This window comes from Patella vulgata, chromosome 7 (genome assembly GCF_932274485.2).
Source record: "Patella vulgata chromosome 7, xgPatVulg1.2, whole genome shotgun sequence".
NCBI lineage: Eukaryota > Metazoa > Mollusca > Gastropoda > Patellidae > Patella > Patella vulgata.
The window spans coordinates 3365553-3428319 of record NC_065885.2 but is presented as its reverse complement, the minus strand read 5'-3'; the positions used below and the strand labels follow the sequence as shown (position 1 = coordinate 3428319).

Below are 62767 nucleotides of genomic sequence, written 5' to 3'. Positions count from 1 at the left end.
CTATATTGAATTCCATTAACTGCCATGATCTATCTAGGGTTCTTTTATTTTACATGCAGGTCGTCGGGGATCACGTGGCTAAGGGGGTAAGACGCTGGCTCGCTAGTCTGCGATGTCGCGTGGTCGGTCCCTGCAGTTCATCCAGATTTTCCCGCGTGCTTCCCCCTTGTCAATGATGTTCTGATGGCACGATAAACCAAAGTCTTGTGTACACATTGGCGTGCACGTAAAATATCCCTTGACAGTTGGAATTCGATATAAGAGTAGGCCGTAGTGCTGCTGTCCGGGCAAAATTTCCCTCATAGAACACTGTATGGCGTATGACCGTCTTCATTAGTCGAGTTCGGAGCAGAACGTAGTAGGACGTTAAACCCCATTTCATTTCATTTCTACATGCAGGCAAACATGTAGCCTACACAGGACCTCAATTTTTCATATGATATGAAGAACAATTGCCTCTAAATTCATATACATGTAATTGAAAACACATTTTTCCATTTCACTTGTATAATAACAAAACTAATCAATATTTAGGCCTAGTATAAAAAAATCAATTTATTCAAACAATTCATAAAAATAGAAACTCAACAATTTGATAATATCTGTTTCAAACAACCCTGTGGTTTCCAGCGGGCTTTATCAAGTTAGGTCATGAACTCCTGATTTCATACACAAAAACAAACTGTCCACAAGACAGCATATCCATAAATACATTTATACAAAAAATTATATTTAAAGCAAATTCTTAAAGATGCATTACATAAGATTAGATAAAGAGCTGACAGTTCTCGCTATAATAATTAACAATTAGATAATGAAAAGGGAATATGTTGAAAATTTCATTCAAATTACTTCATTCTGAGCAGAGTTATTGCCATTTGAAAAACAGAGTAGTCTTGATTGTCATTGAAAATAAACAAAGTCTCAATTATCCATTTTTTAATTAAATTATTAACATGCAATCATGTGTAAATCTGTTGAATATCACAACCATCCGACGATCTAGAGAGTTGATTATGGGCTTGGTATGTGAATAAATGTGGAAAAAATGTCTAATTAATGATTACATAACATTTAAGGCTAAAAGAAACATCAGCTATAGGCAGATTTAGCTCTTACATAATGTATCTTTAACATCTACGCTGTAAATTATCATAGCCATAAATTCTACTTATCACATTACCATCAAAAATACACTCTTATAATCATTGACAAGTTAAAGAAATTCAGTAGTGCCGCTGCCCGGGCAAAATTTCCCTCATAGCACACTGTAAGGCGTATCTCTGTCTTCATTAGCCCAGTTCGGAGCAGAACAGTAGGACGTTAAACCCCATTTCATTTCAATATTATCTAGTGATGGAATTTCGCCTGTATATACCCGACATGTCCGGTGCTATTTTCCAAACGTCCTAAATTGTTTGACCAGGAATATGCCCAATCGGACATCAAGACTTGGTGAATAATATTCAAAATTCCATATTTAATATAGTGTACTGGGTGTATATCTACCTCTCATACTATGGTCCATGATATTCAAAATTAAAACACGAATCAGAATTCAATATTGACATTTCAATTTATATTGATGTTGTCATCATGCCGTGAAAATAGGGGATCCTATTATCCAATATTTAAGACACAATGAACATTTTAAAGTCAGTATATGATGTCATATATTCTATGGAAATACCCAAGCTTCATTAGCCAAGTCTGAACAAAGAGTGGGATGTTAAGCTCCATTTCTATGGGCATACTGGTTTCTAGCACCATTTGTAATGAACAAAGAAAAACATACCCCACAAGACAATAAGAAAGAAATAAAAAATATCTACTTAATTATCTCATGTTATTTTTGTATCTTAAATTTAGGGATATTTTTTTATTATCTCTCATTAAATAATATTTTGATAATTTTAGTTTTATTATTAAATATGAAAATTGGTGAGAAAAGAATACAAATAAATAATAAAACTTGCACAGCATATATTTACCCTGACAAATACACTTGCTAAACTATAAATATTACCTGTGACAGCAAAACGAGCCAGAGGTCATTATTAACGATATATGAGGTAGGCCAACAATATAAACAAGTTTTAGTTAGCTTTATTTGTCAAATCTAAACTTTTATCTTTCGTATTATAGCATTAAAAAGATATTTTAGCCTATTTTAATATTATTGTTCATATCATAAAAGACTTCTGACTCAGTTTGTTATAAGGGACGTTGGGTGGCTGAATGGTTAGCACATGCGCGCTGTATCATAAGGCCTGTCATTGAGACAGCTGGCGTGGTTTCGAATCCCCGGTTGTACGTGACAAGGAGTAGGGTTGCATGTCCAACCTCGTGGTTTTTCTCTGGGTCCTCCGGTTTCCTCCCACTGCTAAAGACCCCTACACGCAAAAAAAATTATTGAAATATAATTAATCCATGTTAGTCCCGAAATTACCTAGTTTGTGTCGAGTGGACGTTAAATCCCATTTCTCTCTCTCTCACATGTGGTAAGATATGAAATACAGGAATCAAATACTGGTCATTGAGTAAAGTGGTGTGGTTGTGGGTCGCCTGTCTAACCTTGTGAATTTTCTCAGGGTCCTTCAGTTTCCTTTCACTGCTAAAGACCCCTACCTTTCGTGTTTATTTTTAGTCTATGCTAACATTTTTGTTCGTATCATACAAGATTTGCCACTTCCGACTCAGTTTGATTTATTTGTCAGTCTAAACTTTTACCTTTCATGTTATATCATTATTAAAAAGATATTTTTAGTCTATTTTAACATTATTGTTCATATCGTAAAAGACTTGAGACATCTGACTTATTTTGCTATCACAGGTCACATATATTAAACCTGAATGTATAAAATTATAAGAACTGGATTGTATTATTATTACTCATGTATATATTTAATTTGAATATAAATAATAAATATAACAGATAATACCATAGATACGTACAATTTAAATATAAATAATATATATATATATAGATTACAATATTAAAACTTCATACACGGCTAAACAAGATATTTATTGATTGCAAGTGGAAATACTTGAGTTATTACATTATTAAAACTTCATACACGGCTAAACAAGACATTTATAGATTAAATGTGGAATACTTGAGTTATTTAGAGACTAGCATCTAGTTGTGTTTATTTCATTGATTAAGTGTGAAGTTGAGGAGAATTTAGCCTGAATGAGTGGGCTTTAACATCCACTTGACATAAACTAGGTCATTTCAGGTCTAACATAAGGTTCAATTTTATTTCAATAAATCGCTTGCGCATAGGGATGTTTTTATTTCCACCATATTAATTATCTGGTAACAATTTATAAGGATTTAATATTCCGTTAGGATCCATCAATAATTTCATCCTCTTCATCAAGTCCACGGCACTTTTAGATTTACTGTGGTATATGAAGTTACGTTTTTTAAAACCCAGTCCATGTTCCGCGCTAATGCTGCCTTTATACTTGGATACCCAGTCATAGATAAAGGGTTCTATTAGATTCATTAACTTCTCATCATATTGTGGTGATGTTACATTCAAATGTAGATTTCCTGAAATTAGAGAGAGAAACGTGGTTTAATGTCCACGCAACATATGCCAGGTTATTTCGTCCAGATTTATTTCAAGAGTTTGATTACGCGTAGAAGTGGGAAGAAACAAGAAGACTCGGAGATAACCCACAACGTTAGGCAGGAAACCCTACTTCTTGTCATGAGCAAGCACGAGATTGAAAGCACTCCAATTAAAGCAATGACAGCCCGTATGATCTAAAGCACATGTTAGATCAATTACTCCTCCCAACCCCCACCTCCCACCATTCGGCAAGTGACCCTACTTGTCACGTGCAAGCTTGAGATTGAACCCACTCCGATTAAATCAATGACAGACCTTATGATCTAAAGCACATGTTAGACCAATTGCACCTCTCCACCCGCCACCGACACTGTAAACAAAATTTAAAATTTTTATTGGCTAATGGTTTGTCAGGTCTAATAGGTGTCCAGTTTAAGATAAGCATGCATCATTATATCAATATGTATCAGGTATATAAATATGTTGTACAGCTGAGTAAAGACTGTTAAAAATCAATATCTGTAATATTCAGTCTTGTATCACATTTATTCAATATTTCTATGTTGATAGGCTTGTTTATTCTATGACTTATAGTTATGGTAGTGTTGACATATTTACTACAAGTACAAAAACCAGAGCTGTGATCACGTACAAGAACGAGCTGTGATCAAGTACATTAACCAGAGCTGTCTATGATCAAGTACACTAACCAGAGCTATCTATGATCAAGAACCAGAACCAGAACTGTTAATCAAGTACAAGAACCAGAGCTGTGATCAAGTACACGAACCAGAGCTGTGATCAAGTACACGAACCAGAGCAGTGATCAAGTGATAATTGTGAACCGTGATAGCAAAATGAGTCGGAAGTCACAGGTCACAATTAGAAATACCCAATATTTTGTGATTAGAAGAGAAATTTCTAATTAACAAAAGGCATAATACTGATATTTTGGTGTGTGTACAAAGTTTCAAAAAGATATCCTGATTTAAACTCCGGAAAAAAAAATTCAACAGAACAATGAACAGACAGACTTAGACCTCTTCAATATACCTCCCTGAACTCTTTTGGCAGGGGATAATAAAAATGAGAAAAGGGTCACTGTAAATTTGAGATGTGTTTTCAGATTTGAGAAAATTTTATCCTAACTATCTCCCACATGACCGTAACCAACGACTCGAGTTGCTAGACTACCAACTCTCATATCGCTGACAAGTTTACAAAACTTTTATACTAACCATCGCCTACATGACCATAACCAACGACTCTAATTGCTAGATCACCAACACGAACTGTCATATCGTCTACAAGTTGATAAAACTTTTATACTAACCATCGCCTACATGACCGTAACCAACGACTCTAGTTGCTAGATCACCAACACGAACTCTCATATCGTCTACAAGTTGATAAAACTTTTATACTAACCATCGCCTACATGACCGTAACCAACGACTCTAGTTGCTAGATCACCAACACGAACTCTCATATCGTCGACAAGTTGATAAAACTTTTATACTAACCATCGCCTACATGACCGTAACCAACGACTCTAGTTGCTAGATCACCAACACGAACTCTCATATCGTCTACAAGTTGATAAAACTTAGATAAAGGTAATGATACATCATACTTGTAATTATATCCATCCACCATTAATCCTTCCGCCATTCTTTCTCTTAATCCCCAAATATTCTGAAATAAAATATATTAAACATACATTATACAAGAGCTAAATCTGCCTATTGCAGGTCTTTCTTTAGGCCTGAAATGTTATCTAAATTATTAATTAGACATTAATTCACTTATCCAGACCATAATCAACTCTCGGCGTCATCACTAGCCTGTGATATTTACTTGACTTGAATCCGATCGGTTGCTTAACGATCATTGATGATCAAATCCAAAAATGGATAATCAAGACTATGTTTTTTTATCCTATTGACTTTAGTAATGATGATCGAGGCTAGGCCTAAAATTCAAAAGCTAATATCTCGGTTCAGAGTGGATCAATTTGACTGAACATTTCAGCAAAGTCCCTTAACATTATCTTGTTTTTAACTATTATAGTGAGAACTGCCAGCTCTGTATCTAATCTTGTATATTTAACAATCAACAAAATATCATTTCAGCCTAACACAAGGCTGAATTTATTATTACTGCACAATGTTTCGACGAGGATAATCTTTTCTTTATCAAGCAAATGAGTGAAGTCCATATCCCTACAGGCCGGGACTGAAGAGTAAAGTGGACGCTTACATCTAGTCCCCTGATTCTATTTATTTGATTAGATATATACTTTTGTTGTTTATTGCATGGAATGTCCTTGTTTTGTTTGTCTTGTCTGCAGGTTGTCTTGTTGGAGAGAGAGAAATGGGGTTTAACTCCACTCGACACAAACTAGGTCATTTCGGGACTAACACATGGTTTAATTTTATTTCAATAATTTGCTTGCGTGTAGGGGTCTTTAGCAGTGGGAGGAAACCGGAGGACCCGGGGAGGACCCGGAGAAAACCCACGAGGTTGGACAGGCGACCCTACTCCTTGTCACGTACAACCAGGGATTCGAAACCACGCCAGTTGACTCAATGACAGGCCGTATGATACAGCTTGTCTTGCTGGCTTCTTTTTGTTTCTAAACAAAATGAAATGAAATGAAATGAGGGTCTAACATCTTATTTTTCTGCACCGACTGGGAAAATGAAGACGGGCGTACGCCATACAGTGTGCTATGAGGGAGAGAGAAATTTTGCCCAGACAGTGGTGCTATGGGGTACTCTTATATCGCATTCCAACTGTCAAGAGTTCTTTTATGTGCACGGTACTTGGTTTTTCGTTCCATCTGAAATACTAGGAAAATGTCAATGTCAGGCCTTCCGTCCTGCACCAAGGTTAAACCACCTGAGGAACTTTCCCAGCCAAAACCGGGAGTGAACCAGAGACCTCCAGACTAGCGAGCCAGCGCCTTACTCACTGAGCCGTCGGGTGTTCGATCCTTGCATTGGCCGAGAAAGTTCATCCAGATTTTCCGGCGTGTTTCCCCCTTGTCAGTGATGCAGGACGGAGGGCCTGATAAGGACAGCTGTCTAGTCATTCGGATGAGACGAAAAAGCGAGGTCCCGTGTACACATTGGCGTGCACGTAAAAGATCCCTTGACAGTTGGAATTCAATATAAGAGTAGGCCGTAGTGCCGCTGTCCGGGCAAAATTTCCATCATAGCACACTGTATGGCGTATGCCCGTCTTCATTAGCCCAGTTTGGAGCAAAACAGTAGGACGTTAAACCCCATTTCATTTCATTTACTCCCAATTATAGACTTGTATCTGACTTTAATTTTAGCGTCTTGTCTCGTTACAACATTCACCCATATCTTATATACTTACTGCTATTTTAGTTGATTCTGTTGCCACGGTTCCATCTGCTATCAGACCAGATGACATTTGATTTTCTAGAAATGCTGTTAATTTTTCTTCATCATGTTTGCCGTCCGACCCTCCAGTTTCAATCAACACGTAAAAGGGGAACTCACTAACAGGACTAGTTAAATTTAAATTGTCTCTCACTGTATCCATTGACGCCGAATCCATAAACTCAAACGCTAGCAGAATTTCACCAAGACTATGTTTGGCTTCTTTAAAAAGCGACAAAACAATTTCAAATGTTTCACACCCTGAAAAAACCCCCAAAATCTGTAATTTACCAAGTGAATATTTTTGACCAACATATAGCAATATCACCATCATTTTGAGAGAGAGAGAGAGAGAGCACTTAACTCCATTCGACAATGTCTAGGTGATTTCAGGACTAACATAAGGTTCAATTCTTATTTCAATAACTCGCTTACGCGTAAGGGACTTTAGCAGTGGGAGGAAACTGGAGGACCCGGAGAAAACCCACGAGGGTGGACAGGTGACCCTACTCCTTGTCACATACAAGCGGGGGAATTGAAACCACACCATTTGACTCATCTACAGACCTTATATTATAACGTGCGTGCATGAACCCATTCGGCCAACCAACCCCGTCTGAGAGAAAGGGGGGTGGGGGGTGGATGGCTGAATGGTTAGCGTGTGCGCGCTGTATCATAAAGTCTGTCATTGAGTCAACTGGCGTGGTTTCGATTCACCGCTTGTACGTGACAAGGAGTAGGGTCACCTGTCCAACCTCGTTGGTTTTCTCCAGGTCCTCCGGTTTCCTCCCACTACTGAAGACCATTGTGCGCAAGTGAATTATTGAAATAAAATTAAACCATATGTTAGTCCCGAAATGACCTAGTTTGCGTCGAGTGGACGTTAAACCCCATTTCTCGCTCTCTCCGTCTGAGAGAATATTGAGTAACACAATAGAACTGTCGCGATCATTTTGAGACTAACACATATGTTTTGTGTTTGTGGTCATGTATGCAATGTTAGCGAGTGGATTTTGACTGGACAGCAGCATTTCTGCCAAATTTTCACCAAATTTCAACTACCAATTAAGGGTTTTATTAACAGTGTCTACTTGGGGGTTTTGTCCAATACGAACGATTTGACAAAACTGTCCATATGTCACTCCCCTGCAGGCAATTTCCACTTTCTAAACAAAATGGGATCAGAGTTTTGACCAGAATCCCATAAAACTTACAATCTGATTCAAATACAAACTATATTTCGTTTCGTTTTTTTATACTTTCGATGGCCTACACTACATGATCTGATCGGTTGTAGAGATAGGTCACGTCAGAGGTCATACAAGTGGCTTTGACCCTATAACGTCAGACATTTGATTAACCAATCAGCATTGATGTTATTAGTGAAAAAGCTCGTCGTAACAGACCATTTCATTGGTTAATACCTCACACCATTCAGAACACGTCAATGATAAGAACTCTTCCAGATCCTAGTGTAGTAAAGACAAGTAATAGAAATTTTAAACCATAAAAAACGAAACAAAATGGGATCTATGTTTTAACCAGATTGATAAAACTTACCTAAAAAAGCCACACTAACAGATTTGGGTTTCTGTGGACACAGAATAGAGACGGCAGTTATTATACCCAGAGTTCCCTCGGAACCTATAAATAGTTGTTTAAGGTCGTAACCTGTATTATCCTTCCGTAACGTTGATTTACAATCTACTATCTCCCCACTGGCTAAAACCTACAATACAATATCTACAATACAATATCTACATCTATAATCTCATCATTGAATAAAACCTACAATACAATATTTAACATCCACTCAACATAAACCAGATCATTTTGGGACTAACATATGGTACAATCGTATTTTAATATATATAGGTAATTTCGGGACCAACTCACGGTCCAATTTTATTTCAATATCTTGCTTTGCGTGTAGGAGTCTATCGCACTGGGAGAGATGGTGTTTTACTGCCATTTAACAGTATTTTCTGTATTTGTAGCATTCAAGCTTTGGACCGAACCCATGACATGCACAGATAACAGGCAATAAGATCTACTGCCTTCATTAAACCTTTCAGACTTTTTTTATTGACTAGCATATATAGTGTAAATAAAGGATAGTAACTAAATCAACAAGAGCATTGCTAACGCTGCAATATACGTCCACATTCCAGCTTTGATTGATATGGTACTTTTTAAAATGAAGAGAATGAAAATGAAATGGCTGTAATATGATCAGAGGCAAAGAAGGCTAGGCGTCGGGTTTGTTTTGCCAAATTTACAGACAAAATACTAACAATAAAGTGGGTGTGACACTGCCCCAAGAGGTCGGGGCAAGTATCAAAATAAATTGTTGCTGTCTTTATGGTATAAGGAATAAATATGCAAAGTTCCAAGATGATCCATTCAGAATTGCAGTCTGTAGACGATAAATACAAAAACTGGGCGTGGCTCTGCCCATGGGGGTTGGATATGGAAACAATATAAACAGGTACCATTCTGTTATTGAAATGGCAACATCAATAGTTGCCGTCCTTAGGGTATAAGGAATAAGTACACCAAGTTCCAAAATAATCCTTTCAGAATTGTGGCCTTTGGGCGTTAAAGGCAAAAATTGGGCGTTGCTCTGCCCCTGGACGTTGCTCTGCCCCTGGGCGTTGGGGCATTCACCAAAATCAATAGTTGATGCCCTTAGGCTATAAGGAATACATATGCCAAATACCAAGTTGATCCATCCAGAATTCGGGCCTGTAAACGATAAACATAAAAATTGGGCGTGACTCTGCCCCTGGGGGTGTGACATGCAGTTGTCGTCCTTAGGCTATAAGGAAAACATATCCCAAGTTCAAAGACAATCCATTAGGAATCGTGGCCTGTATGCAACTCACAGAGACACAAAGAAAAAAATGGGTGTGGCTCTGCCCCTGGGGGTTGGGCAATCACCAAAAAAATAGAGGTCAGCCTTGGGGTATAACGTATAAGTATAAAAAAGTTTTCAAGATGATCGATTAAGCATTGCAGGCTGTAAGTGACATACAGACACACAAAAAGAAAATGGGTGTGGCTCTGTCCCTGGGGGCTGGGCATTCACCACAAACAATAGGGATGTTCCTTAGGATAGAAGGAGTAAGCATGCAAAGTTTCAAGGTGATACGTTACGAAATGCGGTCTGTAGATAACAAACAATGAATACAAGAAATGGGCGTGGCTCTGCCACTGGGGGTCGGGCATGCACCAAGAACAATAGGGATCATCCTTAGGGTATAAGGAATTCATATGAAATTTTTTCAAGACGATCGATTAAGAATTGTGGCCTGTAGGCGACACACAGACACACAGAGAGAAAATGGGCGTGGCTCTGGCCCTGGGGGTTCGGCATGCGCCCCAAACGATAGGGGTGTTCCTTAGGGTATAAAGAAAAAGTATGCAAAGTTTCAATATGATGCGTTAAGAAATGCGGCCTGTAGACGACAAACAAACAAATACAAGAAATGGGCGTGGCTCTGCCCCTGGGGATCGGGAATGCACAAAAAACAATAGGGATCATCCTTAGGGTATAAGGAACAAGTATGTAAAGATTCAAGGTGATGACTTAAGAATTGTGGCCTGTAGGCGACACACAGCCACACAAAAAGAAAACGGGCGTGGCTCTGTCCCTGGGGGTTGGGCATGCACCCCAAACGATAGGGATGTTCCTTAGGGTACAAAGAATAAGTATGCAAAGTTTCAATATGATACGTTAAGAAATGGGGCCTGTAGACGACAAACAAACAAATACTAGAAATGGGCGTGGCTCTGCCCCTGGGGGTCGGGCATGCACCAAAAACAATAGGGATCTTCCTTGGGGTATAAGGAATAAGTATACCAAGTTTGAAGAAAATCCAGTAAGAATTGCGCCCTGTAGGCGACACAAAGACACACGAAAAGAAAATGGGAAATGGGCGTGGCTCTGCCCCTGGGGGTTGGGCATGTACCCCAAACGATAGGGATGTTCCTTAGGGTACAAAGAATGTGTATGCAAGATTATAAGTTAAGAAATGTGGCCTGTAGACGACAAACAAACAAATACTAGAAATGGGCGTGGCTCTGCCCCTGGGGGTCGGGCATGCACCAAAAACAATAGGGATCTTCCTTGGGGTATAAGGAATAAGTATACCAAGTTTGAAGAAAATCCAGTAAGAATTGCGCCCTGTAGGCGACACAAAGACACACGAAAAGAAAATGGGCGTGGCTCTGCCCCTGGGGGTTGGGCATGCACCCCAAACGATAGGGATGTTCCTTAGGGTACAAAGAATGTGTATGCAAAGTTTCAAGATTATTAGTTAAGAAATGTGGCCTGTAGACGACAAACAAACAAATACTAGAAATGGGCGTGGCTCTGCCCCGGGGGGTCGGGCATGCACCAAAAACAATAGGGATCTTCCTTGGGGTATAAGGAATAAGTATACCAAGTTTGAAGAAAATCCATGAAGAATTGCGCCCTGTAGGCGAACCACAGACACACACACACACACACACACACACACACACATACATACATACACACACACACACACACAGACAGGGGCGACGGCATAATACGTTCACATTATGAATGTGGACGTATAAAAAGTCATTTTTTTTTTTCTTTAAAATCAAAAAGAGAGAGTGAAATGGGATTTATGAGAGAGAGAAGTAGAGAGAGATTTTGGGGGGATTAACATACAGTACAATTTTATTTCAATAATTCACTTGCGCGTAGGGGTCTTTAGCAGTGGGAGGAAATCGTAGGACCCAGAGAAAACCCACAAGGTTGGACAGGCAAAAACATGAACAGAGTATAACTGAAGTACTTACTGCTTCTAAACCTAGAACCGACCCATGTAGTGAACCATATCTTAATAAACGTACACCTCCGGCATTGGTTGATAGATTACCACCAATATGACAACTACCTTTAGCTCCAAGATCTAACGGCATCGTCAGGTTAGAATCACTCACATACGAGTCTAATGCTGCTAAAACACAGCCTGCTTGACATTCCAGTGTTCCTGATAAAATTCATAAATTTCATAATGTGAATTTTAAATTATAGAAATCCCTTGTAAACTACAATATTATAAAAGTTAAATCTCTAATGGGAATATCAATCCAAAAATGATTCAATTTCGTTTACAAAGACAAGTGGATTTGAAATTTCATTGATCTATGTTGATCGATCATAACAAGATGCTTCAATCTTTTATCAGTATCGGAGAATAATGATGTGCCTAGTTTAAAGTATGGTCTGAGAAAGCTGGAGACTAATGATCGTAAGACATCTGTACTGGGATCTCAGCGATACATGACGGGGGTTCATATAGAAGACAATGTCAGATGAGACACAATCCCTGTAACCAATATAAGTTACTGAAGAAGGACTCCTCTTGTCCGAAACCTCTTGATTACACCTAGGGACTAACATAAAATTCTATTTTATTTTTATGTTCTGCGTGTGTGTAGGGTTCTTAGCAGTGGGAGAAAACCTGTGATATTGGACAAGCGAACCTACAAGCTGGGAATTGGAAACATGTCACAAAAGCGGTGGACATATTATCCGAATCATTCGACGAATCAACTGGTGCCAAAGTATATTCGGTTGAATGGGTGCACACACTAGGCGAATCCTTTGCTTGATTCAAATTCGACCAAAAATATCGAGCATGTTTGATTCGGGCGAATCATTCAGCTGAATCACAGTGGACACACTAGGCAAATTTCGACGCTGATTGATTCGATCGAACGATTCGCCGAATCGTTCAGCTAGTGTGTCCACTGCCTTTAACTCAATGACAGTCCTTTATGACCTAAAGTGTACACACCTGAAATATCATCTAAGCTGATTATTTGGTTCATTAACTGTGTAGATATAATGATCTCATCAAATACTGGTACACTTCCTCCGACCAGTCCCGTATTTCCACCTTGTGGCACCACTGCAAGTTTTCGTCCATTACAATATTCTAATATTTTACTTACTTCATCTGTTGTCTTCGGACGTAGCAATAGTTGACTACTACCTGATAAAAATAAAACAAAATCAAATAGAATAAAAACAACATTATATGTAAACTCAATAGAACAATAACTAGACATTGTTCCTCGCTGGGGGTTGAATGACCGAATGGTTGGCATGTGCGCGCTGTATCATAAGGTCTGTCATTGAGTCAACTGACATGGTTTTGATTCCCCGATTGTACATGACAAGGAGTAAAGTTGCCTGTCCAAACTCGTGGGTTGTCTCCAGGTCCTCCGATTTCCTCTCACTCCTAAAGACCCCTACACGTAAGCGAAATACTGAAATAAAATTGAACCATGTGTTAGTCCCAAAATAACCTAGTTTGTGTCGAGTGGACATTATAACCCATCTCTCTCACTCTCTCTTGTTCCTAGCCAGGTTGTCTCTCCTGAACTATCTAAAGCACGATCTCAAACCCAAATTTAATGGACCCGGGTTTAACGTCCAACTGTTCTGCTCCAACTGGGCTAAGGTCCAACTGCCGACTGGGCTAATGAAGATGGGCATACACCATACAGTGTGCTATGCTGGAAATTTTGCTCGGACAGCGGTGCTATGGCTTACTCTTATATCGAATTCAAACTGTCAAGTTTTCTTTTATGTGCACGCAACTATACGTTGTCCCTTGCCAGGCCCTTTGCTCTGCATCACTGTCAAGGGGAACCACACCAGAAAACCCTGATGAATTGTCTTGGCCAACGGAGGGATCGAACATGGAACCTACAGGTTAGCAAGCCAGCATCTTAGTCACTTGGTGAACCTAAACCTTACTCACTGAGCCTATGGTTTCTGTAGATTTAGACTCTGAAGAGGCACTGGCTCTTTGCTTGTCTTTGTCTTCTTGTTAAAAATAATAAAATGAAATGGGGTTTAACGCCCTACTGTTCTGCTCCAATTTGACTAATGAAGAAAATTTTTGCCCAGGCAGCAGCATACTCTTATTTTGAATTCCAACTTTCAAGGATTCTTTTACATGCACACCAATGTGTACACGGGACTTCAGTTTTTCATACCATCCGATCGACTGTTGTCCCTTGCCAGGCCCTCCTACTCTCCGCACCACTGTCTATGGTGATTTTTCAAAATTTCCAGCCCTAAACAACCTCAGTATGTTGACCCAGCGATCCACTTATTTTGATCAATTTCAATGAAATTGATCTTCAATTATTTTTATCAATTTTTTATTTATAAAAATCAAGCTGAAGCTATTAACCTCTACAAGTTCCCAGCCAGTCTGTATTTGAACCCTCTAAATCACTGGCATCTGTTATTACTCGTCCTTGTAGAAGTTTACTGAAGTAGTCCACATCTTGTCCGGTCAGGTCAGAATAGGGACCCTTCTTCAAACCAGGGTATCTGTTCCTTGTCAATTCTATTTGTTTGGTTTTATTAGCAAAAACCGACACCGACGTGCAGACGCTTCTGTTATGGTTGATAAATCGAGTGGCACTTCCAACGCTCCACCGTTCCAAATGCCGACACAGTTGTGTTGTAAACATCTTTGATACAGTCAATTAATGCAAAAATATTGAACATAACCGGTACATTTGTCCTACATTATATCGAAGGGTAACACGAGAGCATGTTGACATAGATCCCTCATATCGGACAAGTTGCATTAGTTTTCAAGGTTTAGCAGTGTAAGGGAGACAACTCTCTTTAACGCGGTTTAATTGGAGTACTCTCCCCTTGATTGTAAATCGTGACTTTCAGAACCTTATTACCCTACAGTACTGACATGCCGTTCATACAATTTCAATGCCCCGTGCTACGACAAAGGCGTATTCCATGTCCTAAAATAACGTGCCTTAGAACGTGCTTCGAAATGAAAAATCCGTGCTTCAAAAATAAGAAAACCGTGCTCTGCAAAAAATGGTGTAGTGCTCTGAAAAATTGTAAGGTAGCGATGACTCTTACTGACGCCTATTGGATTCACTCGCTAAAGAGACTTTAAAAGATAATAATCAGATTTTTTATTTTATTTTGTACCCTTGTTTGAGTTTTGATGTTGATGTAATGAAAGAATTTGAATTACAATCCAAATAGTATTGTAACAAAAGGGGTGTGTTATTTTCCTAGTGCTGAGTTGTCATGCGAAAAAAAGCTGTAGGCCTAAACTGCACCAGAATAGTCCACAAATGGCGTTTTCAGCTCTGAATTTTCAAAACTATCTTTTGCGGGGCAGAACCGCCGGCGCTCGCAGGCGGTCTGACACAGGATCCGTGCTACGAGAATTTAACCTTATTTTAGGCCCTGGCGTATTGGCCTAATTTTCAGCGAATCCCACCCGTCAAACGCCAACGAGCACCTCCCACCCCAACTTACTGGCTCAAGGGTTCGATTTACCCCCTTTTTTATTGTATATTGAAGATTGGGTTATTGAGTTGTCACAATACAACAACTCAATTAAAACTCCAGACTGTATTGACCGATAAGATTTTATTTTATTATAAATAAACTGTGGTGCCATAGACAGGTAAAGTAGAGGAGGGTGGTGTCGGGGGCAAAGATGTCAATAGAATATTGGCCGGGTAACTAGTGGCAAACGGTATTTGCTCCGCTAAGCAGACGTTTCATCAATAAATTCCATACGGAATTTTTTAAAAACCAGGGCCCTGTTTCTCGAAATCTTAACTAAAGATAAAATCCAAATTTTAGTATATACTTCAATTTTGATTGGCTAATCACTAAAATGAATCTAATATTATCCAATCAAATTACTAAAATTTTGTGAAACAGATCTCAGTATTAGAAAAAGTTAAATCCTACCCCAAAAAAGAAAAACAGACCCACACAAATAGTGGATTCGGTACCTCGAAACAAAAATTATTCTGACGTTTCTCGTCTAACTTTGTTCTCAATATCAAAGGTTTTTTTTCCTGTTCACAAATCTGGAACCCATCCGCTGTAAATGATAGTGTTTAATTAACACTCCTCTGGAAATTACCATAAATTTGCTCGACGATTATTTTACTTCAAACATACATTATGCAAGAGCTAAATCTGCCTACCGCAGGTCTTTCTTTAGGGCTGAAATGTCATCTAAATTATTAACTATACATAAATTAACTTATACAGACCATATTCCATGTTCGATGTCATCGCTAGTCTGCGATATTTACTGGACTTGAAACCGGTCTGCTGCTCAGCCATCATTGATGATTAAATCCAAAAGTGTATAATCGAGACTATATTTTTATCGTATCGACTTAATTAATGATGGCTAGGCCTAAAATTCAAAAGTTAATATCTCGGTTCAGAGTGGATCAATTTGACTGAAATCTTCATCAAATTCCCTTTACATTATCTAGTTTTTAACTATTATAGTCAGAACTGTCAGCCCTTTAACTAATCTCCAATAATGCCCCTTTAGTACAGTGGGTTATCATATAAAAATGAAATGAAATGGGGTTTGCCATCCTACTGTTTTGCAACGACTCGACTAATGAAGACGGGCATACGCCATACAGTTTGCTATGAGCGAAATTTGGCCCGGATAGAGGCACTACGACCTACTCTTATTTTGAAAGACTATACGACCTAGGCTACTTTTATTTCAAATGCCAACTGTCAATGGATCTTTTACGTACATGCCAATGTGTACAAGGAATTTCGTCCCATCCCAACGACTAGACACTGTCCTTGTCAAACCATCCGTTCTGCACCACTGACAAGAATCCCCTGGTTACCGAGCCAGGGTTCGCCCTTCCCACGTTATCATATAAAATAAAGGTACTTATGTTGTGTAACAAACGCGGTAACATTATCATCTATAAACTATTAAAACTGTAAGTAAATCTAGAGATGACAATCCCGTGTGACGAACAGGTCTCACGATTTGATATTAAACCGTTTGTATCGATATACCAGCAATGTTTGTCAACACTTTTATATAAAAGTAGCAAATTAATGTCAGCAGTCGGTAGTGTTTAGTTAATCTGTAAAGGTGTAGAGGTCGCTGTATCTTGGCTTCTCATTTTTCCCAGCCGACATGTTACATCTGCGCTTTCTCCCCGCAATTCAATAGTCGAGAAGATAAATATTGGTTTAATTTGAAACTTTGTTTCGCAACACCAGCAGCGTTGCCACAAAAACAACTTACCGAAAGAGTTAAGACGTTTAGTTGGTTTGGAAACACGTTAGCTCGCCATCTTACTAAATTAACCCGTGAGCGGATACAAGGGGTATTTTGGGACCCCACGGCCATATCCTTAATATTTGTAGGGATTTGGATCATTGTCTACCGAGATTTTTTTATATTGTCAGCTACTTAACGTTGGGTATAACGCTGCAAATAGAACGGAAGCGAGAGAGTGGCAGCATTCACCATTTGACAAGAAACTAAAAGTATTACATTATCGGAAACAAGGGGTTTTGTGCCCCCCCCCTCCTCCTTTAAACATTTTGCTGGTTACAAGTGCCTAATCTGTTCTGCGCTTGGTGCAAGCTTTGTATTTAGAATCTTTCTTACTGATGATATTGTGTTGATCATTCTAGTAATCTAGATGTGAAAATAAATCTAGGTACTCTACCAACTCTGTCAAAAGACGATTTTAACGTCCACTCGACACAAAATAGGCCATTTCGGGACTAACATAGGGTTCAGTATTATTTCAACAATTCGCTTGCGCGTAGGGGTCTTTAGTAGTGGGAGGAAACAGGAGGACCCGGAGAAAACCTACGAGGTTGGACAGGCGATCCTACTCCTTGTCACATACAACCGGGGAATCAAAACTCGGCTAGTTGCCTTATTGTGTTTTTTTTCATACTAAATTTACGCACTACCGCTTGAGAATTATGGAAGGATAACGTTGCCAATATTATTTCAATGTTCACGGTACAAACTGCATATGTCAGTAGTTCAATTTTAGTTTTACAATTTGCCATTTCCATTGCTCCACAATACCAACGTCACGGTGTTAAAATACATGTAGAATACACTTTTCAATAATACTAAATACAGTATAATAATTATTATTTTGCACATTACACATCTCCATGCTGCGTTTTGCACAATAGACAAACTTGGCATATTAGAACATATACCTTATATGGGATTTACGACGAAGTTATTTTTAGTCTTTTGCATGTAGGGAGATGCCCGATGCCAACTCTTTGATGACCCCCCCCCCCCACACACACACATATATACCCACCCAAGATTCAAGTATAGGGCATATTCTTTGAATGTCATTTAGTAATTGAAACATAATCAAATAAAACGCTTTTATGGAATAACAATTTGTGTATATGCTTGATGACGACTTGTGAAATCTTGTTGAAACGTCGCAGTGAAATAAACCATAGTAATTGTTATTCCATAAAAGTGTGTTCTCCATTCTGCATTTTGCATTATAGACAAATGCATTATAGAACTTAGCCTATTAGAACATATACCTTATATGGGATTTACTACGAAGCTCATTTGCATGAAGGGCGAAAGTTATTTTTAGTCTTTTGCATGGCGATTTTTGTTGAAATCGAAGAAAAGGGTTTGAAAATATATTTTTGTGCCAGGTTTTGGTGAATATTCATGATTTTGAGGGGGAAGGATACAAGAGTTGAGAGGTAGGTCAGGTTGAAATGTGGGGCGGAAAGTTGCATGTTTAATGATCTTTACTTCCAGTTTGTGTATCTCAAGTTTTCCATGTGAACCTCATACGCGTGTAGTAGGATGTTATATTCTCTTTAAATATTTTAGCCAGTTTCCATTGTCCTGGGGGATAACGTGGCTAAGTGGGTAAGACGCTGGCTCGCTAGCTTGGAGGTCGGGTGTTCTATCCCTGCATTGGCCGAAAAGGTTCATTCAGATTTTCCGGCGTGGTTTCCCCTTGTCAGTGATGCAGGATGGAGGACCTGACAAGGACAGCTGTCTAGTCGTTCGGATGGGACGAAAAACCGAGGTCCCTTGTACACATTGGCGTGCACGTAAAAGATCCCCTGGCAGTTGGAATTCGATATACGAGTAGGCGATAGTGCCGCTGCCTGGGCAAAATTTCCCTCATAGCACACTGTATGGCGTATGCCCGTCTTCATTAGCCCAGGTTAGGAGCAGAACAGTAGGACGTTAAACCCCATTTCATTTCATTTCATTTCCATTGTCCTATATATCCAGCTAGTCTTTTATTTCCAGTGCTTATAATTACTTTAGTTTATAGTTTAAAGATGATATTTTAAGATAGTGAGTAGATTTCAGTATCTCGGAAATCCGCTTTGTTGACCCTGGTTACTAACTTCACTCATACTCAGTTACAGCACAATTAATCATTTATTTCAAGGTAGGTTTAATATTTGTTCGACTGGACTAGACATTTAAACTATATAAATAATTCTAAACTAGTAAATTAATTATTAGCAAGTTAATATATATAGAAACTAGACAACTTTATATTACATAATTAAATAATGATTAAATATAGTATCCAGTGTGTAATGTTTTGTTAATTGTGATGTCTCATTGTTTTAAAGTGTTCCTAATTGTGTTGTCCACAAAGTTTATACATCTATGGTCGTATTTATTTACCTGGAAAGCACCTGTCTTAAGGTATGTTTGATTGTATTTATATCTTTGTGTTATAACTGATAAAATGTAAATAGATAATCTTTATTTTAATATATAATATAGTAATTATATTATAACTTGATTTTTGATCTATTAGTGATTAGTAGAATATATTCATATTTTAATAATTTTATATGATATGTTCTTTTCACTTATTGCAAATAATCGTTTTGTATCTTTTCATTGGTTTTTTTTTCTGTATTGAGTATATATTTTGTCCTGAAATAAACTCGTGTTGTCAATTCGCCTAAACTGTTTCTGTGCAACCCCGGCCTGGGGTAGACCATGTGCCCCACCTGCTACACGTGCTTAGAGCAAGGGGTTGTCACATGTTGCTCCATCTGTGGTAAACGTTCTACCTAACGAAAATTTGGGAAAAGTTAGAGCCGAGAAATCATTGGTGGTCTGTAGCCACCTACGTTTTCCACACGTTTCAAGGGAGATAACTACTGATTTCTGGAATAGTCCAGCTTTCTATTGTATGTGAAACGTTGTACAGTAAACTACTTACCTTGTATATACGTTTTCAAGGGGAGGTAACTATTGCCAAAGGACAACAAGATAACAAAAGAATGAAAATTCATTTAATTAGATATTCACTTTCTTAGATAATTTAAAAAAAAATATATATTTTTAACATTTCATAATTTGAAATTAATATCTTTGTTCACGGCGTCGTTTGAAGTGGAATATTACATTATAAAATAAAATTGATTTGATGTAAATATTCCTGTATAAATTATTTACTTCAATCATATATAAAACTTAACTTTTTTCAAATGTATCAGGTTGTGATTATGTTTCGTTAGCTTTGCGCAGTGGCGGTACCATAGCCAATGAGGAATTTCCGAGGCGTGGTTATTGCTAGTTGAAAACTATACCCAATACCCCGCGCTGACGACCTACGGGATCTGTCAAGCGCAATTTTTGCCGGCTTCTACGGGAGCTAATTAAAGAATTCAAAAGAGAATATTATCCTGTATACTGGAAATGAGCTCGGGGGGGCCCAATCACTGTTTAAGAGAAATATCTTTCATTCAGAAACACAAAACTTTGCACATAGGTTTCTTATTGATGTATTTGGAACATTAAAACAACAAAAGTTTTATAAAGGGCTATATTTTAGTTCAAATAAGGCTAATAATTTTGAGTAAATTCTTAAGTCTGAGAATGCTTTGTGAGCTCGGACCCTGATAGATTTTCTTTGGATTATATTTAATTCAAAGCTTCAGTAAAATTCATGAAAGCGCGCATTTTAAAAATTGAAACTGGGCAATCTAGCCTTACGTTTTCAAACGAAATAATATTTCGTCGAATCCAGTGACGTTCAGAGAGGTAGGGAGATGCCCGATGCCAACTCTTTGATGCCCCCCCCCCCCCACTAAACACAAACACACGCATCCCCACCCAAGATTCAAGTATAGGGCATATTCTTTGAATGTCATTTAGTAATTTAAACATAATCAAATAAAACGCTTTTATGGAATAACAATTTGTGCATATGCTTGATGACGACTTGTGAAATCTTGTTGAAATGTCGCAGTGAAATAAACCATAGTAATTGTTATTCCATAAAAATGTGTTCGCCATTCTGCATTTTGCATTATAGACAAATGCATTATAGAACTTAGCATATTTGAACATATACCTTAATGGGATTTACTACGAAGTTATTTTTAGTCTTTTGCATTTTGGTGTGGAATCGAAGAAAAGGGTTTGAAAATATATTTTTTGACAGGTTTTGGTGAATATTCATGATTTTGAGGCGGAAGGATACAAGAGTTGAGAGGTAGGTCAGGTCGAAATGTGGGGTGGAAAATTGCATGTTTAATGATCTTTACTTCCAGTTTGTGTATCTCAAGTTTTCCATTTGAACCTCATACGCGTGTAGTAGGATGTTATATTCTCTTTAAATATTTTGACCAGTTTCATTGTCCTGTGTATCCAGTTAGTCTTTTATTTCCAGTGCTTATAATTACTTTAGTTTATAGTTTAAAGATGCTATTTTAGCATAGTGAGTAGATTTCAGTATCTCGGAAATCCACTTTGTTGACCCTGGTTACTAACTTAACCCATACCCAGTTACAGCACAATTAATAATTTATTTCAAGGTAGGTTTAATATTTGTTTGACTGGACTAGACATTTAAACTATATAAATAATTCTAAACTAGTAAATTAATTATTAGCAAGTTAATATATATAGAAACTAGACAACTTTATATTACATAATTAAATAATGTTTAAATATAGTATCCAGTGTGTAAGTTCTTGTTAATTTTGATGTCTAATTGTTTTATAGTGTTCCTAATTGTGTTGTCCATAAAGTTCATCACTCTATGGTCGTATTTATTTACCTGGAAAGCACCTGTCTTAAGGTATGTTTGATTGTTTTTATATCTTTGTGTTATAACTGATAAAATGTAAATAGATAATCTTTATTTTAATATATAATATAGTACTTATATTATAACTTGATTTTTAAACTATTAGTGACTAGCAGAATATATCCATCATTTAATATATAATATAGTACTTATATTATAACTTGATTTCTGATCTATTAGTGAATAGTAGAATATATCCATCATTTAATGATTTAGTATGACATGTTCTGTTCACTTATTGAAAATAATCGTGTTGTATCTTTTCAGTGTTTTTTTTTCTGTATTGGGTATATATTTTGTCCTGAAATAAACTGTTGTGTTGCCAATTTCTGTGCAACCCGGGCCTGGGGTAGATCATGCGCCCCACCTGCTACACGTGCTTTAGAGCAAGGGGTTGCCACATGTTGTTCCATCTGTGGTAAACGTTCTACCTAACGAAAATTTGGGAAAAAGTTAGAGCCGGTGAAATCATTAGTGGTCTGTAGCCATCTACGTTTTTCATGCGTTTCAAGGGAGATAACTACTGATTTCTCGAACAGCCCAGCGTTGCGTTCTATTGTATGTGAAACGTCGTACAGTAATCTACTTACCTTTTACATACGTTTTCAAGGGGAGGTAACTATTGCCAAAGGACAACAAGAACACAAAAGAAAGACGATTCAGTTAATTAAATGTTCACTTTCTTAGATAATGTAAAATAATATTTTTATTATTAACATTTCATAATTTGAAAATAATATCTTTGTTCACGACATCGTTTGATGTTGAATATTAAAATATAAAATAAAATTGATTTGATGTAAATATTTCCTGTATAAATTGTTAACTTGAATCATATTTATAAGTAAACTTGTTTCAAGTGAGTCCGATTTCTTTCCAATCTCGTTAGCTTTGCGCAGTGGCGGTACCATAGCCAATGAGGAATTTCCGAGGCGTGGTTATTGCTAGTTGAAAACTATACCCAATACCCCGCGCTGACGACCTACGGGATCTGTCAAGCGCAATTTTTGCCGGCTTCTACGGGAGCTAATTACAAAATTTTGAAAGAGAGAAAATTACCTTGTTTTCCAGATTTCCCTTGGATTATGTTTAATTCGACCCTTCATTAAAACTCGTCTTTTTAAGCTTATTATAATATTTCGTCGAATCCAGTGACGTCAGAGTGGTTCGGTGATGTCTGATGCCAATTCTTTGATGCTCCACCCCAAAGATTCAAGTATTGGCCATATTACTAAGAAATGAAATGAAATGAAATGGAGATTAACGTTCTACTGTTCTGCTCCTAACCTGGGCTAATGAAGACGGGCATACGCCATACAGTGTGCTATGAGGGAATTTTTGCCCGGGCAGCGGCACTACATATTACTAAGAAATAAGAACGTGAGACATTTTAAACCAGATGACATAAATTTTAAATTCAAATTGAGTAGGTCAGTTTGTACAACGATTTTAACAGGGATAATTTCACATTTAAAAAAACTTAAGTTTAATTTCAAACTATCAGTCTTTGTTTAAATGCTCTCCTGAAAAGATTGCATCGGCCATCGCACACCCTATGTATCCTACTGGTCAAATGAAAAGTCGTTCGATTCACACCGAATTTCACATGATTAACCCCGTCTTTATTAGCCCAGTCTTCGATCCCTGCATTGGCCGAGAAAGTTCATCGTGATTTTCCGACGTGGTTTCCCCTTGTCAGTGGTGCAGAACGGAGGGCCTGACAAGGACAGCTATCTAGTCCTTCGGATGAGACGTAAAACCGAGGTCCCGTGTATACATTGGAATGCACGTAAAAGATCCCTTGGCAGTTGGAATTCGATATTAGAGTAGGCGATAGTGCCGCTGCCCGGGCAAAATTTCCAACATATTATAGCAGACTGTATGGCGCATGCCCGTCTTCATTAGCCCAGTATAGGAGCAGAACAGTAGGACGTTAAACCCCATTTCATTTCATTTCATTAGCCCAGTCGGAGCAGAAAAACAGGACGTTAAACCCCATTTTATTTCATGTCATACGATTAGTGTCACTTGTTATTTAGAACAATGTCGAGCGCTTTACTTCTTCTTCACATAACGTTTTACGTCCGCTTGCACCTATGATGATATCGCGAGCACTCAAGCGTTCTATTAGATATCTACTTACGTTTTACATACGTTATCAGGGGGAGATAACTACTACTAAAATCAAAAGAAAAAAAGGAGAATCAGTCAATGACAAAATTCATAAAAAATAATTCATAATTATATACATCATAATTTGAAAAATAACATCTTTATTCTATGTTGAATATTAGATTTTAAAATAAATTTGATTTGATGTAAATATGCTTGTATAAATTATTAACTTCAATCATATTTATAAAAAGACTTGTTTTAAATGTATTCAATTTCTGACACACCTCTTTAGCTTTGCGCAGTGGCGGTACCATAGCCAATGAGGAATTTCCGAGGCGTGGTTATTGCTAGTTGAAAACTATACCCAATACCCCGCGCTGACGACCTATTGGTCGGCATGCGCAATTTTTGCCGGCTTCTACGGGAGCTAATTAAATAAATGAAAAGAGTAACAATATTTCATCTAATTACCCTGTTTGTATTCTCCTTTTTTCAATCTTTGATGAAACTCGACATATGGGAGAATACCTAAAATCATTGGCGTACCGAGAGGTTTGGTGTGATGTCTGATGCCAACTCCTTGATGGGCTGTCATCAGGATTCAAGTTTTAGGAATATTATTGAGAAAGGGGAGTCATTTTAAAACATTTCAACACCCTTTGCTTAGATGCCCGTTCTAAACCCTACTAATCGTGTGAACTACCGTTCGATTCACTATGAATTTCATACGGTTGGTGTCTATTGCGTTCTACTTCTTCTTGTGGGGTTTTACGGTCGTTTCCATTTAGAATGCGACAAGGGACAACGTAAACGATCCCTTGGCAGTTGGAATTCGATATAAAAGTAGGCCGTAGTGGAGCTGACCGGGTAAAATTTCCCTCATAGCACACTATGACATACGCCCATCTTCATTAGCCCAGCCAGAGCAGAACAGTAGGACGTTAAACCCCAACCCCATTTCCTTTCATTTCATTTCTATAGTATGTAAGTGTTTTTTTTTTTTTTTAACATACACAGATATCTACCTACTTTTTACATATGTTCAGAGGGAGGGTGTGTGTGTGTGTGGGGGGGGGGGTAGCGCATGTGCGTTAGATCACGATGTCTGACATTGAGTCGCGTGACATGGTTTCGATTCCGCGGTTAGGAGAGGAGGGTCGCGTGTCCAACCCTCGTGGGTTTTCTCCGGGTCCAACCACTGCCAAAGATCCTTACACGCAAGCGATTTAGTGAAATACAATTGAGCCTTATGTAATTATATATGTTAGTCCCGGAATGGCTTAGTTTTGTCGAGTGGACGTTAAACCCCATTTCTCTCTCTCCCTCTCTCTCTCTCTCTCTCTCTCTCCATATACAATAATTTAAAATTTCGCTACAATCCCTATGATTTCGAATTGTTCAGCAGCATATCGACTTTGATCTCCACTTGCGGCAGTCTATTAAAATACATATAGATTATGATCTTGCGAATCAACTGTCACATCAAGCATAGTCTCGAACAATCGGACTATATATACTATACCATCAGCTCAGGGGGTGTATGCCAATGACATTATTGATGGTTAGGTCTATTTGATAAGGCTAACTTCAAGTTTGGTCACAGGTCACGTGATGTAAACAGGGCTAGCGCGTATCTAAACCCTAACCCTAGACCTAGTTCTAAAGCTTACCCTAACCCTAACCTACAATCTCGCCAACAATCACGTGCCCTAACCTTATTTAGATCTCGGCGAGCTTGACGAAAATTGAGTTGGCCTTAACAAATAGATCTAGCCCATTATTGAGTGTTCAACTGTTTGCGATTGTCATGTACTAATATCTACGTTTTACATACGTTTTCAAGGGAAGTAACCACTGCAAATAAATAAAAAAGCCCGAATACTCACTTTATTAAATTTTACACTTTCAAATGAAAAATCTAATAGAGATAATATTTGTTTCATTTCATAATTTGAAAATAATATCGTTGTTCACGAGGTCGTTTGATGTGGAATATTACATTATAAAATAAAATTGATTTGATGTAAATATTCCTGTATAAATTATTAACTTGAATCATATTTATAAGTAAACTTGTTTCAAATGTATCAGGTTGTGATCATGTCTCGTTAGCTTTGCGCAGTGGCGGTACCATAGCCAATGAGGAATTTCCGAGGCGTGGTTATTGCTAGTTGAAAACTATACCCAATACCCCGCGCTGACGACCTACGGGACCCGTCAAGCGCAATTTTTGCCGGCTTCTACGGGAGCTAATTAAAGAATTGAAAATAGTAAATTATCCTAAAAGTGTTCATTCACTCCGGGGTTTGATACTTGTTCACAAGAATATAAATTCTGGGATAACCTACAAGAATATCCAGTTCAGTAGTGGAATTAACGCAATTGCACGTGTGAAGAGATCTCCGGCAAACCTTTATGCATTTATTCTTTTTTTGAATGAGTCATCGTAGATAGAAATGGATAGAAACCACTTTCCAGATTGTTATTGGGAGTGGGGGCGGGTGGATGGCCGAATGGTTAGGGTGTGTGCGTTGTATCATACGGTCTGTCATTGAGTCAACTGGCGTGGTTTCGATTCAACGGTTGTACATGACAAGAAGTAGGGTTGCCTGTCCAACCTACTGGGATTTCTCCGTGTCCTCCGCCCCCCCCCATCCACTGCTATATAAAGACTTCTACGAGTAAGGGAATTATTGAAATAAAATTAAACCATATGTTAGTCCCAAAATTACCTAGTTTGTGTCGAGTGGACTTTAATCCCTATCTTTCTCTCACACATACATAGACTAAATAAACTTTTTCAATTTTATTGAATGGAAGCAGAATACATTGTGAACAAATTAATGCTTGAAGTATGCTTAGTGTTTTCGACTAAAATCGTCGATTTAAGACTTAAAATGTCGGTCAACTAGCTTAGTGTCTGTTCACAAGCAGAGCTAACTGTAGACAGACAGCCTAAGTTTAGTATGCAACAATTGGGCTTAATAAAGAGGGGTATACGTCATACAGTGTACCACGTAGAAAATTTTGCCCGGGCAGCGGCACTATGGCCTACTCTTATATCAAATTCCGACTGCCAAGGGGTCTTTTACTTGCACACCAATGTGTCAACACGACCCCGGTTATTCGTCCAATCGGAACGATTAGACACTGACCCTGTCTGAACCTCTGTCCTGCAACACTGACAAGGGGAAACGCACAGGAAAATCCCGAAGAACTTTCTCGGTCAACACAAGGAGCGAACCTAAGAAATCCCGTTTAACGAGCCAGCGTCCTACTCACTTAGCCACCACGAATAACGATTATTGTTATAATACCCCCCCCCCCCCATAAATGAAATGAAATGGGGTTTAACATCCTACTGTTCTGCTCGAACTGGTCTAATGAAGACGACGGGGCCATACATTGTGCTATGAGGGACATTTTGCCAGGGAGCGAACCTAAGAAAACCCGTTTAGCGAGCCAGCGCCCTACTCACTTAGCCACAGCGACTAACGGTTATTGTTACACTAAAAGTCCTCCATCATAAGTACATAGTAATTCATGTCGACACTCTACAATATATAATTATAGACCTACATCACAAGTTAGACGTCAAGTTTCTTAAACTTTATCAAAACAAAGATTTATAAAACTAATTGTATATCTTTAAAGAACGAACATATAGTTAATATTCACAGCGGGATTCGAACTCACTCTTGACTAAACTCTAAATCTGTGACTAAAACCTCTTTGTTCAGGAGATTTTTACATGTGGTGTTTTAGACAAACTAGTAATTAGTCATTCACTCTTTATAACACTTATCTTGTTAGAAAAGATACATCACCATGGTGAGGACAACGGTCCTCGAGGTATTTAGAACCAGAACCGCCCATCTTTTATTATGGTATGAACCCTGGTTTGTGAGGTACGTAACGGGTCGTGGGTAACAGCTGGGATGCGAGGACCCGAAGTGTTCTGCTCACAGCGGTTTGCTAATATTGTTCACACTCGTAGATAATTATCGTGAATTTTATTTTCTGTGTTTAATCACCTTGACAGGGCCGTTGTTCGTCGGAAATCAACGTTTGGTCAGTTCCATCATTGTTCAGATTATCTCTCGAGGCGTTCTCTTGAAATAAAATCTGAATCAAAGCCTACATGTAGCGATGGGAAATGAAATGAAATGGGGTTTAACGTCCTACTGTTTTGCACCGAACTGGGTTAATGAAGACGGGCATACGCCATACAGTGTGAAATGAGGGAAATCTTGCCCGGACAGCGGCACTACGGCCTACTCTAAGTTATATCGAATTCCAACTGTCAAGGGATCTTTAACGTGCATGCCAATGTGTACACGGGACCTCGGTTTTTCGTCCCATCCGAACAACTAGACAGCTGCACTTGCCAATCCCTCCGCCCTGTATCACTGACTAGGGGGAAATCACGCCGGAAAATCTGGATGATCTTTCTCGGGCAATGCAGGGATCGAACACCCGACCTTCAGGCTAGTGAGCCAGCGTCTTACCCGCTTAGCCACTATGATCCCCATGTGTTGATGTTATATATAATGAAATATATAGTGTTTAACGTCCTATCCGTCTGCATCAACCGGGTGAATAAAGAAATGCTTACACCAGGCACGGTTTCAGAATTACTAAAGATTTAAATTGATTAGATTTTCGATTTTCTAATTAGGCCAATTCCCTGTCTGAAATATCACTCTAGTTCTTCGGATGTAACGAAAAATCGAGGTGTTTGCATGCACGTAAAAGAACCCCTGGTACATATCGTATGAGCGTGGTTCTCCCCCTTGGTGTCAGTGGTATAGGACGGGGGGGGGGGGGCTGGAGCCGGGAAGGGCCAACGTATAGTCGTTCGGATGGAACGAAAAACCGACGTCTCGTGCTTACACGTTAAAGATCCCTTGGCAGTTGGAATTCAGTATAAGAGTAGGCCGTAGCGCCGCTGTCCGGGCAAAATTTCCCTCATAGCACACTGAATGGCGTATGCCCGTCTTCATTAGCCCAGTCGGTGCAGAAAAGTAGGACTTTAAACCACACTTCATTTTCATCTTGCAGGATATATGAAGATGGATTCTGGCGATGTATAACAACACTTCAAGCCGCCAGCTCTTAGTATGGATAAAAACAACGTTTTACAAAGTAAGGCCTATTTCCAAGAGGGAAATGGAAAGTAAACACATTAAGTACGAACAGTGGAACATTTCAAAAAGACTCTCTTTGACTGGAAGCGATTGAAATGCGAGCTGCCTTATTTACTAACTGAAAAAGGAGATTTAATGTCGCTATATTTACACACGAACCCAACATCAAAGAAAACGAAAGGAAAAAAAACATGAAAGAGAACTAACAATGGGCCATTTTAAGCCACTGACCACAATTTCAAGATTTTCTTTCATTTATATTTTCTGTGTAAATATAACATGGTTTGTACCTTAAAACGTATGTCCAGTTGTTTGTTGTTGAGTGTGACCGGCATGGCGACACGTTAAGGTGGTCTTGTAATACCAATATTAGGTTTCAATCCCCGCTATGCAATAAGTAACTCTATATGAACCTTTTATACAAAGGAATCCACGAAGAACTAAAATAAAACCCCACAAGATTTGTTTACGATGACTCCAATTTTTTTTATAATTAAATACCTTCAAGGTTAAATAAAATTACATGAATTGAAAATGCGTTCAAAAGACTCAAATTATCAATGGTATCAATGGTCAAAAAACTCAAATTATCAATGGTCAAAAAACTCAAATTATCAATGGTCAAAAAACTCAAATTATCAATGGGTATATCGACGGACTTGTTTTCTTATCTTCCTCCAAAAATGAGAGAGAGAGAGAGAGAGAGAGAGAGAGAGAGAAATGGGGTTTAACGTCCACTCGACACAAACTAGGTCATTTCGGGACTAACATATGGTTTTATTCTATTTCAATAATTCGCTTGCGCGTAGGGGTCTTTAGCAGTGGGAGGAAACCGGAGGACCCGGAGAAAACCCTCAAGGTTGGACAGGCGACCCTACTCCTTGTCACGTACAACCGGGGATTCGAAACCACGCCAGTTGACTCAATGACAGGCCGTATGATACAGCACGCACGTGCTAACCTTTCGGCCATCCAACCCCCATAAATCTATAAAGGACTTTATGTTGAATTGAACATCATTATTTTATGAATATTTCATTTTCGTTTTAATTGGTTTGACAATCATAACTGCTAAATATAAAAAAAACTAAATGAAAAACTACCAGGAAATGTAAGACCACGAGCCCCAAAACGTTAAATTGAAGACTTCTTACATCCATACTTCGCGTCTTTTCATTTTGTCTAAAAATTTAGGTGTAGAGGTTGAACACAAATACGAGAAATGGGGTTTAACGTCCTACTTTCCTACACCAACAGAGCTAATGTAGATGGTCATACACGCCATGCAATGTGTTATGAAGGAAAGTTTACCTGTCCAGCGGTGCTACAGTCTACTCTTATTTCGAACACAAGCTGCCAGGAGTTCTTTTCCGTGCACATCAATGTGTACACGGACCTCGGTCATTAGTTTAATATTTGATCCACTTCTAATTGGTTTGTTACCCTAACAAAAATGATTATTTTTTCCTCCAGATGGAAACGAATGACTCTTTATAAAATTTTAAAGCCAAAAGTGTCGATGTTTTAAACGGACTTGTAACCTGACCAAATAAAAATAACGCCAAGGTTTTGGACAAAACTTATTCTTTTCGTGCCAGCGTTCGCGTGGCTACAGCTCTAAAGAAAAGTGGTTATAATTTTGACATTTCATTCATAGCGGCGACCCTTGAGTACAAGTCGTACACGTGTTGAAGCGTGTAAGATTTTCTACTTATATATATAAAAGATTTGCCACGTAAGGAATAGGTGTTCGGCTTGTCAATGGACACAAGACTAAAAACCGCTTTCTCTGTGATTTCAAATATGATGATAGTTGATTTTTAAATACCATTTTTGTTAGATATCCAACTTATTTAACATCTTATAAAATATAGTCTTGCTCAGCTTTATTGTTAAACATGTATATGTCATTTGAGGTTAAAGAACTGTACCTAGACCTGTATCCAGTACCATAGTAGTACCTTATCCAGTACCGTACCCAGAGCTATACCCAGAACCATACCCAGGTATCCAATACCGTATCCTGAGCTGTGCCCAGAACCATACCCAGGTATACAATACCGTACCCTGAGCTGTGCCCAGAATCATACCCAGATATATAGTACCGTACCCAGAACCGTACCCAGTACCATAACCAGTACTTACGCAGTACTGTACCAAGAGCTGTATCCATTACCTTACCCAAAGCTGTATCCAGAGCTGTAGCCAGAGCTGTACCCAATACCATACTCAGTACCTTATATTACCCAGTACCATACCAAGAACTGTACCCAGTACCGTACCCAGAGCTGCACCCAATACCGTACCCAGTACAATACCCAGTACCTTACCCAGTAGGTAGGGCATTGCCACTGTGTCCTAGTACCGTATCCAGCACAATAGCCAGAACCGGATCCAGTACCGGAGAACATGTTAATGGTAAATAAGTTAAGCCATTTAATTATACGATTACATTTCACAAACAAAAATTGTTTTTCTGTAGGTATTACCCTCGTGTCCCAGAACCAGTACCCATTACCGGTCAATACATTAATAGTAAGTAAGGCAAGCTTATAATTCCATAATTATATACTAGTATATTTTATAGTCTGTAATCTGATGGATATTACTGGACCGGATTACAGGAAACAATAAAAGCCAGGAGTTTATGTAGGTATATATTTCTACAATAAAGGATATAAGTCTAATAAACACCTGCGAATCGTAACAATACTAAAACCACCCTCTCTTCTACTTGTAATTGAGTCTGTGGTCATTCTCGATCAAACATGTTTCACATTCCGCTAACTGGACAATAACTGGTATCATATAAGAAGAATGATACGCTAAACGTCGCTCAGCACTAATGAAGATGATAGTTCAACGACTTGGTTATCAATACCAATGTAATTAAAGGGATGAACCCACCAATTAAATGGTAATAACAATGAATACGGTGTATTATCGGTTTTAGACAAATCATCACCCAGATAAATGGGTCACCTTCAAACGTTTGTTTCAATTATGGGTGGGTCCAGACGACAGTTTATTACTTATCACGTGATTAAGTGATTATATTTATGGCCAATTAATGTGAAATCGGATAGAAATTAGGTTCTGCTACTCGATTTAGTAGTCACCTGGTCTTTACCCCTATTTATTACACGGGGGTTGGGGGCCGAATGGTTTATAACGCGTGCGCATTAGATCATAAGGTCTATCATTGAGTCAAGTGGCTTGGTTTTGATTACCCGCTTGGAAGTGACTTGTCCAACCTCGTGTGGATTGTCTGCGATATCACCTCGAATGAAGCGGACGTTAACTAAAGCTATTTCACACACACACACACCCACACCCACACCCACACACACACACACTCACACCCACACACATACCTCGTGTGGTTTCCTCGGGTCCTCCGAGTTCCTCCCACAGCCAAACCCTCCACGCGGAAGCCTCTACGCGGGAAGCGAATTATTCAAATAAAATCCAGCCATACTTTAGTCCCGAAATGACCTAATTCGTGCCGCGTGAACCTTAACTATTTATAGGTTTTTGGCCCGCTTGTACGTGATAAGGAGTAAGGTCGATGTCCCACCTCGTGGATTTTCTCCCACTGCTAAATCCCCCTACGCGCAAGCGAATCATTGAAATAAAATTGAACCATGTTAGTCTCAATGTGACCTAGTTTGTTTCGAGTGGACGTTAAACTCTCTCTCTCTCTCTCTCTCTTCTCTCCTCTCTCTCTGTCTGTCTCTCTCTGTCTCTCTCTCTCTCTCTCTCTCTATCGTTTGGTATACTCAATAATTACCAAATCGGAATCACGAATAAGAACATTTTGTGAATAAAATTCAAAAAAAAAAAAAAAATTGAATCTGCTCAAAATGATGACTTCAGTTTGTACACATAACACACAATAATGCCCGACAGTTTATGATGCAAAACAAATCTTTACAAGCATTCGGAACATCATAAAAGTACAACCAAACTAATCTGTCACCTGAAGACAGTAAGAAATGGTACCAGGTGTCTGTATGGTTACGTGTGTAATGCGAGGATGGCACCACTCCGGGATTCGAACACGTAGCATCCTAGTCTAGAGGCCAGTGTCCTGGTACTAGACAACCGCCCGAAATGATCCAGTTTGTGTCGAGTGGACGTTAAACCCCATTTATCTCACTTTGTCATAAAAAGAATATGTACAACAGACGTCCTCGTGCCTAACACGTCTTAGCACGAAAAATAGCCAAATAGGGTGTATCTTTTGTGATGAATTTCAAAAGAGACAAGAGACTGGTTCAAATGAGAGAGAGAGAGAACAAGAGAGCGAGAGAGTTTAACGTCCACTCGACACAAAGTAATTCAATTTTATTTAAATAATTAGCTTGCTCGTAGGGGTCTTTAGCAGTAGGGGGAAACCGGAGGACCCGGAGAAAACCCACGAGGTTGGACAGGCGACCCTACTCCTTGTCACGTACAACTGGGGAATCAAACCTACGCCAGTTGACTCAATGACAGACCTTATGATACAGCGCGCACGTGCTAACTATTTCGCCATCCAAACCCTCTTCAATAATACGTCGTATATGTGGTGCCACAAATTCGTTCCATTTTGCTGTACAAAGTATAATATAAAGGTGAACATTACGATGTTAAATCGGAAGAAAATTGTCCTTGTAGGGTCAAGTTACCTTGACCCCGGTCATCAAAAGGAGTCTGTTTTACGTACTTCATATATAGTCACGTAAATCTATAACATATAGACGTAAAGGAGTTGCCCCGAAATTACTTAAAAAAGAAACCACAAAGGCTTCTTTGTGACAGGACATCATATGAAAGAAAACATCTTGAAAGGATATGACCAGTGGACGCACGTGTCAAAGGTCTTATTTCTTACCCCCTGGCCTATCGCCCATTTCGTTAATAAAGTAAGGTATTTGGAGTACTAGGTAACAAAGGTGATTTAAAGCTTAATACCTGTATGATAATCCACACGATATAGGTATTACCTATAAAGGTATATTGTCAGGTATTATAGAAGATATTGGTGAGACAATTCCATCCCGTGATCGTCTCCGAACCTCAGAGAGACACCAACGCTCTTGTAATATGACCAATATTGTTTGTTTTAACCATTGTGTATATACACTGGGTATTTCGGGACCCCACGACCATATCATCACCTATTGTGGAGAACTCGTTCATAATTATTGTCAAGCGAGAATTTTATACATTGTCAGCTACTAGAGGTATTACATTATCAGAAACAAGGGGTTTTGTGCCCTCCCCCCTCCTTTAAACATGTTGCTGGTTACAAGTGCCTAATCTGTTTTGCGCTTGGTGCAAGATTTGTATTTGGAATCTTTCTTACTGATGATATTGTGTTGATCATTCTAGTAATCTAGATCTGAAAACAAATCTAGGTGCTCTACCAACCCCTTCAAAAGACGATTCTACGTGGAAATGACAATTAAGTTATTTTCAGATTTTTATGGTTTCCAAAATACCTTATAATTCATACCTTCACTGTTAACATCTCAAAATATTTCTTTACTTCGATTGATTATTATTCAGCTGTAGTTTAGTCGTATTTGAATACAAAAACATATTTATGTCTGAGGTATTACACCTTGTTGCCGACAACGTTTTTCGTGCGACGTGTCCGAACAGGGGTTATTGTAGATGCCTTAAGGATGGGGTAGCGAGAGAGAGAGAGAGAGAGAGAGAGAGAGAGCAGGGATGAAGTGCATGGAAGTTGTTAAAATTAGATTAGCGTGATTATGTACTTTAGATTATTTGTCCAGAAGAGTTGTAATTGGTTTCCGTGTGTCTGCACGAAACGGGCTAATGAAGACGGACCTACTCCTTACATTGTTATATTGGTGGTTAATTGGGATTTTCAGGTGTAGTTCCCCCTTGTCAGTGGTGTAGGACGGAGAGCCTGGCAAGGGACAACGTGCGCAGTGGTTTGGATGGGACAAAAAACCGAGGTCCCGTTTACACGTTGGCGTGCACGTAAAAGCTCCCTTGGCAGTTGGAATTCGAAATAAGCGTAGGCCGTAGCGCCGTTTTTGGACAAAATGTCCTACATATCACACTGCATGGCGTATGCCCGTCTTAATTAGCCCAGTATAGGAGCTGAGCATTAGGACGTTAAACCCCATTAATTATGTTTTAAATTTCCGCGTATATATATTATCCTACCTAGATAAAGAAGACCTAAAGAATCTGACATACACAAAATCTACACACTTAAAATGGAAGAATATTGACAGCTTCTGTTTTCACATTTTATTAAAACTATTAAAATATGATCTGGTATCTTATACAGTCCGCCTACACACCCCACCCATTCGCAAACCTAGATGTTACACCAAAGGTAAAAATCACAGGTAAGTTAATTGTTTTGGTGAAATTGTGAACAGAGAGAAAGAGAGAAAGGCGGGAAGAAATTCGGTCAGTAATTATTATATCCTGTTGTTAGCCGTCAAGGAGTGGTGGCATAACAACGTATTCTTAACCCCCTTCTCTTTACATATCAGCCTTACGCTTACATCTGTCCCTTCTTACAAATCCCCTTTTCATAAAGACGGTGTTAATAACCAAGTATGTTAATGACAACAAATGGCTGTTACATTGAAAGATACAACACACGACTGACATGCTCCTATTATACGGTTAGTACTAAATCATAAGGCCAGCTCAATTTTTCGTCATAGGTTACGGGAGAGAGAGAGGGAAAGAGAAATGGGGTTTAACGTCCACTCGACACAAACTATATCATTTCGGGACTAACATATGGTTTAATTTTATTTTAATAATTCGCTTGCGCGTAGGGGTCTTTAGCAGTGGGAGGAAACCGGAGAACCCAGAGAAAACCCACGAGGTTGGACAGGCGACGCTATTCCTTGTCACGTACAACCGGGGATCCGAAACCACGCCAGTTGACTCAATCCCTCAAACACGATTGTTTAGAAAATCCAATCCGTAGTAGGAAACACACTAATGTGGCTCTCCCCCGAGAGCCTCAAATTAAAATTTATTCTTTTTATTCTTTTTATTCTTCAGAAACGAAAAAATACCAGAATACCAGAAGTACGATTCAAGGAAGACCATCAGCACCACCAACATTTTGTATATAAATCTAATGTATTGTATGTATTTGTAATAAAACTAGGAAATATCACGAACTAACTTTTCATCATCCTAGGTCAGTGCTTATGTGGAGACTTAGCCTCTCCCCCAAATTCTTAAACCTAACTCTGGACCTAGCCCCAATGCTTACCCTAACCTTAATCTACAATCTCGCCAACAATCAAGTGCCCCAACCTTATTTATATCTCAGCTGGCCTTAACAAATAGATTTAGCCATCTTGACCCCAACTTTATGTCTTAGAAAAATCTTAAAGGACCTTGACAAAAATTGAGCTGGCCTTAACAAATAGCTTTAACCCTATAATACAGTTTTTGTTATCTAATACATTGACGACTTCCTTTCCCACGGGAAATGTACAAGTGGCAAGTGAATGTATAAAAGGATTTTGTAATAAAAGGAATAATATCTTATTTGATGTTATATATGACAAAGTTTTTGATGTATCTATCATCTCCAAAAGTACGTGTATAATATTACTGTATGAATTACTTTGATGTGAACTAATAATAAATATGAAATGAGCTTTGAATTTGAAATGAAATGGGGTTTAACGTCCTACTGTTCTGCTCCTAAACTGGGCTAATAAAAACGGGCATACGCCGTACGGTGTACTATGAGGGAACTTTTGCCCGGGCAGCGGCACTATAGCCTACTCTTATATCGAATTCCAACTACCAAGGGATCTTTTATGTGCACGCCAATGTTTACACAGGACCTCGGTTTTTCGTCCCTTCCGAACGAGAAGATGCTTTTCATTGTCAGGCCCCGTCTTGCTTCACTGATGTGAACTAAGGTAAAGCCATAACGCCAGGACTCTCCTGTAATCTGGAAGAACAATACTTGGGCTAAGTATATAATGTAGGTTTCTTCTAGGCTTCATCTAAAAAGCCAAACAAAAATATGTTTTATAGTCAGTAGCTTTGTATATGAGTTTTTTTCCAGATTACAGGAGAACTGCAGTGTAAGCCCATGAAATTGTCGTTCAGAATAGACTGCGGTTTGTAACGGCAGAATAGCGACAACAACTCCAGTGTAAGCCTATTAAATTGTCGTTCATAATGTAAATCTAGTTCTGAATAGACTGCCGTTTGCAATGAAAAACAAACAAACGAATAAACCAGATGACGTAAAGTGGCAAATTTCATTTTGATACACCTTTCCTCCAATCAGATTGCCCCCTTTTCAGTGGTGCGGGACCTGACAAGGACAGAGTGTCTAGTCCTTCGGATGGTACGATAAACCGAGCCCCTCGCCCCTACGTGTACTCGCTGGCAATGAACGTCAAAGAGCCCTTGGAAAGCTGGCATTCGACGGATAGTAAACGGAAACGCCGCTGTCCTGGCAAAAGTCTCCTCAACGCCCGTATTCATTGGAAGGGGTAGTGCAGAAAAGTAGTATGTTAAACCCCATTTCATTTCATTTATGCCCAGTGTCTTTATTTGCTAATCGAGAGAGAGAGAGAGAGAGAGGGGGGAGAGAGAGAGAGAGAGATTAACGTCCACTCGACACAAACTAGGGCATTTCGGGACTACAACCGGGAAATGAAAACCACGCCAGATGACTCAATGACAGACCTTATGATACAGTGCGCACGTGCTAACCATTCGGCCATCCAACCCCCAAATTTGCTAATCATAATCGCACAACGGCTACGAGAGTTTAATTTTGAACCCTATTTCGTTTCTAAAACCAAACTTCGAATTACTTTTTGACTTTCAGGAAACTTCATTTACGAAACTTCATTGCTAATGTCTTTGTGCGTAATTTCCATTTTTTTTATTGAAAATTTAAAATTTTCCTAGAGTTAATCAACGCTAAAATTGATCCTTTAAAGTTTAATAAAGAAATGAAAATAGCAAGGGTAGATAAACTCTTGGATTAGAATCGGATTAAAAGGAGGCCCATTAAATGATTATAACGAAGATTACAGGTGGCGCTGTCTTTAAACCTTCTACAGAATTTCAATTCATCACATCTTTGTAAGTACGGAACTGAATTCAACCATTTTTGAAATGATATTCCTCTTAGAGATTGAACTTTCACAAATGACGTGGAGTGAGTAAGACGGTGGTGACTTGGTAACCTGAGGGTGTCGTATCCGATCACTGCGTTGCCGAGAAAGGTCATCGTGATTTTCCGACGTGATTCCTCATTGTCAGTATTGCAGGACCGAGGGTCTGGCAAGGGACAACGTATAGTCTTTCGGATGGGAACAAAAGCAAAGGTCCTGTGTACACATTGGCGTGCACGTAAAAGATCCCTTGGAAGTTGGAATTGGAAATAAGAGTAGGCCGTAGCGCCTCTGTCCGGGCAAAATTTCCGACATGGCACACTGTATGGCGTATGCCTGTCTTCATAAGTCCAGTCGGAGCAGAACAATCGGACGTTAAACCTCATTTCATTTCATTTCAAATGATGTTGCGAGGCTTTAACAATGTATGTAGTTATCAACTTTTGCACAGCATGAAAGAGCGAGTTCACGTGAAGAACATCGACATATATTAATTTATATACCTACTTATATATTCATTTTTAAATAATATTTCCACCTTAACAGGAACATATAGGATTTTAAAGAACTTCTAATTCAAGGACTTGTGGTGTTAGAGGGAAGATAAACATGTTTTTAACCCGGGAATTGTTCTAAACCAGCTTCTCTTCTTTCGTATCACTAGGCAATTCAAGACTAATTCTTTCGCATCACCGAGCAATACATAACTACTTCTTTTGGTCCTAAATATTCCATTCAAATATAGATAAAATATATTTAACAGGACAATGTGAAATATAATAATCAAAGCATGGCTATATAAAGCCATTATGTTTTTTTGTTTAGCTCAATAACAGAGTGGTTAATTAAATGACCATTTTTCATCGTCTGAATTCTTTGAGGATGAATGGAGAAATGTTTTACTGACCGCGAGCAATTTATAATTTGACCAGGAGAACCTGAGGGGCATCGTGTATCTTATCCTTTTATTGTTGAACAAAGACAGGGGTCACGTTGGACAGTCAGTGTTCTCCGAAACTGGGTGACCCTTTGGGGCCAATATTTTTTTTGTTTTGTGTCAGCGTGGAGTATTAATAAGTTCGGGGGTTAAAATAACAACTTCATTATTCTGCCGTAATAATCTTATTTCGTTTTTTTATAGACATCAAAGAATTTAAATTTCGTTATTCACTAGAAAAAAAATCCCAGAAACTTTTCATTGGAACAAAGGACTCTAGTTATATTATTGTACATATAATACCGTGGTCAGTATATAAATAAGAAAATTATGTATAATTATACGTATGTCTTTTTTATTTATATGTGAAATAACGCCTTAAAACATCTGGTTAATTGGATTCTATTCAGTTAAATATATATGCAATAATAGAATGGTTCCTTGTATATTTTAATTTATTTTATTTTCTTTAGACTTTCGCCTTTTACTTACACAAAAGTTTGTGTTTTGGGTGAATTATGTTACTGATTATTTGAGGCTAAAGTTCCCCGGGCACATTGACCCAAATATTCCAGGTACATTGACCGAACTATCCCTGCTTTCTAATTATAAATTACAAACAAACATTTCCTTTCCCATGGTATTTTCTACTTTCATTTTAAATCGAATCGTTGTAAATGTGTAACCCTCAAGGGATATACATGTTTGTCTCTATCCTCCAGACTAGGAGGTTCTGGGTGACCGAGACTATATAAATGTGTAACCTTCAAGGGATATATATGTTTTGATTCCCTACTTTTATGCACCGAATTATAAAGTTGACAAATGGAAACACCATTTCTTTTCTGTGCAATTAAACCGGTATATTGTAGTATAATTGTCGAATAAAACTCCTTTTATCTGACCGTATCTCTACCAGAACATCAGATAATCAATGGCTCTCAATTCCTTATCGTTGATGACTTCCATACACGTCATTAAATTAAACTACAGCATTTTAAGAGAGAGAGAGAGAGAGAGGGGAGAGGGAGAGAGAGAGGGGGAGGGGTCAACGTCCACTCGACACAAACTAGGTCATTTCGGGACTAACATAGGGTTCAATTTTATTTCAATAACTCGCTTGCACGTAGGGGTCATTAGCAATAGGATGAAACTAGAGTACCCGGAGAAAACCCACGAGATTTGACAGGCGACTCTACTCCTTGTCATGTTCAGGCGGGGAATCGAAAACATTTTAAAAGAAACATGAAGCCATGGAAACGTCAAAGCGCCCACAATTCATTAAAAGTAGTCACAGAAACTATTAATTTAGATCTAATCTTGAATGGCTCTACAGAACTTTCGAACACCTCTAATATTATGATTTTTGAAGCAGTCCATATATTAATAAAAAGTACCAAAAGGTTTTGATTCGCTTTTACATATTGCTGTATAATATCAAATAATTACATCAACTATATTTCGTATATATCATTTCCACATGAAACTGTATATATGTTCGGTTTTATAATTTATCTTATTTTTATGTATATGTTTATATTTATCGTTTATTATTTACTGTATCCCTGGTAAAGAACTTACATAGGCTTTGTCTGTTCAATCCTTTTCAAATGAATAAAATATTGTTCAAACTAATCATTGTAAGTTACCGACAAGGAAAGATATTTATACAATCATAATTTGCACATCATGCCCAAAATATAAATGATTTCATGACAAAAATAACAGCTTAATTGAAATTTTGAGAAAACAACATTCTACACCAACAAGGCCAATGAAGATGGCGCGAGGAGAATTCTGTCCGGGCAACAACGTTTCGCTCTCTCTCATCATCGAATTCCACCTTTTAACGGTTCTTTAAGGTGCACGTCTCCTGTCTGCCCCCCCCCCCCCGGTCCTTCACCACGGGAGTCGCGGTGGTTCTGTGAGTAAGCGACTGGCTCACTAACCAGGAGTGGTGCAGTGGGTGGCACGAAAAGCTGAATTCCCGAGTATACGTCGTTGTGCACGTAAAAGAACCCTGTATGGCCTATGCGAATCTTCAGTATGACCTTAAACCCCATTTCATTTTAAAGACCAAATTAAATCCGGCCCCGAGTTCACAAAGCATTCTCAAACTTAAGTTAAGGATTTCACAACTTTCAATCACTGTTTATGAGAAATATCTTTGATCCAGAAACACAAAACTTTGCACATAGTTTCTTATTGATGTATTTGATACATTAAAACAACAAAAGTTTTATAAAGGGCTATATTTTAATTAAAATAAGGTGAACAATTTTGAGTAATTTCTTATCTTAAGTCTGAGAATTCTTTGTTAACTCGGGGTCTGTTGGGGGGTGGGGCGGATGGCCGAATGGTTAGCGTGTGCGCGCTGTTTCACGAGACCTGTCATTGAGTCAACTGGCGTGGTTTCGAAACCTCGGTTGTACGTGACAAGGAGTAGGGTAGCCCGTCCAACCTCTTGGGTTTTCTCCGGGTCCTCCGGTTTCCTCCCACTGCTAAAGACCCCTACGCGCAAGCGAATTATTGAAATAAAATTAAAAACCATATATTAGTCCCGAAATGACCTAGTTTGTGTCGAGTGGACGTTAAACCCCATTTCTCTCTCTCTCTCTCGGGGTCTGTTCTTATAAAGTTTCAAATGTCGTTTAACTAAATATTAATAGATATAATATTGTTTAACGATGTCTGACAATAAAGACAACATGCAGATCATTCACCCCAACATTTTTTGTAACAATCTTGGCGCCATTTTGGCCCTTCCCATAAATTTTCGAACCATCAAGAAAACCCAGCTGTTTGATCTGTTCTGCCTTTTATCAATGGGTTTCAATAGGCCCACACTTTTACATTGTGTGATTTGTTACTTTGCGCAATACTCCTGCAATTACTATACATGGTCATGTTACACACAGAACAAAAACTATGAATGGAATAATCAAAGCCAAACCCCTTTTAGATCGTTTGTATGGAGACATCGAGTGCCTTATTGGATTTATGAATCTCCCAATCCACACCTTTTATGAACGAGCGCTAGTATTCTCTATCAACACTTCATGAATATTAAAACACAAAAATCAATATTCTGTCTTTTTCTATGAATGGCATTGTGTGGACGTAGCGAGTCGCGCGGGGGCGGATGCAGATGCACTTAATGAAATGGGATATTTATGAATGAAATATTTATGTTAGACTTGAGTATGATTGATCACGTGGGAACTTCCAGATTTGTCAATGGACGGCTGTAATTCATCGTGGGATTTGGCGCCTTTCTACAGATATAGAGTGTGTGGGGGTGTGTGTTAATGTCCGCTCTTCACAAACAAAGGTCATATCAGGACTAACATATGGTTCTATTATATTTGGGAAAAAAACCCACGACGTTGTACAGGCGACCCTACTCCTTGTCACGTACAAGTGGACCAAAAGCCTATAAGTATCCTAAAATCTCTGACCGTCACTTGCATTTTTCGGAAATATCAAATTGTTCACGGCTTAATTTAAAATGAAATACATCAAATTCATTATTGAAAATTGTATGAAGAAAATAAAATCCGGGTCCTCAGCTTTCCTCCCACCGCTAAAGACCCCTACGCGCAAGCGAATTTTTGAAATAAAAATGAACCATATGTTAGTCCAGAAATGACCTAGTTTGTGTCGAGTGGACGTTAAGGACGTTAAACCCTATCCCTCCTCCCTCTCTCTCTCTCCCTCTCTCTCTCTCTCTCTCTCCAGACTGGGATTTATTCGGATTAATTAATAAAAGGCACACGAAAAAGTCTTTAGCACAGATCAAAGGTGTTGCTGGCTTCAGAGTATGTCAAATGTTGACAAATTTTTAATTCACCATATCTTTGTAAATACCGAACAGAATTAAACCATTATTGAACTGATATTCCTGTTAGAGATTCACGTTTCACAATATTGTAGTTTGCAGGGTATTCAGAATAAAATAAAACCAAGTACGAACAATCCAAACCATTAGACAAAATTCGAAGTCCTAATACTTCAAATGGCGTCCAGAGATTTGGATAAACTGTTGGATTTGAAAGATATTTTGCCATTTCAATTACCGGTATTTTTATTTGTTTGTTTTTAATTTTTTAAAGTGAAGAAGAAGAAAAAAATAGGTTTTCATTCAACAGGGGCGAATTCTTTCTGGTAAAAGAATGCTGTTAATTCTAATATTTTTCATACGAAGAATTTAGAAATTGAACGAACAGATTTTAAAATCAGTATGAAGAGGTTGTTGATTTATTATTTTCAAATACTATATCACGTTATCGTCATCGCTGACAGAAAAATGTAGACAATGACGATGCCTGTAAATAGATATGATGTCTTTAGAGGGTTTAAGGAGATTTTATGGGCTTAAGGAATGACTTAAAACAATAGAAATACGCCAATAGTTAAAAATAAATCAGTCGTCGGTTACTTTATAAACAGCTAAAGAAACGATATTCATCTATCGCGTCACGCCAATTTATATATTTGTCTTCGAGATGATTATAAATGACTATCAAAAAGTGATACAAAACGAAATGTGGGGCATGCGTGTATTGTTCGGAAAATATCAAATTATTTTTCGACGGCTTATTAATCCATGTTAAAAGCTATTTCATTTCATTTTCTCTGGGTCCTCCGGTTTCCTCCCACTGCTAAATACCCCTACGCGCAAGCGAATTATTGAAATTAAATTGAACCATATGTTAGTACCGAAATGACCTAGTTTGAGTGGACGTTAAACCCCATTTCTCTCTCTTCCTTTCTCTTGGTCAGGGAGCAAACGCCTTACTCAGCGAATCTTTAGATGGTGGCAGACGCCTGAATCGATCGACACACGTTTATATCAAACAGTTGTTAAATAATGATGTCACTTTTGACTGGACATATGCTGGATCTTCATAATACTTGAAGTGGGTCTGACAAGTGGCCAGCTGATGTCCAGGCTATTGTAATGGTCATAGTTTAGGGGGCAGGGATCATAAGGTTAATGAGAAAATCACACGGCTCGTGTAACCTATCACACAAAATCTTACAGCATACACCTGGCGCATGCCGACCAGGCAGTGGAACATCATGTCTTTATTATTGGTTACCTGCAACGATAATGCAAATTTTATAATTGTATAATTCAAATAAAGAAAGGTAATTATTCTGTCAGACCCATCGAGACGGGTCGGGGTAGGGGGTAGTCAGGACGTACCCACGAGACAAATTAATCTAAGTAATAAAATGAATATTTACAGAATGATAATTATTGTTGATTGTCGTATGGCCTTTGTACTACCCCCACCACTTCGCACCGGTTCATGCATACCGCGACCAAAAATCAAAATATTTTGGGCTAACTAAGACCCATAGCTACGCTTGCAGTACCTGGATAATATTCCATTTCGTCCGAAGTCTGTGCCCCCGCCATGCGACACGAGCCCCCCCCCCCCCCACACACACACACCCACCACTCCACGGCACCCTCAAATCTTCTTTAAGTCTGTCTGATTAAGATTATGTATATTATAGTAACGTATATTTGGTAAATAAGATATCCTCTTATTTGTTACGATTTAAAGAAACTATGGAATTGTTTATTGTCGGAGTCGAGTCTATCCGAGCTGTCAACGTTTCGGTAACCGCGCAAACCAATAGTAATTGTTTGCTGTCGTTGGGAGACCGACAAAAACTTTATTTATTATTTTATGTTACAAAAACACACAAATGTTTATATTAAATTGTATGTTAGTTGGATACATAGAACAAAAGACGGGGGATTGTCAGTGAAATCTACCCCAAAAAACTAGTACGGTGGTCCAAGGCAGGAATTAACATGTAACTAGGCTGGAATTTCTGCTGGTGGACCAATAAAATCAATACAAAGGATGAATGAAAAATTTCAAACCACATTTACCCTAACCGATGGAGATTTTTCTTTGTTTCCCTTCAATTTGCGTTTTACGCGCGCGCGACTGTACATCTGCCTCGTGCTTCATTCACAAAGCGCGTGTAAGAATGGAGCGTGCGAGTCACGTGCCCAAGCTGAAAGCCGATCAATGAACCATACTATTAGTTGAAGGATGTGATTCAAAATCTTCTGGAGAAAAAAAACCCCTATAAAAACCTATCTCGAAGAAAACATGTTTACGGGTTAAATACAATCTTCGGAAGAACTTATAAAGAAAGGATTGATGTTGAATTGTTATTTCTGACAGAGACATACTATATTTTTTTTTTTAAAAAAGGGAAATCATATTTCAAAATCAATACTCAAATAATTTCTGGACAAATACATTATTTTAAAACAAAATCCAAGTTCAGCGCATTATTTTTGAATTTTGTTAATGACGTAACAGAATGAATAAAAAGTGTGCCAACTGTCCGAGTTTCGAGTAGACGGCTGGTTTGTTTGAAATATCTTTGTCTAACGTCCGCTTCTGCGGCTGATTGGCGGTTGGGTTCTATACCTGACGATCTTAATGGTGCAGGCAGGTGTTTGAACATATGATCGGCAGGTACAACCTGTTCTTGTTTTTCAACGGTTGGTGCCCTGAATTCCCATACACTCACCTGTACTACCTGTAGGCTGTTACCATTCAAAATTCCCATACACTCATCTCAAGTTAAATGAGGTTACGGTTGAAAATTCCGATGCACGCGCTTCAATTTGAAAGATGTTTGCGATTTTAAACCCCGAAAAAGGCAACTCAGAACCCCAAATTAAAATCTAAAGAATAGGATCGATTCGTTTTAAATTTTGAGAATGGAATATTATTTTAATTTTATTTTTTTCCAATAAAATATTTTTTGACTTCGAAATATCTGATGATAAGAAAACCTAAATTGTTGGCGCGCTTAAACACTATTTTTTCTTTGTTGTTGTTTATTACATATTTAACGGCCAATACATAATATATGATATTATGGACAGATAGATCTAATTAACTTATTTACATATGAAGGAGTAATATCAAAAAGTCACTTTAAAACACAATTTTAAAATCGTTGTCGTGAGAAGAGAGGGCGGTCATCTTCTCCCTTTGTCATAAAAAAAACATGTTAAAACAGGAGATTCAGCTGTTTGATGCTATCGCTGCGGATTGAAAAAAAACCTGTGGAAAAAAATCCGCTGTTATCTTTGAAAAGATTCGTCTTTGATTGACAGAAAAACATTATAAATGGTCAAATCTCGTACAACTTGGCAAACAAATAAATTTCATATCTTAACTAGTCACTATTCAGTGATTTTATTCAATTATTTCATAAACAACGGTCATATACTATCATCTTGTTCAGTCTGGACCACAGTGATGCTTCCATGAGCATGGCCTGGATATAGTCCGACTTTTCTGCACCGACAAAACCCCACGAACGGAACCCACATAATCAACATTGACTCACCGACATAACATTTTTTTTAAAACAATATTTTATTCAGATTCGTGACTGAAAAGGAACTGGGGAACTGAAATGAAATGAAAATGAAATGAAATTTGATTTAACATCCTTCCGTTCTTCCCCGACTGGTCTAATGAAGACAAGTGTACGTCATACAGTGCGCTATGCGGGAAATTTAGCTCGGTCAACTCTTATATCGAATTCCAACTGCCAAGGGATCTTTACGTGCATGCCAATGTATACACGGGACTTCGGTCTTTCGTCGGAAACCACGTCGGAAAATCTGAATTAACTTTCTCGGCTCCGAAATGGAGAATAGTGAAGGACTATATTGGATTCTTCTCCCTTTCACATATAGATAGATAAATCTATTCATATTTAATAAATAAACGATATAAACAGAAGAAACGTATTAACGTGTGTACTCCATTTGTCTAAATTTTGAACTGAAGTGCTATACAGTTGACCCCCTTGCGCCTTCTAGTGAGTTCGGAAAAGGTTTGGAGTACTTTCAGTGCCACAAATTCCATACAGAAGATAACACTGGTTCGAAAAGTAGATTGTTTATTACGGACATCTGAATAGAAGGAGCAATTCCAGACAAAGTGTCCAATGGATTCTCAGGTACATGACATGTCTGTTCAGATTGTTATAGGAGAGATGTAATTTGTAATGAGAGAGAGAGAAATGGGGTTTAACGTCCACTCGACACAAACTAGGTCATTTCGGGACTAACATATGGTTTAATTTTATTTCTATAATTCGCTTGCGCGTAGGGGTCTTTAGCAGTGGGAGGAAACCGGGGGACCCGGAGAAAACCCACGAGGTTGGACAGGCGACCCTACTCCTTGTCACGTACAACCGGGGATTCGAAACCACGCCAGTCGACTCAATGACAGACTTTATGATACAGCGCGCTCACGCTAACCACTCAGCCATCCAACCCCCTAATTTGTAATGAATGATTTGGTGTGTATTTTATCAATTCTTGATAAATACTACAGAAATCTTGTCTAAACGATACTAAATAATAAAAATGTATTGTTTTACGAGTATAAAATGTCGCATCATATTTTATATTTTATCACGGATTGACCAAGACTCCAGAATCACAGTAGAAACGTCGCCCAGTAATAAGCATTAATTGTATTTCATAGAATTATGACTTGTGTATTATTTGGTTTTCGCGGGATCTAAAAGATCTAAAGCCCACGCAATTTTATTAATCACCCAAAAATAATAATTACACTGTACTGAATGTTTCTCAAAGAATACACACGACATGTTTTTATTCACGTAGCTGAAAACATCTTTTATTTAGGAGATTAAAAGACAACAGGGCACGTGCTTTTTTTATCAATCTTCAGCTGCATTTTAATATTCCTTTTATTTTGTAGAAAGAGAATTTAATTGCTATCAAATATTATTGCGATAAAAACGGAAACAAAGATCAGAGCAACTATTAACCCAAGTTAAAGAAATCTTAAAACACAGAAAGACAAATAAAATGTTCATAGAACCCGAATATTCTTAGTGTTTTTCCCGCCGAGAAACCAGCCGTCACCAGATGAAAACAAATTAATTAAGCAATTATTAAAGGGTATATTTTTTAAACGGTTGTAATTAAAAGAAAAAAGAAACCAAACACAAAACCCTAAAGCGACAGCCCAATGATGATTATGGATATGGCAGCCATTTTAGGTAACCTGCCGTCATCGAACCATTTCTTCCGAGCGAAACATTTGTTTTGCTTTAATGCATTTGGATAAGAATTGACACCATTATCAGAGCCTTGCTTGACTAATTTATTTGAAGTTTGCAAAACGAGAGAGATAAAAAACAACCCAGAAATCACAGTCTGTCTTTAAACGCTTCGAATACTACACTTCCGAGAAAAAAGTTTCGTACGATGTCCATCTGTGAGCAATTTTATCAATTTTTTTGTCTACTTTTGTTTTATTGAATGAATATAATATGTATGTAGGATATGCCTAATGTTCTATGTCTATCGTATTCACGGTTTTAATACAGATATTAATCAATGTTGATGGAAAGAGAAGGCGCGTGGCTTTGTTTAAAAGTTACATCTGCTGCAGTCAACGGTTAAAACAGGTGCTAAAATTTCAAATTCTGATGAATAGCTGCACAGAGTTATCTCCCTTCTCGTCTGATGAACAAAGCTTGCGTGTGCCACCACAAAGAATCTGAGCCCGTGGTCAATAAAACCATCAAGACAAAGAGCGGGGAAAAGTTTTGAAATGTTTAAAGCATCTTTGCCATTTTGATTTCTTATAAAGCCTCCTTTCTGTTTGAACTTGCTTCTGTATCGTATTGCTATTATACGAATTAAAGTATCATTGCTGCATCCATAGTTTCTATGGACATGGGTGGCTATATAAGTTTAATCTACCTGGTTACGGTAGTTAAGCATTATAAATATATAATGTTAATGATGTCAACCAGAAACGATAAAAACATATAAATACAAAAGAAATCATCCCAGATTCGTTTCTTATATAGAGCATGCATACACAAAATAATCTTTTCTGTATAGAGAAGCATGCATACACAAAATAATCTTTTCTGTATAGAGAAGCATGCATACACAAAATAATCTTTTTACCTAGTATGAATTGAAGACATATATATATATACAAAAGAAATTATCACAGATTCTGTTCTGTATAGAGAAGCATGCATACACAAAATAATGAAATAAAATGTTAATATTTAAACATCTGATGTACATTCATGATTAATGAAGTTTGAATAAAACTGAATCCAGATGTACACATTGATGACAAAATCAGCTTCAGGGACATCTGTACCTTCTCGTTTTGAAATAAAAAAGCCAGAACCCACGAAACATCTGGATGTGTTTAACATAAAATCAGATTGTTTTACTTCTTGTTTTCGGGTTTGTATATTTTTTACCTGCATTTTATCTTAATTGAAAGCAGGTAATACATTGAATTTTGATCTTATCGACACGTTTGACTGGCGTCTAATCACCGGCTTTGTTGAGATCCACCGATGGAAAGTCAAAATGTCTATTTCATACGAAAACAATATTGCTGATTTAGGTTTCATGCAAATTTTGAGAGTAACTGCAACGGCCTGTGTTTCGTGGCCGGTGGTGCAGGACTGAAACGAAGACGGAGGCGGGGGAGGGGGGCACATGGAAAGAAATTCGGGTGTACAAAACCGGAGGCCCAATGAATGTACATATTGACAGTTCGAATTCAAAGATGACGCACCACTGCCCCGGGGGTTGGGGGGGGGGGGGCGAGAGAGAGAGAGATAGAGAGAGAATGAAATTAAATGGGATTTAACGTCCTACTGTTCTGCTCCTACTGGGCTAATGAAGACGGGCATACACCATAAAGGATGCGATGAGGGAAATTTTGCCTGGACAGCGGCACTACGGCCTACTCTTATTTCGAATTCCAACTGGTAAGGGATCTTTTACGTGCACGCCAATGTGTAAACGGTAATACGGTTATTCGTCCCATCCGAACGACTATACGTTTTCTCTTACCAGGTTCTCCAACGAGGAACCACGCCGGAAAATGCGAGAGAGCGAGAGAGAGAGAGAGAGAGAGGGAGGGAGAGGCGAGGGCGAGCGAGGCACACACACACACAAGCTAGGTCATTTAGGACTAACATAATTTGCTTGCGAATAGGGGTCTTTAGCGGGCCTGTAACTAGGGGGAGGCCCCTGCAAAAAAAGCCCGCCACCCCCCCCCCCCTTGGACAAATTGTCGACCATAAAAAAAAAAAAGTGTACATTGTCCGTCAATTTTACAGCACCCCTGAGAACAGTTCCCGCACCACTCGTTGATCTTTAGACATGGAAGGAAACCGAAGGACCCGAAGAAAACGCACAAGATTGGCACGCGTTAACTAAATTGACAAGTACAATACAGAAAATGCCGAGTAAGTAAAAAACGTGCAAGAGCAGCAAAACTTTAACGATTTACTAATGTCATATCTTTGATGTGCGTAATATCGTTCGTTATCCAATCATCTGAAACACATGCATGACATTTATACCACTGTTAATGAGCCACTTAGGCTGAATCAATCTGTTCATAAATGGCTTTCTTCTGTTTTAAAATCAAAGAACAAATAAATTATACAAAGTTCAAGACAGAAAAATATAAACTTTGGACACGTGGCGTTAGTACCCGCTGTCGTTTGTTTCGTTTGAAAGAATTTTGCATCCAAACATCCGCCATATTTGTCATAAGGAAAGTACTGTGGTGTTATCATCCGTTTTGTGTTGTGTTGTTTTATTGGCGTATAATGGAACTGTTATCCAGCTGCATCATTTCTGGTTCCGACAAATAAAATGAAATGAAATGGGGTTTAAAGTCCTACTGTTCTGTACCCACTGCCGAGGTCCCGTGTACACATTGGCGTGCACATTGGCGTGTACCAACTGGGCTAATTGAAGACGAACATACGCCATACAGTGTGTTATGCTGGACATGACATGAAATGAAATGGGGTTTAACGTCCTACTGGTTGGCTCCAACTGGGCTAATAAAGACGAACATACGCCATACAGTGTGTTATGCTGGACGTGACATGAATTGAAGTGAGGTTTAACGTCCTACTGGTTGGCTCCGACTGGGCTAATAAAGACGGGCATACGCCATACGCATACGCCATACAGTGTGTTATAAGGGAGATTTTGTCCGGGCAGCGGCACTATGGCATACTCTTATACCGAATTTCAACTGTCGAGGGTTTTTTGATGTGTACAGGGACCTCAGTTTATTGTCCTACCCGAACGGCTATACTTTGTCACTCGCCAGGCGCTCTGTCCCGCACCGCTGACAAGAGGGGACCACGCCTGAAAATACCGATCGAACACGGGACCTCAAGGTTAGCGAGCCAGGGTCTTACTGACTGAGCCACAACGGCTCCCCATCGCGAATACGAGAAGAAAATGAAATAAAATGAAATACTTTTCTGTACCGATTGGGCTAATAAAGACGTGTATATGCCACATGCTATTAGGGACACTGTGCCCCGACAGCGGCGATACGGCCTACTTTTATTTTCGAATTCAAACTACACGTTTTTCGTCCCATCCGAACAACTAGAAATGCTGTTCCTTGTCAGGCCCTGGTGAGAGAGAGAGAGCGAGAGAGAGGGACGGGATTTAACATCCACTCTACACAAACTAGTTCAAATGGTTCAATCTTATTTCAATAATTCGCTTGCACTGGGAAGAAACCGGAGGACCCGGAGAAAACCCCCAAGGTTTTACAGGCGACCATACTCCTTGTCACGTACAAATAACAAGCGGGGAATCGAAACAACGCCGCTTTACTCACTGACAGGCCTTATGATCTAATACACACGCCTTAGACCATTCGCCATCCACCCCCTATAGGTGATGAAATGAAGACGGGCATACGCCATACAGTGTCTATGAGGGAATTTTGTCCGGGCACTATGGCCTAGTCTTATATCGAAATCTAACTGCCAAGAGATCTTTTACGTGTACGCCATGGTATACACGGATCCTTGGTTTCTCTTCCCGTCCGAACGACTAGACGGCTGTTTGTATCAGGCCCTCCGTCCTACACCACTGACAAGCGGAAACTACGTTGGAAAATCTGATGGACTTTCTCGGCCAACGCAGGGATCGAACACGCGACCTCCAGGCTAGCAAGCTAGCGTCTTACCCACTTAGCCACCGTGGCTCCTCCCATATGAGAAGAGGGTAGTTTATATATATTACTGCTATTCTTCATTTATTTTTTAAAAGGGATTTCAAGTTTGTCGTGGGAAATACACTTTTAAAAGTTTGAATAAGTTAAATCGTCTCAAATACTGGTAGCGTGTCTAGAAATAAATAAATATTTACAATCTTTTTATTTTATCAAATCCGACAAAAACACGTATGGGCGGTTTAATCGAACTGTTTGTTTCCTATAAGACTGGAATGTGCTGTCATAGAATTTAGACACAAGCGTTTCGTGAGACACGGAATTCGTCGATTTTCATCGTGTTCAAGTCAAACTCCAGCAAACGACTTGTCAATGAAGGGACGATAGGAGGAGAACTTTCCCACGAAATTTTACCAATATTTTCAATCGGATTTTGAAAAACTTTGAAGTATTTTTTTTTAAAGTCGAAAATACTTGTGTTTTTTCTGTTGAGCAAGTATTTGATTTAACAATTTATCGCATATGTAGTTTACAAAAATTTGCATAGCTCTGGGGCTGAACTATCTAAATGCGGCTGGAAATAAAAGGAAAGGGGGTTTAAAGTCCTGATCATCGGTCCCCCGAGAGAGGGGTGTTTAACGGCCACTCGACACAAACTAGGTCATTTCTGGACTAACACATGGTTTAATTTTATTTCAATAATTCGCTTGCGCGTAAGAATCTTTAGCAGTGGGAGGAAACCGGAGGACCCGGCGAAAACCCACGAGGTTGGACAGACGACCCTACTCTTTGTCACGAACAAGCGGGGAATCGAAACCGCGCCACTTGACTCAATGACAGACCTTCTGATACAACGCACAGGCGCTAACCAATCGCCTCCCCCCCCCACATACTCAATGAAGGGGACTAGGAGAGAATGTTTGTTCTGAAAGCCGCGTTACCGCCTACACTCATCGGATTTCAACTACCAAGGTTTCTTTAACGTGCACGCCAATAAAAGACCCCTTGACAGTTGCAATTGGAAATAAGCGTAGGCCTTGGCGTCGGTGTCCGGGCAAAATCCTCCTCATAGCACTGTGTATGGCGTATTCCCGTCCGTTTTCATTGTCCCGACTGGTTCGGAAAACTAAGACGTTAAACCCCATTTCATTTATGGGAGCCAAGTGAGTAAGTTCATTGGGATATTCCGGGTGGTTTCCCCTTGTTAGTGGAGCTGGGCGGAGGGCCTGACAAGGACAGCTGTCTAGTCGTTCGGATGGAATGAAAAACCGGGGTCCCTTGTACACGTAAAAGATCCCGTTGCAGTTGGAATTCGATATAACAGTAGGCCGGAGTGCCGCAATCTGGGCACAATATCCCTCATAGCTGACTGTATGGCGTATGCCCATGTTCATTAGCTCAGTCGGAGCAGAACAGTTGGACTTTAAATCCCCATTTCATTTTCATTTCATTTCTATCGTAATGTATTTTGAAAACATATGTACACGGGACTACATTAATTTGTAGAATTGTGTGGGTTTAGTTGACGTTAGTTGTCATGTCACGCCTTGCAGTAGTATTTTAAATATTCTCTCTTCGTCGTTCTACAATTCTTAATCCATATAAATATAGATGTATAATTACACTCTCGCTAGACAGCTGATGACGTCAGACACGCCAATAATTACCCCCAATAGCACCGAGCTGACATTTGTAAAACATATCTTTAATTCTAACCAATATTATTCGACAAATGTGTCAATTTGTGAAAGCTATTATACGTTTTCCTGTTGCTTTATCCTCCCTAGTGTTATAGGACAAACATGTGAACATATGGTTAAAACTTGTCTTTAATACACGTAACGCTACTTGTAGCAACATCTGATTATAATCGACTGCATTTTCACTTCTTTTTTTCATTTATATAGACAAATGGGGTTTAACGTCCATTCGACACAAACTAGGTAATTTCAACTTTATTTCAATAATCCGCTTGCGCGTAGGGGTCTTTCGCAGAGGACCCGGAGAAAACCCTTGGACCGGTGACCCTACTCCTTGTCACGTACAACCGGGAATGGAAACCACGCCAGATGTCTAAATAACTGACTAAGGGGGTACTCGATTGAACGTTCCGGAATTGAATTCTCTCAATTCCCACAAATGTGACAATGAGTGAAAAGGGGGATTTCTGCACCGGAAATTTAAATATTATATTGCGATGGCGAGAGAGTGGGGTAATTTCGGGACTAACATATGGTTTAATTTTATTTCAATAATTCGCTTGCGTGTAGGAGGTTTTAGCAGTGGAAGGAAAACGGAGCACCCGGAGAAAACCCACGGGGTTGGACAGGCGACCATACTCCTTGTCACGTACAACCGGGGATTCAAAACCACGCCAGTTGACCCAAGACAGGCCTCACGATACAGCGCGCCATCCACCCCCCCCCCTTTTCTTTTATATTTGACATATAATTTCTGGTTCGGGTCCGTGAATTACTGGCTAATAGAAAATCTTAAAAACTTTTTTAAAAGCTAGATAAATCAATTAATTGAAATTGACTATTTTTAATTCTTGACCGTAAGGTCATTTCGAGATTGACCTCGGGGTCACGTGACACACGTTATTTTATTATAAAGAATATTACACGGAGGGCAGTTGTAATACAAATGGCGAGAGCAGAAAAAACATTCGGGCAAAATCCCAGTAAATCTAAAGTGTTTTTGGTGTCCTGTTTCACACAGGTGCCCCCAAACAATAGCCAACCTGTAATTGACAATTTGAGCCACGTTCGTGTCACGAGGCGGGGGTCAAGGGTCATGGAAGTAAGTGAATCGGTTCACAAATACGAAGCGTGGGAACCTCGACTTGACATTCCAATGCAGAGATTTGAATGTGTACATGTCACGCCTGCTTCACACTATCGGTTTAGTCCTAGCTATAAAAGTTCAAGTTGTTGAGCGAAAAATCGAAGGCAGACAAAAATCGGGGGAACAATCCTTGTTTGTTGAAAACTTCCGACAGAAATTCAAGGATGTTAAAGCGTGTTTCACGTCGATTCGTCATTTTCTTACAAACAAATAAACTTTGGAAATGAAAGAAGAAAAAGAAACAGCCAATAGTTACGCGGTTCGGACAGTTTCATAATATAAACGTGCCCATGGGTGGTGAAAGTGGATTGTTTGGAGGGTGTGGGGGTGCAAAGACAATGGTCGCGAGAAAGGGGCAACTTGGTGTCTTGTGGTTTCGATTGGGTTTAGGGGACGTAAATTTATTTTGAACGATTTTAGTGCCAGAGATTATTCAATGCTGGCACCAAGGCTGAATCTATTTGTTAAGGCCAATTTTCGTCAAGGTCGCCGAGGTGTAAATAGGGTTAGGGAACGTGATTGTTGGCGAGATGGTAGGTTAGGGTTAGGTTAAGCGTTAGGGCTAGGTCCAGGGCTAGGGTTGGGATTAGCACTAGCCCTGTTTACATCTCGTGACCTTTAACCAAACTTGAAGTTGGCCTTATTAATTAGATCTAACCTGGAAGCCAACATTAATTAATAGGGATGAGGGTCATGTGTCTGTAAGGACCTGTAGTTAACTATTGTTTTAGTTCAACAAGATAAATCAATCATTGGTAATATTAATAGAAATCTTGCTGCATTTATTTAATGAGTTATGGATTTTGTTTATACTAATATTTGTGATTGCCGTTCGTCCGTCCGTCTGTCTGTCTGTATGTGTCTGTCTGTCTGTTCCAGGTTGGCGGCTACACTAGGGCTGTCCCGAGGCTGAAATTTGGTGCATACGGTAGCTCGGACAGCGGAGGAACACAGGCTTGGTGGCGATGGACTACCACTTCCGGTTTTTGGATTATTGTACTTCCGGTTTCTGACTATAGCCTTGCCACGCCGGGTCAACCGATAGTAAATAATATTGGCGGCTACACTAGGGCTGTCCCAACACTGACATTTTGTCTAAACGAGTAACTCGGGCCGGGGAGTAACATAGGCCCACCACTTCCGGTTTCACAAGTTATGCTACTTCCGGTTCGTAGCTACGCCGGGTCAACCGCTAATGTTCAGATATTTTGTCCAGTTAAACCGCATTTAGCGTAAGAAGAAGCGGGTGGATAAACTTTATGGCATATAAAAACCTTACAGTGTTATGTGTGCATATGTGTATTGGGGATGGGGGCGAATGCTTAGTGCGTTCAAGTTGTATCATTAGGTCTGTCATTGAATCAACTGGCGTGGTTTCGATTCCCCGCACCCCGCTTGTACATGTAGGGTCGCCTGTCCAACCTCGTGGGTTTTCTTCGTGTCCACTGCTAAAGACCCTTTATTGAAGCGAATTATTGAAATAAAATTGAACCGTATGTTAGTCGCGAAATGACTAGTTTGTGTCGAGTGGACGTTAAACCCCATCTCTCTCTATATCTCTCTCTCAGTAGAACATTAAACCTCGTTTCATTTCATTTCATTTTCAATTGTATATCATCAAAGAACCGTATTGTGTAGCTATTGTTTTATCGGTTGATAGAGTCGTTTGACAGCCCAGTAGGAGCAGAAGTGTAAGACGTTAAACCCCATTTCATTTTATTTTGATTTATATACATGTATTCTTATTATATGGTGGATATTGTTATTTAAGAAAAAGAGATATGAACTTAAGATATCTACAAGCGTGCTTCGTGTTCATTTCTGATTTTTTATCTTTAGAGAAAAAAACTTATTTAACGCTCCCCTATATCTTATCAACCACGTGTGATTGTCAGTTTCCAAAGAAGACACTTATCCCATCAATCAAAGATATAGCGTATATCTATATTATAATATGATTGATACGTCACATATATATGATATCATGACACTTGTCAATCTACCATTAACATACCACAAGTCAAAAAACTCTTTTGTTATTTTTTTCCTTCCTTGCTTGTATTAGTCGCGTATACGCCATTGTACGTTTATCGGGTATCGCAATTGCAAAAATCCGTGTCTCTTTCCGCAACCAAGTGTTAACTTTCTGGTTTTTAGCCAATTAACTTTAATGTAGCCTATATGTGAATAGGCTATAATAAGTTCCGTTGAGTGAGCAACTATTATCTCCATGGCCTTTGGTATATATCGCGTTTCCTTTTGCTTGACTGCCCTGTTTGTAAATTCATCATCGTCACGGATGACAGTATCGGATAGTCGCCATTAAAATAAAAACAGCGTGCCAAGTTATGATGATCGGTGTAAAATATGACATGGATGGTGATCATATTTGATATCAAATTTAATCATTTGATGGATTGAGAGGATGTGTGGTCAAATTAAATTCAGGGTCTCAGAAGCATATCAGAAAAAAACCCTCCTTAATTTTTCAAATGATAACACACCTGTATTCTGTGGAAACAGTACCACGCACCTGTAATCCACGGATGTAATGTGTGGATGTGGTTTTAACGTCCACTCGACACAAACTAGGCCAAACCCTGACTACCATTTGGTACAGTTATACAAAATACATTTTAATAATTTAGCTTAAGCAGTGGAACAAAACCGAAGGGCCCAGAGAAATTCTATGAGGACATGCGACCCAACACCTGTATAATTGTCGGAAGGAGTCTCACTCACCTGTGTGGATGTGGTTCTAACGTCCACTCGACACAAACTAGGTGAATTCGGGACTAACATCTTTCTATAATATACAGGGCTCGTGAGAAATCCCACCAGGGCTGGCGACCACACTTTTTGTCACTCACAATCTGGGAATCGAAAACACTCCATACTTGACTCAATGCCAGAACTTCTGATCGAAAGCGCAAGCGTCAGAGTTTGTTTCGCCATGGTTCCATTGGCGTAGTTAGAGTTTCTGTTACCATGGTTCCATGGGCGATGCTAAAACTTGTATCGTCTGAGCGGTCCTTGTATTTGCTGCCACCGCCCTCATTCCGGCAAACAACACATTAAACATAACTATGTTGTGAAAACAAATCGTTGATTCTTTAACCCCAGTCGATCAAACAGCCCCACTCCTCTCTCACAAAGTAACACCCAGAACGCCCTCCCCTCACCCCGCGCCTTTTAAATCTACTACTGTTTAATTCATCAGGGATACGGTCTGTTTAGATCTACTAATCCTATAATTTACTAGATTTTTACAACCTCGGTATTTATTGCAATAAGAGTATGGCGTAGCGCCTCTGTCCGGGCAAATTCTCACTCATAGCACACTGTATGACATATACCCGTCTGCATTAGCCCAGAAGGACGTTAAACCCCATTTCATTTACATGCAATCATATCAATTACATTTGTCTCTTTCTATATATATATTCCAATGAAAAACATCTATCCAGACAAGGAAATGAAAAGACACATAAATCCAGATAATCATGTGTATTCTTAGCTTTCGAGTGCGCCGGACTCTTCAACAGAGACACGAAAAAACAAGTGTGGCTATTAACAAATTTACAAGTCGCGAGACTTAAAACATTGACGTTAAATTAATTGCCCCCGATCAGAATATATATTCTGATGACGAAAAATTTACTGAAACTGGTTAATTTAACGTCAATGTTTTAAGTCTCGCGAGCAGACGTGGTATTTCTTTGAGCGGTGTTGAATGGATTAGAAGTCATTTATAAAGTCAGGGAGATTTGGAAAATGTGTCGAGTTAAGTTTTAGACCCATTCTAGGATTAAAGGCTTTTAAAGTGTTTAAGAAAAACTGTACTCCCCCCTTTTAAAGAGTCGTCTGTCCAGTGATCTAATTAAAACGCGGGAGACTGTGTTGTCCAATCTGATTTAAATACAGATCTATATTTCGATTTTTTTTTATATTTTCGATGGCCTACACTACATGAAGATCTGGCCAGTTGTGCTGGAAGGTCGCGTCAGGGGTCGTACGAGCGGATTTTCACCCTATGACGTCAGACATTGATTAATCAAACAGCGTTGACGTTTCTAGTGGTTTATCCACAGTTCTTTGCATGACACGCAAAGAAGTCGCCGTAACAGATGGTTTCATTGGCTTATCGCTCACGCCTGTTATATAACAAGTCTTCCAGATTCTAGTGTAGTACAGACAAGTAAAACGAAATTTTGAACTATAAGAAACGAAACGAAATAGGATCTGTGTTTTAATCAGTTTGTGTGTGGCCTAACCAGAAGGTCAAAGGTTCGGTCCCGATGTTGCGTCATAGCACACTACATGTCCGTCATCATTAATCGTTTGGTGCCTTCAAACTCCATCCTGATTACACTCTTTCACGTGGTCCCGTGTAAACATTGGTGTGCACGTAAAAGAACCCTTGGCAGTTGGATTTCGATATATAAGAATAGGCCGCAGCTCCGCTGCCCGAGCACAATTGTACCTTCATTAGCCAAATCGGAGCAGAAACAATAGTTAAACCCCTTTTCATTTTTTATTCATATTGAACAGCCTTCAGCAATCCTGCCTTGAGTCGTCATCTCAGTCCTAGTGAAAAAGGGAGGTCGGATGGCCGAATGGTTAGCACATGCGCGCGCTGGATCACAAGATCTGCCATTGAGTCAATTGGCGGCGTTTTGATTCCCTGGTTGTACGTAACAAGGAGTAGGGCTGCCTGTTCAACCTCGTGGGTTTTCTCTGGGTCCTCTGATTTCCTCCTACTGCTAAAGACCCCTACGCGCAAGCGAAGTATAAAAATAAAAAACTGAACCATGTGTTAGTCCCGAAACGACCTAGTTTGTGTCGAGTGGACGTTAAACCCCATTTCTCTCTCTCTCTCTCACTCTCTCTCTCTCTCTCTGTCTCCGTAGTGAAATAACTTCCTACAGAATTAGGATATCATATATAAACTTATGGTCGTTTTAATAATAATCTATTATGGATAAATGATGCGATAAATCTAATCTGTTTCACTTGATTTACTCTCCAATATCGTATTGATGTCTTATTCCACGCCTCCATTTAAATGTATCGGCATGAACAGGTGCACGATCTGGCCTTGACACTTAGCACGGGCCACGATTGTTTGACAGTAAATGAAATGGGTTTTAACGCCCTACTTTTCTGCTCCGACGGGGCAGGCGATTGTTTAAAAATATTTAAATTGCGCTGGAATATGTCTAGAACTATTAAAATTACGCTGTAGAAAATAGTTTCTTCGGGGATTGTAAATATTTTAAAAATTGTTGAGAAGGGGACACAAACCACGATATTTCGGAAACATATTATTATGATACAGCTATATTTCAATAATTCGCGAAGGGGCCGTTAGCTGTAGGAGGAAACCGGAGGACCCGGGCAAAATACGAGGCTGGACAACCGACCCGACTCCGTGTTACGTTCAAGCTTACGGGTGGAAACCAAGCCACTTGTCTTAGTGACAAACTTATGATTTAATGTGCAACGGTTAGTTGTTCGTATGGAACGACTGTCTACTCGTTGGTATGGACGGAAAACAACTCATACCGGTTAGAATTCAACAAGGGGTATATATATTGTTTCAATGGCATTTAGTAATTGAACTGGACATACACAGGTCACAATTCTATGGAAAACAATTATTGTTTATTACTGAGCGATGTTTCGACTAGGCTTCTCTAGTCATTATCAAGTACTAACAAAATATAGTCAGAAAGAAGTTCCCGCACAGCAAACAGCATGGTGGATACCCGTCTTCATAAGCCTGGGTGGCGAGGAGACGTAGGACGTTAAACCCCATTTCATTTCAACCTGTCAATGTTGATGAAGCGTTAAACACACTTGATTCAATTCATTCACGGGGTAAATATCATCGGCTTATTGATATCTTATTCCTTTCAACCCAGTGTATCGGCATGCGCAGGTGCTCGAGTTGGCCTTGACACTGACCACGAGCCACATGTGTTTAAATTTCATGTAAAATCAACAAAAGTTATGGTCGAGTGATCAGCATATGTCCACGTTATTATATAAGTGGTCAGTTAACCATGTCCAGGTAGAGGAAATGACCAGAGTCGGACAGGTGTGGAGCGGACGGACAGATGGATAGCAGAAGATTCGACTCCATTACAAAGAAAAAACCGTTGAGATTTTTTAAAATTCAAAATTTCTTTCTTTCCAAGAGATTATCTCGTGTTCAGTGTAAAATCACTAAATCTTGTAATCCCTTCTAGTAATGTCTATCCCTCTTTCATTACCATATGTATTATTAAACAGGCGTTATTTAAGGGATAAATCTGTCTATTGCAAGTCTTCCTTTAGGCCTCCCGTCTTTATTAACCCAGTCGGGGCAGAACAGTAGGACGTTAAACCCCATTTCATTTCATTTCTTTAGGCCTGAAATGTTACATAAACTATTAATTAGACATTTATTAACATCAGTTATTTAAATGACATCTAGATGTCTCCGATATTAAGTAGATTAGAACGGGTCGGCCATTTAATGATTTAATTTTAAAATGGAGAAGCGAGGCTAAGCGTCGAACAACCAGTACGGTGGTTACAATCAATGCACACATCTTGTCAAACCTTCAAAGGCTAATATCTTTGCTCAGAATGAAGTAATTTGACTGAAATTTTCTTTATATTCATTTTGCGTTATCTATTTTTGAACTATTATAGCAAGAACGACCAGCTCTTTATCTAAATCTTACATAATGTATCTTTAATGAATGAAATTTGGTTTAACGTCCTACTTGTCTGCACAAACCGGGATACTGAAGTCGAACATAAGGGAGATGGTGTCAAGGGGTTTTGTGCGGTTTTCCTCCACACCATGTTTTGTCATCTACCGTGTTCTTTGTTGTGATCTAACTAAGAGGCACCATCTTATGGTTCAAACTAAAACATTAATGGATGAAATCAACTGGATCACCTCCATTTGAAATATATATCTGCGTTTCTAAGGATGCTTGTATGTTTCTCTTGGCGATTTTGATGCAGTCTAACTTGTGAACGAGCCATTTCTGAACTATTCTATCCGTGAATATTTTCTCCGTCAGTTTGTGGGGTGGATAGTCGAATAGTTAGAGCGTGTGCGTTGTATCATAAAGTCTGTCACTGGGTCAGCTGGCGTGGTTTCGATTCCACAGGTTGTACGTAAAAAGGAGTATGGTCGCCTGTCCAACCTCGTGGGTTTTCTCCGGGTCCCTGGGTTTCCTACCACTACTAAAAACCCCTACGCGCAAGCGAATTATTAATGTTAATCCCAAAATGATCTAGTTTGTGTTGAGTGAACGTTAAACCCCGCTCTCTCTCTCTGCAGATCATTCACCCCAACATTTTTGTGTAACAATCTTGGCGCCATTTTGACCCTGCCTCTCTCTCTCTCTCTGTTTCGTAACTGGGAAAATTTGTAGAGAAATGAATTCCGGATATATACACACAACCTTGCGGCTAGTGTTAGATATATATATAGGTTTGGCAGACTGAAGCCTAGGGTT

The 62767-nt window shown here is 39.0% G+C and overlaps 1 protein-coding gene, 1 long non-coding RNA gene and 4 other non-coding genes across 6 annotated transcripts; 5 read left to right on the top strand and 1 right to left on the bottom strand.

Annotated features, from left to right (window-relative positions):
- Positions 1–5029: 5029 nt before the first annotated feature.
- On the bottom strand, positions 5030–14639 carry LOC126827404 (D-2-hydroxyglutarate dehydrogenase, mitochondrial). The gene is made up of 6 exons (XM_050556708.2): positions 14242–14639; positions 12832–13029; positions 11828–12021; positions 8555–8723; positions 6969–7255; positions 5030–5279 (listed from the first exon to the last, which is right to left on the bottom strand). The coding sequence occupies exons 1-6, from the start codon at positions 14525–14527 to the stop codon at positions 5103–5105; spliced, it is 1311 nt and encodes a 436-aa protein (XP_050412665.2). The 5' UTR covers positions 14528–14639; the 3' UTR covers positions 5030–5102.
- Positions 14640–19218: 4579 nt separating this feature from the next.
- On the top strand, positions 19219–29241 carry LOC126827424 (uncharacterized). The gene is made up of 3 exons (XR_007682694.2): positions 19219–19306; positions 19497–19572; positions 29153–29241. It is a non-coding gene; the product is annotated as an uncharacterized LOC126827424 (long non-coding RNA).
- On the top strand, positions 20398–20536 carry LOC126828924 (U4 spliceosomal RNA). Its single transcript, XR_007683307.1, has one exon. It is a non-coding gene; the product is annotated as a U4 spliceosomal RNA (small nuclear RNA).
- On the top strand, positions 22864–23002 carry LOC126828925 (U4 spliceosomal RNA). The gene has a single exon (XR_007683308.1). It is a non-coding gene; the product is annotated as a U4 spliceosomal RNA (small nuclear RNA).
- On the top strand, positions 24382–24518 carry LOC126828917 (U4 spliceosomal RNA). The gene has a single exon (XR_007683300.1). It is a non-coding gene; the product is annotated as a U4 spliceosomal RNA (small nuclear RNA).
- LOC126828926 (U4 spliceosomal RNA) lies at positions 26202–26340 on the top strand. Its single transcript, XR_007683309.1, has one exon. It is a non-coding gene; the product is annotated as a U4 spliceosomal RNA (small nuclear RNA).
- Positions 29242–62767: the final 33526 nt, after the last annotated feature.

Coding starts and splice junctions, on each gene's coding strand:
- LOC126827404 (XM_050556708.2), bottom strand. CDS start 14,527: ATGTTTACAACACAACTGTGTCGGCATTTGGAACGGTGGAGCGTTGGA. Junction 13,030..14,241: donor CTGGCTGGGAACTTGTAGAG/GTTAATAGCTTC, acceptor TATTTTTATCAG/GTAGTAGTCAACTATTGCTA. Junction 8,724..11,827: donor CGGTTCTAGGTTTAGAAGCA/GTAAGTACTTCA, acceptor ATTGTATTGTAG/GTTTTAGCCAGTGGGGAGAT.